The following is a 71,151-nucleotide window of genomic DNA, read 5'->3' as shown; positions in this document are numbered from 1 at the left end:
ATTCAAAAAATACAGAACTAAGAACAGATATAGCCCCTGGTTCTCCTCAGACTTGACTGCCCTTGACCAGCACAAAAACATCCTGTGGCATACTGCATTAGCATCAAATAGCCCCCGCGATATGCAACTTTTCAGGGAAGTTAGGAACCAAAATACACAAGCAGTTAGGAAAGCAAAGGCTAACTTTTTCAAACAGAAATTTGCATCCTGTAGCACTAACTCCAAAAAGTTTTGGGACACTGTAAAGTCCATGAAAAATAAGAGCACTTCCTCCCAGCTGCCCACTGCACTGAGGCTAGGAAACACTATCACCACCGATAAATCTACAATAATTGAGAATTTCAACAAGCATTTTGCTACGGCTGGCCATGCTTTCCACCTGGCTACCACTACCCCGGCCACCAGCTCTGCACCCTCCGCTGCAACTTGCCCATGCCCCCCCCCCGCTTCTCCTTCACAAAAATCCAGACAGCTGATGTTCTGAAAGAGCTGCAAAATCTGGACCCCTACAAATCATCTGGGCTAGACAATCTGGACCCTTTCTTTCTAAAACTAGCCGCCGAAATTGTCGCAACCCCTATTACTAGCCTGTTCAACCTCTCTTTCGTAACGTCTGAGATCCCCAGAGATTGGAAAGCTGCCGCGGTCATCCCCCTCTTCAAAGGGGGTGACACTCTAGATCCAAACTGTTACAGACCCATATCCTTCCTGCCCTGCCTTTCAAAAGTTTTTGAAAGCCAAGTCAACAAACAGATCACCGACCATTTCGAATCCCACCGTACATTCTCCGCTATGCAATCCGGTTTCCGAGCTGGTCATGGGTGCACTTCAGCCACGCTCAAGATCCTAAACGATATTATAACTGCGATCGATAATAGACAGTACTGTGCAGCCGTTTTCATTGACCTGGCCAAGGCTTTCGACTCTGTCAACCACCGCATTCTTATTGGCAGACTAAATAGCCTTGGTTTCTCAAATGACTGCCTCGCCTGGTTCACCAACTACTTCTCAGATAGAGTTCAATGTGTCAAATCGGAGGGCCTGTTGTCTGGACCTATGGCAGTCTCTATGGGGGTGCCACAGGGTTCAATTCTTGGGCCGACTCTTTTCTCTGTGTATATCAATGACGTCGCTCTTGCTGCTGGTGACTCTCAGATCCACCTCTACGCAGACGACACCATTTTGTATACATCTGGCCCTTCATTGGACACTGTGTTAACAAACCTCCAAACGAGCTTCAATGCCATACAACACTCCTTCAGTAGCCTCCAACTGCTCTTAAAAACTAGTAAAACTAAATGCATGCTCTTCAACCGAACGCTGCTTGCACCCGCCCACCCGACTAGAATCACTACTCTCGACGGGTCTGACCTAGAGTATGTGGACAAATACAAATATCTAGGTGTCTGGTTAGACTGTAAACTCTCCTTCCAGACTCACATTAAGAATCTCCAATCCAAAGTTAAATCTAGAATCGGTTTCCTATTTTGCAACAAAGCCTCCTTCACTCATGCTGCCAAACATGCCCTCGTAAAACTGACTATCCTACCGATCCTTGACTTCGGCGATGTCATTTACAAAATAGCCTCCAACACTCTACTCAGCAAATTGGATGTAGTCTATCACAGTGCCATCCGTTTTGTCTCCAAAGCCCCATATAATACCCACCACTGTGACCTGTACGCTCTTGTTGGCTGGTCCTCACTACATATTCGTCGCCAAACCCACTGGCTCCAGGCCATCTATAAATCACTGCTAGGCAAATCCCCGCCTTATCTTAGCTCATTGGTCACCATAGCAACACCCACCCGTAGTCTGCGCTCCAGCAGGTATATCTCACTGGTCATCCCCAAAGCCAACACCTCCTTTGGCCGCAATTCCTTCCAGTTCTCTGCTGCCAATGACTGGAACGAATTGCAAAAATCTCTGAAGCTGGAGACACTTATCTCCCTCACTAACTTTAAGTATCAGTTGTCAGAGCACCTTACCGATCACTGCACCTGTACACAGCCCATCTGAAATTAGCCCACCCAACTACCTCATCCCTATATTGTTATTTATTTTGCTCATTTGTACCCCAGTATCTCTATTTGCACATCATCTCTTGCACATCTATCATTCCAGTGTTAATACTAATTGTAATTATTTTGCACTATAGCCTATTTATTGCCTTACCTCCATAACTTGCTACATTTACACACACTGTATATATATGTATTTCTGTTGTATTTTTGACTTTGTTTTGTTTTACCCCATATGTAACTCAGTGTTGTTGTTTTTATCGCACTGCTTTGCTTTATCTTGGCCAGGTCGCAGTTGTAAATGAGAACTTGTTCTCAACTGGTTTACCTGGTTAAATAAAGGTGAAATAAATAAATAAAATAAAAACACTCAGCAACACACTCATTAAGCCACAATTGACTTGTTCTTGTAAATGAGTTAGTTTGAAGTGTGTTTAAAGAGCAATCAGACTCCTCAGACACATATTGCTGCTCAATCATAATTGTTTTGTTATGGGAAAGAGTAAACCGCAATAAAAAAAATGTGCTGCTTGAGAAAGCAGGACGAAACCTAATATGTGTTGAAGTGCTATGAGGACATAGTCTGAATCCCAAATGGCATTATTTTCCCTTTAAAGTGGGCCCATTGGGTTCTAGTCAAAAGTAGTGCACTGTGTAGGGAATAGGGCATGTGGTAGAATTACAACATTATGTTAATCACATTACTTTTATATTAGAATGTATTCCTATATTAGTACTTTCACAATGTCTGTTCTTCCGAGAGGAGCCTCTGAGGCTTAACGCTGACAGTAGATTAACGATGGCTTGGTGAGAAGACAACACTCCAATCCATGAGTAGTGTGAAATGCTGGTCTGTCTGCCGGGGTGAGGAGAACCCTCCCTCCAGGATATTAAGGAACACCGGTCTGCCGGGGTGAGGAGAACCCTCCCTCCAGGTTATTAAGGAACATCGGTCTGCCGGGGTGAGGAGAACCCTCCCTCCAGGTTATTAACGAACACCGGTCTGCCGGGGTGAGGAGAACCCTAACTCCAGGTTATTAACGAACACCGGTCTGCCGGGGTGAGGAGAACCCTCCCTCCAGGTTATTAACGAACACCGGTCTGCCGGGGTGAGGAGAACCCTCCCTCCAGGTTATTAAGGAACACCGGTCTGCCGGGGTCAGGAGAACCCTCCCTCTAGGTTATTAAGGAACACCGGTCTGCCGGGGTGAGGAGAACCCTCCCTCCAGGTTATTAAGGAACACCGGTCTGCCGGGGTGAGGAGAACCCTCCCTCCAGGTTATTAACGAACACCGGTCTGCCGGGGTGAGGAGAACCCTCCCTCCAGGTTATTTACGAACACCGGTCTGCCGGGGTGAGGAGAACCCTCCCTCCAGGTTATTAACGAACACCGGTCTGCCGGGGTGAGGAGAACCCTCCCTCGAGGTTATTTACGAACACCGGTCTGCCGGGGTGAGGAGAACCCTGACTCCAGGATATTAAGGAACACCGGTCTGCCAGGGTGAGGAGAACCCTCCCTCCAGGATATTAAGGAACACCGGTCTGCCGGGGTGAGGAGAACCCTCCCTCCAGGATATTAAGGAACACCGGTCTGCCGGGGTGAGGAGAACCCTCCCTCCAGGTTATTAACGAACACCGGTCTGCCGGGGTGAGGAGAACCCTCCCTCCTGGTTATTAACGAACACCGGTCTGCCGGGGTGAGGAGAACCCTCCCTCCAGGTTATTAACGAACACCGGTCTGCCGGGGTGAGGAGAACCCTCCCTCCAGGTTATTAACGAACACCGGTCTGCCGGGGTGAGGAGAACCCTCCCTCCAGGTTATTAAGGAACACCGGTCTGCCGGGGTGAGGAGAAACCTCCCTCCAGGTTATTAACGAACACCGGTCTGCCGGGGTGAGGAGAACCCTCCCTCCAGGTTATTAATGAACACCGGTCTGCCGGGGTGAGGAGAACCCTCCCTCGAGGTTATTTACGAACACCGGTCTGCCGGGGTGAGGAGAACCCTCCCTCCAGGATATTAAGGAACACCGGTCTGCCGGGGTGAGGAGAACCCTCCCTCCAGGTTATTAACGAACACCGGTCTGCCGGGGTGAGGAGAACCCTCCCTCCAGGTTATTAACGAACACCGGTCTGCCGGGGTGAGGAGAACCCTCCCTCCAGGTTATTTACGAACACCGGTCTGCCGGGGTGAGGAGAACCCTCCCTCCAGGTTATTTACGAACACCGGTCTGCCGGGGTGAGGAGAACCCTCCCTCCAGGTTATTAATGAACACCGGTCTGCCGGGGTGAGGAGAACCCTCCTTCCAGGTTATTAACGAACACCGGTCTGCCGGGGTGAGGAGAACCCCTCCAGGTTATTAAGGAACACCGGACTTCACCCTAGTATCCCATGTTGCGTTAGTATTTCTGTATAAACAATTAGTAAATGACCTAGAGACAGATATTTGGCGCCATGTAAATCTCGCTGTCTGTTGCATGAGAGCACAATGTACCTTTGTATAATTTCACATATCTGTTCTTTGTCACGAGGACTCAGAAAGACTATAAAGAGTTGTAACCCAACCCTGATTATTTGGGCCTTAACTCTACACCATTGGGTGACCGTTAACGCTCCATTACTGCAGTAATTATTAATCAAGTTTGATGGTTTTGAAGAAATCTAAAAGTCTCTCCTTTGATTAGAATAATTACCTTGACAGGCACCATTTGGAATGCATCTATAATGTTGCTAGTCCCTATTCAACTTGAGGCCTCCATAGTGTTGCTAGTCCATATTCAACTTGAGGAGCTAAAGGTAGGGCTTCTTCAGATGAAACAATATGATTGAGTAAAGCACACAGACAGAAGATATTAAATACATTTATACTTGCTTCAGCTAGGCTGGACACGTTACATTTTTAACAGCGATTTTTTTCTGATAAAAACTAGTTCATTGCATCCGCCGTGGAGCCCAGTTCAGGTCTTATCTTAGGACATTTCTCACCCTGCCAGCTCCTATTAGTTGTATTGAGCACCGTGACACCGACTCGCCTTCAAAAACGTTCTATTCCCAGCCCATTGTTCTACGTCACAATGTCTGCTTCGCCATTGTTGGCAATGAGACCTGCCCACGATGAACCCAATTGCTGGTAGTTACAACGTCAACAACAACAACAAAAAACTCTGAGGTCGTCCCATTGAAATATACGTACGTCTGTCTATTTCGCAATGCGTATATTTTGATTTTTTCAAGTCAGACACCATTTTAATCATGAGAATCTCCTCTTTGTAATTATCTAAGTCTGGGCAGCGAGCTCGGTTGTCATCGATCACTGGACCAGAAATAGTCCGAAGTGTTCATTTTTTCCCTACTTCCTCATTAATCAGACATAAGCACAGTTGACACCATCGAGTTGCGGATGTTTACTTTCTACACAAGTTTTTTTTTTTCTCCAGTTTCGTCCTAAGAACAGATTGTAGTTGGTAAAATAAAAAGGGATACATTTGTTTGTGCCATTTAGGGGAAATGGAATTCTAAGCATCACTCCAGTCAGAAGAGGCTCTGCGAACATTCGTGTTCCAGTTTAACCAACGCTCTATTGCCGTTTTTCAGCCTTGGGTGGATTTTGACTCATTCTATTGTCCAGCCTACTTCAGCTTCACAAGTAGCTAAACAAATCTATTCTAAACTTAAAAAGACATACAGTGAGGGAAAAAAGTATTTGATCCCCTGCTGATTTTGTACATTTGCCCACTGACAAAAGACATGATCAGTCTATAATTTTAATGGTAGGTTTATTTGAACAGTGAGAGACAGAATAACAAAACAAAAATCCTGAAAAACGCATGTCAAAAATTTTATAAATTGATTTGCATTTTAATGAGGGAAATAAGTATTTGACCCCTCTGCAAAACATGACTTAGTACTTGGTGGCAAAACCCTTGTTGCCAATCACAGAGGTCAGACATTTCTTGTAGTTGGCCACCAGGTTTGCACACATCTCAGGAGGGATTTTGTTCCACTCCTCTTTGCAGATCTTCTCCAAGTCATTAAGGTTTCGAGGCTGACGTTTGGCAACTCGGACCTTCAGCTCCCTCCACAGATTTTCTATGGGATTAAGGTCTGGAGACTGGCTAGGCCACTCCAGGACCTTAATGTGCTTCTTCTTGAGCCACTCCTTTGTTGCCTTGGCCGTGTGTTTTGGGTCATTGTCATGCTGGAATACCCATCCACGATCCATTTTCAATGCCCTGGCTGAGGGAAGGAGGTTCTCACCCAAGATTTGACGGTACATGGCCCCGTCCATCGTCCCTTTACATTACATTTACGTCATTTATCAGACGCTCTTATCCAGAGCGACTTACAAATTGGTGCATTCACCTTATGATAGCCAGTGGGATAACCACTTTACAATTTCTCGCTATGCCACCTGGTAGGAGCGACCTGTCAGGTAGGATGCAATCCAAGAGTGAGCCGCGCCGGAGATACCCAACTCGGAGAGGGTGGAGAGGAGGATCTGATGGTTCACAGTATCAAAGGCAGCAGATAGGTCTAGAAGGATGAGAGCAGAGGAGAGAGAGTTAGCTTTAGCAGTGCAGAGAGCCTCCGTGAAACAGAGAAGAGCAGTCTCAGTTGAATGACCAGTCTTGAAACCTGACTGGTTTGGATCAAGAAGGTCATTCTGAGAGAGATAGCAAGAGAGTTGGCTAAAGACGGCACGCTCAAGAGTTTTGGAGAGAAAAGAAAGAAGGGATACTGGTCTGTAGTTGTTGACATTGGAGGGATCGAGTGTATGTTTTTTGAGAAGGGGTGCTTCCCTTTAAGAGTGTGCTCCTAATCTCAGCTCGTTACCTGTATAAAAGACACCTGGGAGCCAGAAATCTTTCTGATTAAGAGGGGTTCAAATACTTATTTCCCTCATTAAAATACAAATCAATTTATAACATTTTTGACATGCGTTTTTCTTGATTTTTTTGTTGTTATGCTGTCTCTCACTGTTCAAATAAACCTACCATTAAAATTATAGACGGATCATTTCTTTGTCAGTGGGCAAACGTACAAAATCAGCAGGGGATCAAATACTTTTTTCCCTCACTGTATCCTTATCGTGCCGATAATTTGACCTTTGCTAATCTACAGTGGGGAAAAAATCTATATCAATGACCTTGCTGCTGAGTCTTCTACTGTACTACCCATTCTCTTTGCTGATGATAACAATTTGATTTTATCACACAATAATTTTGATTCACTAATTAATGAAGCCAACTCAGGTATGGCCAACATTTTCAGAATGGTTCCAGATAAACAAATTATCTTTAAAATGTTAAAAAATGCAACTTTATTGTATTCACTAGTAAGAATAAGAAACATTGTAAAAATAAAAAAATAAACAAAATAAACAAAAAGATCCAGAATCTCAATTGAATGAAATGGAACAAGTCACATCCACTAGATTCCTCTGAGTTCTAATTGATGAAAAGTTATCCTGGAAAGTGATGAAATCTGTCGGTATCATCAGAAAGATGAGTGGTTTTGTTCATCAGGCTTGCTTCCTAACGCTAAACTATAGCTTAATTTACCCATACCTCATTTACTGTAATATTGTCTGGGCCAGTACATATGAATCCTACCTACACAAATTACTCATCATACAAAAGAAATGTGCAAGACTAGCCACCTCTAATTACCATCTGTACCTTTGTTTAAGAAACTCAATATCTTTGAACATCCCACAGAGCACTATGTAGTGTCGAGTCAATGTTGCTTATGATGCTGTTAAACAAAGGAGTCCGCTTATACTGAATTTTGATCATAAGTTTTATTCATATCACAAGATTTCAGCATAAGTTTACAGATGTATATAGCATCCGGAGAGCAGTGTCCTCCAAATTACAATGTCTGCTCTAACGTTCTTTGTCTCTGCCTCTATACTTATAATATTCCCCAAAATATGGGTGGCTCCCTCTACTGTCCAATCCCCTGTCTTCTATGGGGCGTCACCCTAAAACAACTCCCTTTAAAACTAAATAAACATCCTCTCAGATTCCACTTGAAAACATTATCAAAGTCATAATCTTAATACACTACAACTATTAAATCCATTATTAAAAAATGGAAAGAATATGGCACCACAACAAACCTGCCAAGAGAGGGCCGCCCACCAAAACTCACGGACCAGGCAAGGAGGGCATCAATCAGAGAGGCAACAAAGAGACCAAAGATAACCCTGAAGGAGCTGCAAAGCTCCACAGCGGAGATTGGAGTATCTGTCCATAGGACCACTTTAAGCAATACACTCCACAGATCTGGGCTTTACAGAAGAGTGGCCAGAAAAAAGCCATTGCTTAAAGAAAAAAATAAGCAAACACGTTTGGTGTTCGCCAAAAGCCATGTGGGAGACTCCCCAAACATATGGAAGAAGGTACTCTGGTCAGATGAGACTAAAATTGAGCTTTTTGGCCATCAAGGAAAACACTATGTCTGGCGCAAACCCAACACCTCTCATCACCCCTAGAACACCATCCCCACAGTGAAGCATGGTGAAGCAAAAATCCCAGTGGCTAGATGTGCCAAGCTTATAGAGACATACCCCAAGAGACTTGCAGCTGTAATTGCTGCAAAAGGTGGCTCTACAAAGTATTGACTTCGTGGGGGGGGGGGGGGGTGAATAGTTATGCACGCTCAAGTTTCTTTTTTTTTTCTGTCTTATTTCTTGTTTGTTTCACAAATCTTTTCATTTTGCATCTTCAAAGTGGTAGGCATGTTGTGTAAATCAAATGATACAAACCCCCCAAAAATCAATTTTAATTCCAGGTTGTAAGGCAACAAAATAGGAAAAATGCCAAGGGGGGTGAATACTTTCGCAAGCCACTGTATTTTATTAATTTAGTACAGGGGAGGGTAATGTAATTTGTAAATCGATTAGAGGAGGCTAGCCCTCTTGCCTCGCCCTTCCACCGCCCTTCCGGCACCTTCCCTGTTGGAAGGCTAATGGAGCCCAGCTGAGGTTAATAATCAATCAAGTGTGTGATTGGCTGGACAATCAGCCCCAACAGTTGATTAGGCTGCTGCTATTGGAGGGAGAGGGGATGACAGGAGACCGGTTGGCCTGAAATACGCTGGTTAAGATAACCTTTGTTATCTGCAGTTATACTTTAAGTTTCTTATTTGTAAGCATTTCTGTTGGTCAATTATGAAATAAAACCTACGTTTGAAGCATTTACTCTGCCTTACTGAGCCTCTGTACCCTGAGACCCACTTAGCTCTGGCCTCTCTGTCACAGTCAAAATATTTTTATTATTATTACTTGTTTTTTTTTTGTCATTTAGCAGACGCTCTTATCCAGAGCGACTTACAGTTAGTGAGTGCATACATTATTTTTTTATATTTATTTATATTTGATAGGCTCTAATATATTTGTACAGAGCTAAATCTAACTTAGCTGATAACTAAACCAACACCCTGAAAAATCTACTCTCAGATATTATTCCAACAAATAACCCTCATAGGTTTACAGCCAATGGGATATTTGCTAATGAGTTCAGTGACCATTGTCTGCACAAGAAATGTTAAGTTACCTACAGTGCCTTCAGAAATAATTCACACCTTGATTTTTTCCACATTTTGTGTTACACCCTGAATTAAACATTTATTAAACTGAGATTTTGTTGTCACTGGCCTACACACAATACCCCATAATGTCAGTGGAGTTATGTTTTTCGGAATATATATAAACTCAGCAAAAAAAGAAACGTCCCTTTTTCAGGACCCTGTTTTTCAAAGATAATTAGTGAAAATCCAACTAACTTCAAAGATCTTCATTATAAAGGGTTTAAACACTGTTTCCCATGCTTGTTCAATGAACCATAAACAATTAATGAACATGCACCTGTGGAACGGTCGTTAAGACACTAACAGCTTACAGACGGTAGGCAATTAAGGTCACAGTTATGAAAACTTAGGACACTAAAGAGGCCTTTCTACTGACTCTGAAAAACACCAAAAGAAAGATCCCCAGGGTCCCTGCTCATCTGCGTGAACGTGCCTTAGGTATGCTGCAAGGATGCATGAGGACTGCAGATGTGGCCAGGGCAATAAATTGCAATGTCCGTACTGTGAGACGCCTAAGACAGCGCTACAGGGAGACAGGACGGACAGCTGATCGTCCTCGCAGTGGCAGACCACGTGTAGCAACACCTGCACAGGATCGGTACATCCGAACATCACACCTGCGGGACAGGTACAGAATGGCAACAACAACTGCCCGAGTTACACCAGGAATGCACAATCCCTCCATCAGTGCTCAGACTGTCCGCAATTGGCTGAGAGAGGCTGGACTGAGGGCTTGTAGGCCTGTTGTAAGGCAGGTCCTCACCAGACATCACCGGCAACAACGTCGCCTATGGGCACAAACCCACCGTCGCTGGACCAGACAGGACTGGCAAAAAGTGCTCTTCACTGACGAGTTGCGGTTTTGTCTCACCAGGAGTGATGGTCGGATTCGCGTTTATCGTTGAAGGAATGAGCGTTACACCGAGGCCTGTACTCTGGAGCGGGATCGATTTGGAGGTGGAGGGTCCGTCATGGTCTGGGGCGGTGTGTCACAGCATCATCGTACTGAGCTTGTTGTCATTGCGGGCAATCTCAACGCTGTGCGTTACAGGGAAGACATCCTCCTCCCTCATGTGGTACCCTTCCTGCAGGCTCATCCTGACATGACCCTCCAGCATGACAATGCCACCAGCCATACTGCTCGTTCTGTGCATGATTTCCTGCAAGACAGGAATGTCAGTGTTCTGTCATGGCCAGCGAAGAGCCCGGATCTCAATCCCATTGAGCACGTCTGGGACCTGTTGGATCGGAGGGTGAGGGCTAGGGCCATTGTCCGGGAACTTGCAGGTGCCTTGGTGGAAGAGTGGGGTAACATCTCACAGCAAGAACTGGCAAAACATTATTCCATTTCTGTTAGTCACATGTCTGTGGAACTTGTTCAGTTTATGTCTCAGTTATTGAATCTTCTGTTCATACAAATATTTACACATGTTAAGTTTGCTGAAAATAAACGCAGTTGACAGTGAGAGGACGCTTCTTTTTTTGCTGAGTTTATAGTTTAATTAAAAATGTAATCATGACTAACTCATCTCTGTACCCCACACATACAATTATCTGTAATGGATGGATCAACAACATTGTAGTTACTCCACAGTACTAACCTAATTCACAGAGTGAAAAGAAGGAAGCCTGTACAGAATAAAAATATTCCAAAACATGCATCCTGTTTGCAATAAGGCACTAAAGTAAAATTGCAAAAAATGTGGCAAAGAAATTAACTTTATGTCCTGAATACAAAAGCGTTATGTTTGGGACAAATCCAACACAACACATCACTGAGTACCACTCTTCATATTTTCAAGTATGGTGATGGCTGCATCATCAAATCAAATCAAATCACATGTTATTGGCCACATGCGCCGAATACAACAGGTGCAGACATGACAGTGAAATGCTTACTTACAGCCCTTAACCAACAGTGCATTTATTTTTAACAAAAAAAGTAAAAATAAAACAACAAAAAAAGTGTTGAGGAAAAAAAGAGCAGAAGTAAAATAAAATAACAGTAGGGAGGCTATATATACAGGGGGGTACCGGTGCAGAGTCAATGTGCGGGGGCACCGGCTAGTTGAGGTAGTTGAAGTAATATGTACATGTGGGTAGAGTTAAAGTGACTATGCATAAATAATTAAATTATCATGTTGTGAAACAGAATGGAGCTAAGCACAGGAAAAGTCCTAGAAGAAAACCTGGTTCAGTCTGCTTTCCAGCAGACATTAGGAGATTAATTCACCTTTCAGCAGGACAATAATTTTAAACACAAGGACAAATCTACACTGGAGTTGCTTACCAAGAAGACAGTGAATGTTCCTGAGCGGCCAAGTAAATGTTTTAACTTAAATCTACTTGAAAGTATATGGCAGGAACTGAAAATGTTTTGCTTTTTTAGCAATGATCAACCACCAATTTGACAGAGATTGAAGAATTTTGAAAATAATAATGGGCAAATGTTGAGCAATCCAGGTGTGGAAAGCTCTTAGAGATTAACCTGGAAAGACTCACATCTGTAATCCCTGCCAAAGCTGCTTCTACAAAGTATTGACTCAGGCCATGTGAATACTTATGTAAATGAGATATCTGTATTTAATTTTCAATACATTTGCTAACATTTCTAAAAACATGTTTTCACTTTGTCATTATGGGGTGTAGATGGGTGAGGGGGGGGTAAAAATGTAATCCATTTTGAATTCAGGCTGTAACACAACACAATATGGAATAAGTCAATGGGTATGAATACTTTCTGAAGGGACTGTATCCTCGGGGTGGTTATGGTTAGAGAATACTGAAGACTATAGTAATTTATAGAACAGAGTAAATGTGCTGTTTTCTCATTGGAGCCGAAACGTTAATTGGCCGTTAAATACATAAACAAGTTTAGCATATACAGGCCTCCATGTATACAAGCCGCTGATGGAACATCTACATAAAAAAATCAATTTAATATACACCATCACTATAAATCCATTATTTATTTTAGGCAGGTCTAAATAAACATTATGATATGAAGAGAATGTATTTCAGAAGAACAGAATATGAGTTGGCCTACTGTATGTTACCTGGCTATGCTCCATGCCATAGGCTGCAGGCTAGTTCATTTCCTGTGACATTATTTTATATTATATGAGTTTATAGTAAGAAGCATATAATTTAACTTAGCTGAATAAAATAGAAAGGATATTTTTCCCATTCCGGAGAGAGTGCGCATATGAAGTGGCTATGTCGAGCGTAAAAGTGATCATTTGAAAGAGGTCCTAGATTTAGAGTTATTTGGCAACTTTAGTTGTTAATGATACATACCATAGAATGTCTTAGAAATCAAAACATATATGGGCAGCATGATGCAACTATAGTCTCCCAAGTGGCGCAGTGGTCTAAGGCACTGTATTGCAGTGCTAGCTGTGCCACTAGAGATCCTGGTTCGAATCCAGGCTCTGTTGTAGCCGGCCGTGACCGGGAGACCCATGGGGCGGCGCACAACTGGCCCAGCGTCGTCCAGGATAGGGGAGGGAATGGCCAGCAGGGATGTAGCTCAGTTGGTTGAGCATGGCGTTTGCAACGCCAGGGTTGTGGGTTCAATTCCCACGGGGGGCCAGTAAAAAAATAAACATGAAAAAAAAATATATATATATATATAAGAAAAAAAGAGAATAATGTATGCACTCACTTAACCCTAATTGCTCCTGTAAGTCGCTCTGGATAAGAGCGTCTGCTAAAATGTAAATATTATTTGAGAAAGTCACAAAAAAAAGCTTGTGCTCTGTTCCTTTCCTCAGGCTGCACACGCTGTTCTCTCATCAAGTGATCATATTTTCTCCCAGCAGACTATTCTCAATTTAATCTTGTCTTTACTCATTTGTAAAAATGAGTTTCGATTTAGAATGCCCGATTATCAAATAGGCAGGAACAGGGGGGAAAATACATGTAATGGTATGCACTCCAATAGCGAATGGAGGCCGCTTTCCCGGTTAGTTTTTCATTCCGGGTAGGCTGCTCCAGTTTATAGCTGAGCATGTCTTAATATGAGCAAATGAGAAATAAATATAGTAGAGGTGGGATTCTCCTCTTTTTAGTGGCAACCATCAAAACTCTGCTTTCACACGGGATTGCATATAGAAATGTCTGGGCTTATAAGAACACGTTTCACTTCACGCATCAACCACTGTTTGAGGAGCATGCAGCCTCTCTCTGTGCGACAGGTGATATTCCGCCCAAACTCGGTACGCCATGGGCTCTCCAACCCTGTTCCTGCAGCTACCCATCGAAAGTAAACATGTTTTCACAAAACATATTTAATTAAACTGTTGTCAGCCCCTCTCTCTGAGCGCTCAATAAAGTAATGAAGGAGAGAGGAGGAGATGGAAACACACAGGGTGAGATATTCTGTAGCTAAAGGTAATGTGTCAGACAATTAATTATGAAAATATAAAAAGTTCCCTATTACTAGGATATTCAAAATCAACTTCACTATAATTGTAGGCTAACTGTAAGCTGCCCTGCACAATCAATGAACTAACAGCATCGCCTGGGGCTAAACGTTCTCTCCCAGACTCATGGATAGAGAGTTTGGAGTGTACCACAAGGTAACCAGTCCATCCAGTATGCATCATGATACAGTCCACACTCAAAGGTTATTACTAGAATCTGGTTCATTTTGGAGTATAGGCTAGAACAATTACGTACCAAAGACCTCTGAAATCAGTTTAGTTGTTTTTAGGTTTTTCTGCCATGCTTTAGGCTGGAGTGTATGAAGTCAATATTTTCAATACACAATCAATATTTTAATTCAGGGTTTTTTTTCAGAATTGGGCTCATATATAGACCTATGTATAAGCTCTATATAGGAATACATGAGCTCTATATAGGAATGTATAAACTCTATATGTATGGGTCTTTTGAATGAATCAACACCTTAGAAAGCGCTGTCCATTTCGGTGTGTTAGACTTTGAAACAACATCCACAACGATCATGTTTTCCACTCAGTTTCAACCTGCTGTTGAACTTCTTTCTTCAAATTGATCATCAACAGTGAGGTGAGTTTTAAAAGTGCGATACTGTTTTGATGATAAGTGTTGGATGTGATTTTTTCGATTTCATTTGCATTGATGTCAGAGTGATTAGAGGGACAATAGAGCCCTGAGTACCAGGCCATTAGGACCTGATGGTTAGAGGGACAATAGAGTGCTGAGTACCAGGCCATTAGGACCTGATGGTTAGAGGGACAATGGAGCCCTGAGTACCAGGCCATTAGGACCTGATGGTTAGAGGGACAATAGAGCCCTGAGTACCAGGCCATTAGGACCTGATGGTTAGAGGGACAATAGAGCCCTGAGTACCAGGCCATTAGGACCTGATGGTTAGAGGGACAATAGAGCCCTGAGTACCAGGCCATTAGGACCTGATGGTTAGAGGGACAATAGAGCCCTGAGTACCAGGCCATTAGGACCTGATGGTTAGAGGGACAATAGAGCCCTGAGTCCCAGGCCATTAGGACCTGATGGTTAGAGGGACAATAGAGCCCTGAGTACCAGGCCATTAGGACCTGATGGTTAGAGGGACAATAGAGCCCTGAGTACCAGGCCATTAGGACCTGATGGTTAGAGGGACAATAGAGCCCTGAGTACCAGGCCATTAGGACCTGATGGTTAGAGGGACAATAGAGCCCTGAGTACCAGGCCATTAGGACCTGATGGTTAGAGGGACAATAGAGCCCTGAGTACCAGGCCATTAGGACCTGATGGTTAGAGGGACAATAGAGCCCTGAGTACCAGGCCATTAGGACCTGATGGTTAGAGGGACAATAGAGCCCTGAGTACCAGGCCATTAGGACCTGATGGTTAGAGGGACAATAGAGCCCTGAGTACCAGGCCATTAGGACCTGATGGTTAGAGGGACAATAGAGTGCTGAGTACCAGGCCATTAGGACCTGATGGTTAGAGGGACAATAGAGCCCTGAGTACCAGACCATTAGGACCTGATGGTTAGAGGGACAATAGAGCCCTGAGTACCAGGCCATTAGGACCTGATGGTTAGAGGGACAATAGAGCCCTGAGTACCAGGCCATTAGGACCTGATGGTTAGAGGGACAATAGAGCCCTGAGTACCAGGCCATTAGGACCTGATGGTTAGAGGGACAATAGAGCCCTGAGTACCAGGCCATTAGGACCTGATGGTTAGAGGGACAATAGAGTGCTGAGTACCAGACCATTAGCACCTGATGGTTAGAGGGACAATAGAGCCCTGAGTACCAGGCCATTAGGACCTGATGGTTAGAGGGACAATAGAGTGCTGAGTACCAGGCCATTAGGACCTGATGGTTAGAGGGACAATAGAGCCCTGAGTACCAGGCCATTAGGACCTGATGGTTAGAGGGACAATAGAGTGCTGAGTACTAGGCCATTAGGACCTGATGGTTAGAGGGACAATAGAGCCCTGAGTACCAGGCCATTAGGACCTGATGGTTAGAGGGACAATAGAGTGCTGAGTACCAGACCATTAGCACCTGATGGTTAGAGGGACAATAGAGCCCTGAGTACCAGGCCATTAGGACCTGATGGTTAGAGGGACAATAGAGTGCTGAGTACCAGGCCATTAGGACCTGATGGTTAGAGGGACAATAGAGCCCTGAGTACCAGGCCATTAGGACCTGATGGTTAGAGGGACAATAGAGTGCTGAGTACCAGACCATTAGCACCTGATGGTTAGAGGGACAATAGAGCCCTGAGTACCAGGCCATTAGGACCTGATGGTTAGAGGGACAATAGAGTGCTGAGTACCAGGCCATTAGGACCTGATGGTTAGAGGGACAATAGAGTGCTGAGTACCAGGCCATTAGGACCTGATGGTTAGAGGGACAATAGAGCCCTGAGTACCAGGCCATTAGGACCTGATGGTTAGAGGGACAATAGAGCCCTGAGTACCAGGCCATTAGGACCTGATGGTTAGAGGGACAATAGAGCCCTGAGTACCAGGCCATTAGCACCTGATGGTTAGAGGGACAATAGAGCCCTGAGTACCAGGCCATTAGGACCTGATGGTTAGAGGGACAATAGAGCCCTGAGTACCAGGCCATTAGCACCTGATGGTTAGAGGGACAATAGAGCCCTGAGTACCAGGCCATTAGGACCTGATGGTTAGAGGAACAATAGAGCCCTGAGTACCAGGCCATTAGCACCTGATGGTTAGAGGGACAATAGAGCCCTGAGTACCAGGCCATTAGGACCTGATGGTTAGAGGGACAATAGAGCCCTGAGTACCAGGCCATTAGGACCTGATGGTTAGAGGGACAATAGAGCCCTGAGTACCAGGCCATTAGCACCTGATGGTTAGAGGGACAATAGAGCCCTGAGTACCAGGCCATTAGGACCTGATGGTTAGAGGGACAATAGAGCCCTGAGTACCAGGCCATTAGCACCTGATGGTTAGAGGGACAATAGAGCCCTGAGTACCAGGCCATTAGGACCTGATGGTTAGAGGGACACCTTCTGTCCAGTCAGACAGCAGGATCATGAGACCAGCCAGGACACACACATCATAACCCATCATCATGACAGAAAATCCCTCCCTCCCACACACACACTCACCACAGTAACAAATACTGTGGACTCATTCAAGGGCACGGCTCTACTCTAAGGACACATCTGGCATCTCGTTCTATCGACCTCAGCATTATGCTGATTTAAGTAGCTATGAGATACATCCATCCTTAGTTTAAATGGATGGTTTCCTTCCCTACTCAACATGATACAAACCCCTTCGCCTACTCAATAGAAGGACATTTACTGAAGTAAATGTGGTGTGCTTGCTAGTCTTGAAGTATTTATAAATTAATAGTTGTGGTAGTGGTAGTGGCGACAGCGGTAGTGACGGTAGTGACGGCAGTGGTAGTGGTAGTGATGGTAGTGGTAGTGGCGACAGCGGTAGTGACGGTAGTGGTAGTGACGGCAGTGGTAGTGGTAGTGATGGTAGTGGTAGTGATGGTAGTGGTAGTGATGGTAGTGGTAGTAGTAGTGATGGTAGTGGTAGTGATGGTAGTGGTAGTGATGGTAGTGGTAGTGGTAGTGATGGTAGTGGTAGTGACGGTAGTGGTAGTGGTAGTGATGGTAGTGGTAGTGACGGCAGTGGTAGTGACGGTAGTGGTAGTGACGGCAGTGGTAGTGACGGTAGTGGTAGTAGTGGTAGTGATGGTAGTGGTAGTGACGGCAGTGGTAGTGATGGTAGTAGTAGTGGTAGTGATGGTAGTGGTAGTGATGGTAGTGGTAGTGACGGTAGTAGTAGTGGTAGTGACGGTAGTGGTAGTGACGGTAGTGGTAGTGGTAGTGACGGTAGTGGTAGTGACGGTAGTGGTAGTGGTAGTGACGGTAGTGGTAGTGACGGCAGTGGTAGTGATGGTAGTGGCAGTGATGGTAGTGGTAGTGATGGTAGTGGTAGTGGTAGTAGTAGTGATGGTAGTGGTAGTGATGGTAGTGGTAGTGACGGTAGTAGTAGTGGTAGTGACGGTAGTGGTAGTGATGGTAGTGGTAGTGGTAGTGATGGTAGTGGTAGTGGTAGTGATGGTAGTGGTAGTGACGGTAGTGGTAGTGGTAGTGACGGCAGTGGTAGTGATGGTAGTGGTAGTGGTAGTGACGGCAGTGGTAGTGACGGTAGTGGTAGTGACGGCAGTGGTAGTGATGGTAGTGGTAGTGATGGTAGTGGTAGTGATGGTAGTGGTAGTGGTAGTGATGGTAGTGGTAGTGGTAGTGATGGTAGTGGTAGTGGCGACAGCGGTAGTGACGGTAGTGGTAGTGACGGCAGTGGTAGTGATGGTAGTGGTAGTGATGGTAGTGGTAGTGATGGTAGTGGTAGTGATGGTAGTGGTAGTGACGGTAGTGGTAGTGGTAGTGACGGTAGTGGTAGTGGTAGTGGTAGTGGTAGTGACGGTAGTGGTAGTGACGGTAGTGGTAGTGACGGTAGTGATGGTAGTGGTAGTGACGGCAGTGGTAGTGATGGTAGTAGTAGTGGTAGTGATGGTAGTGGTAGTGATGGTAGTGGTAGTGACGGTAGTAGTAGTGGTAGTGACGGTAGTGGTAGTGACGGTAGTGGTAGTGGTAGTGACGGTAGTGGTAGTGACGGCAGTGGTAGTGATGGTAGTGTTAGTGATGGTAGTGGTAGTGATGGTAGTGGTAGTGGTAGTAGTAGTGATGGTAGTGGTAGTGATGGTAGTGGTAGTGACGGTAGTAGTAGTGGTAGTGACGGTAGTGGTAGTGATGGTAGTGGTAGTGATGGTAGTGGTAGTGGTAGTGATGGTAGTGGTAGTGACGGTAGTGGTAGTGGTAGTGGCGGCAGTGGTAGTGATGGTAGTGGTAGTGGCGACAGCGGTAGTGACGGTAGTGGTAGTGACGGCAGTGGTAGTGATGGTAGTGGTAGTGATGGTAGTGGTAGTGATGGTAGTGGTAGTGGTAGTGGTAGTGATGGTAGTGGTAGTGACGGTAGTGGTAGTGACGGTAGTGGTAGTGGTAGTGGTAGTGACGGTAGTGGTAGTGACGGCAGTGGTAGTGACGGTAGTGGTAGTGACGGTAGTGGTAGTGATGGTAGTGGTAGTGACGGTAGTGGTGGTGGTAGTGATGGTAGTGGTAGTGACGGCAGTGGTAGTGATGGTAGTAGTAGTGGTAGTGATGGTAGTGGTAGTGGTAGTGGTAGTGACGGTAGTAGTAGTGGTAGTGCGGTAGTGGTAGTGGTAGTGATGGTAGTGGTAGTGGTAGTGACGGTAGTGGTAGTGACGGCAGTGGTAGTGATGGTAGTGGTAGTAGTAGTGGTAGTGATGGTAGTGGTAGTGACGGCAGTAGTAGTGGTAGTGATGGTAGTGGTAGTGACGGCAGTGGTAGTGATGGTAGTGGAAGTGATGGTAGTGGTAGTGGTAGTGACGGCAGTGGTAGTGATGGTAGTGGTAGTGATGGTAGTGGTAGTGATGGTAGTGGTAGTGACGGCAGTGGTAGTGATGGTAGTGGTAGTGATGGTAGTGGTAGTGATGGTAGTGGTAGTGGTAGTGATGGTAGTGGTAGTGACGGTAGTAGTAGTGGTAGTGACGGTAGTGGTAGTGACGGTAGTGGTAGTGGTAGTGATGGTTGTGGTAGTGGTAGTGACGGTAGTGGTAGTGACGGCAGTGGTAGTGATGGTAGTGGTAGTGATGGTAGTGGTAGTGATGGTAGTGGTAGTGACGGTAGTAGTAGTGGTAGTGACGGTAGTGGTAGTGATGGTAGTGGTAGTGACGGCAGTGGTAGTGATGGTAGTGGTAGTGATGGTAGTGGTAGTGACGGCAGTGGTAGTGGTGGTAGTGATGGTAGTAGTAGTGGTAGTGATGGTAGTGGTAGTGACGGTAGTAGTAGTGACGGTAGTGGTAGTGATGGTAGTAGTAGTGGTAGTGATGGTAGTGGTAGTGACGGTAGTAGTAGTGGTAGTGATGGTAGTGACGGTAGTAGTAGTGGTAGTGACGGTAGTGGTAGTGGTAGTGAGGGTAGTGGTAGTGACGGCAGTGGTAGTGATGGTAGTGGTAGTGATGGTAGTAGTAGTGGTAGTGATGGTAGTGGTAGTGGTAGTGATGGTAGTGGTAGTGACGGTAGTAGTAGGGGTAGTGACGGTAGTGGTAGTGATGGTAGTGGTAGTGACGGCAGTGGTAGTGATGGTAGTGGAAGTGATGGTAGTGGTAGTGGTAGTGACGGCAGTGGTAGTGATGGTAGTGGTAGTGATGGTAGTGGTAGTGATGGTAGTGGTAGTGACGGTAGTGGTAGTGATGGTAGTAGTAGTGATGGTAGTGGTAGTGATGGTAGTGGTAATGACGGTAGTAGTAGTGGTAGTGACGGTAGTGATGGTAGTGGTAGTGGTAGTGACGGTAGTGGTAGTGACGGCAGTGGTAGTGATGGTAGTGGTAGTGATGGTAGTGGTAGTGGTAGTGACGGTAGTGGTAGTGACGGTAGTGGTAGTGACGGCAGTGGTAGTGACGGCAGTGGTAGTGACGGCAGTGGTAGTGATGGTAGTGGTAGTGATGGTAGTGGTAGTGACGGCAGTGGTAGTGGTGGTAGTGGTAGTGATGGTAGTAGTAGTGGTAGTGATGGTAGTGGTAGTGACGGTAGTAGTAGTGACGGTAGTGGTAGTGATGGTAGTAGTAGTGACGGCAGTGGTAGTGATGGTAGTGGTAGTGGTAGTGATGGTAGTGGTAGTGACGGTAGTAGTAGTGACGGTAGTGGTAGTGATGGTAGTAGTAGTGGTAGTGATGGTAGTGGTAGTGACGGTAGTAGTAGTGACGGTAGTGGTAGTGATGGTAGTAGTAGTGACGGCAGTGGTAGTGATGGTAGTGGTAGTGATGGTAGTAGTAGTTGTAGTGAAGGTAGTGGTAGTGGTAGTGGTAGTGACGGTAGTGGTAGTGACGGTAGTAGTAGTGGTAGTGATGGTAGTGGTAGTGACGGTAGTGGTAGTGACGGTAGTAGTAGTGGTAGTGACGGTAGTGGTAGTGACGGTAGTGGTAGTAGTGGTAGTGACGGTAGTGGTAGTGACGGTAGTCGTAGTGGTAGTGATGGTAGTGGAAGTGATGGTAGTGGTAGTGGTAGTGACGGCAGTGGTAGTGATGGTAGTGGTAGTGACGGTAGTGGTAGTGACGGTAGTGGTAGTGATGGTAGTAGTAGTGATGGTAGTGGTAGTGATGGTAGTGGTAGTGACGGTAGTAGTAGTGGTAGTGACGGTAGTGATGGTAGTGGTAGTGACGGTAGTAGTAGTGATGGTAGTGGTAGTGATGGTAGTGGTAGTGGTAGTAATGGTAGTGGTAGTGACGGTAGTAGTAGTGGTAGTGACGGTAGTGGTAGTGACGGTAGTGGTAGTGATGGTAGTGGTAGTGACGGCAGTGGTAGTGATGGTAGTGGTAGTGATGGTAGTGGTAGTGACGGCAGTGGTAGTGGTGGTAGTGGTAGTGATGGTAGTAGTAGTGGTAGTGATGGTAGTGGTAGTGACGGTAGTAGTAGTGACGGTAGTGGTAGTGATGGTAGTAGTAGTGACGGCAGTGGTAGTGATGGTAGTGGTAGTGGTAGTGATAGTGATGGTAGTAGTAGTGACGGTAGTGGTAGTGATGGTAGTAGTAGTGGTAGTGATGGTAGTGGTAGTGACGGTAGTAGTAGTGACGGTAGTGGTAGTGATGGTAGTAGTAGTGACGGCAGTGGTAGTGATGGTAGTGGTAGTGATGGTAGTGGTAGTGATGGTAGTAGTAGTTGTAGTGATGGTAGTGGTAGTGGTAGTGGTAGTGGTAGTGACGGTAGTGGTAGTGATGGTAGTGGTAGTGACGGTAGTGGTAGTGACGGTAGTAGTAGTGGTAGTGACGGTAGTGGTAGTGACGGTAGTGGTAGTAGTGGTAGTGACGGTAGTGGTAGTGACGGTAGTCGTAGTGGTAGTGATGGTAGTGGTAGTGACGACAGCGGTAGTGACGACAGTGGTAATGGTAGTTACGGCAGTAGTATTAGTAGTGACGGCTGTAGTAATGGTAGTGACAGCACTAGTAATGGTAGTGACGAGTGTAGTAATTGTAGGAGTAGTGATGGCAGTAGTAATGGTATTGATTGTGACGGCAGTAGTAATGGTAGTGACGGCAGTAGTAATGGTACTGATAGCAGTAGTAATGGTAGTGGTAGTTACGGCTGTAGTAATGGTAGTGATGGCTGTAGTAATGGTATTGACGGCTGTAGTAATGGTAGTGATTGTGACGGCAGTAGTAATATAGTGATGCAGTAGTAACAGTAGTGACGGTTGTAGTAACGGTAGTGACGGCTGTAGTAATGGTACTGATAGCAGTAGTAATGGTAGTGATAGTGACGGCAGCAGTAATGGTAGTGATGGCTGTAGTAACGGTAGTGACGGCTGTAGTAATGGTAGTGATGGTGACGGCAGTAGTAATGGTAGTGATGGCTGTAGTAATGGTATTGACGGCTGTAGTAATGGTAGTGGTAGTGACGACAGTAGTCGTTGTAGTGACGGCAGCAGTAATGGTAGTGACGACGGTCGTTAACGATTACAAGCATACCCATAACATGATGCAGCCACCACTATTGTCAGGAGTGGAGTGTAGTGGGATGTGGAATCACACGCAGGACACAGAGATATAAATCCAAAGGTCTTTTAGTAAAGTCCGTAGTACACGCCAAACACGGCAACAGGCCACAGGCGAAATCAAACGCACACTAAACTGTACAAAGTAAGTGTGCACAACGTGCAGGACTCTCTAATCAACACGAAATAAGAGAGAAACAAAAATCCAGAGGACCAAACAACCACACGACAGTAGAACAATTACACACAACACCTGACCTAACACAAGGAACTAAATAGGGTGCCTAATGAGACTAAACACTAAACAGGTGTGACAAACAGACAAAACCAATCAAACATGAAACATCGAACGGTGGCAGCTAGTACTCCGGAGACGACGACCGCCGAAGCCTGCCCGAACAAGGAGGAGGGGCCGCCTCGGCCGAAACCGTGACAGTACCCCCCCCCCCCCCTTGACGCGCGGCTCCAGCCGTGCGCCGCCCCCGGCCTCGGGGACGACCATGAGGACGCGGAGCAGGGCGCGTAGGATGACCACGATGGAATTCGGTCAGAAGGGACGGGTCCAGGATGTCCCTCCTCGGCACCCAGCACCACTCCTCCGGGCCGTACCCCTCCCACTCCACGAGATATTGGAGACCCCCCATCCGGCGTCTCTAATCTAGGATGGCCCGAACAGTGTACGCCGGAGCCCCCTCGATGTCCAACGGGGGCGGAGGAGTCTCTTCTATCTCAAAGTCCTGGAGTGGACCAGCTACCACCGGCCTGAGGAGAGACACATGGAACGAGGGGTTAATATTTTTGTAATCAATGGGCAGTTGTAACCTGTAACACACCTCGTTCAATCTCCTCAGGACTTTAAAAGGCCCCACAAACCGCCGACCCAGCTTCCGGCAGGGCAGGCGGAGGGGCAGGTTTCTGGTTGAGAGCCAGACTCGATCTCCAGGTGCGTACACTGGCCCCTCACTGCGGTGGAGGTCGGCGCTCGTCTTCTGTCGACGGATGGCTCGCTGCAGATGGACGTGTGCAGCGTTCCACGTCTCCTCCGAGCGCCGCACCCACTCATCCACAGCAGGGGCCTCGATCTGGCTCTCATGCCAAGGTGCCAGAACCGGCTGGTACCCTAACACACACTGGAAAGGGGTTAGTTTAGTGGAGGAGTGGCGGAGAGAGTTCTGTGCCATCTCGGCCCAGGGCACATATCTCGCCCACTCCTCCGGCCGGCCCTGACAATATGACCTCAGAAACCTACCCACATCCTGGTTGACACGTTCGACCTGCCCATTACTCTCCGGGTGGTAACCCGAGGTAAGGCTCACCGAAACCCCCAACCGTTCCATAAACGCTCTCCAGACTCTGGAGGTAAACTGGGGGCCTCGATCAGACACTATATCCTCGGGTACCCCGTAATGCCGGAAGACGTGAGTAAATAGAGCCTCAGCGGTCTGTAGGGCAGTAGGAAGACCCGGCATGGGAAGGAGACGACAGGCCTTCGAGAACCGATCCACAACGACCAGGATGGTGGTATTCCCCTGTGAGGAGAGAAGGTCGGTAACAAAATCCACCGAGAGGTGAGACCAGGGTCGCTGTGGAACGGGCAGGGGTTGTAATTTACCCCAGGGCAAGTGTCTGGGCGCCTTACACTGGGCACACACTGAGCAGGAGGAGACATAAATCCTCACATCCCTGGCTAACGTTGGCCACCAGTACTTTGTACTAAGGCAGTGCACTGTCCGGCCAATACCTGGATGTCCAGAGGAGGGTGACGTGTGAGCCCAATAAATAAGCCGATCCCGGACCTCGAGCGGGACGTACGTCCGACCCACCGGACACTGTGGAGGGCTAGGGTCGGTGCGTAATGCCCGCTCGATCTCCGCATCGACCTCCCATACCACCGGTGCAACCAGACAAGACTCAGGTAGTATGGGAGTGGGCTCCACGCACCTCTCCTCTGTGTCATACCGCCGAGACAGGGCATCTGCCTTCCCGTTCTGGGACCCAGGGATGTAAGTGATCTTAAACACAAACCGGGCGAGAAACATAGTCCATCGAGCCTGGCGAGGATTCAGTCTCCTAGCTGCCCGAATGTATTCCAGGTTACGGTGGTCAGTTAGAATGAGAAAAGGGTGTTGAGCCCCCTCAAGCCAATGCCTCCACACCTTTAGGGCCTGTACTACGGCTAACAGCTCCCTGTCCCCTACGTCATAATTCCGCTCCGCCGGACTGAGCTTCTTAGAATAAAAGGCACAGGGGCGGAGTTTAGGTGGTGTGCCGGACCGTTGTGAAAGAACAGCCCCGATACCGGCTTCAGACGCGTCCACCTCCACTTGGAATGGTAAGGTGGGATCCGGGTGCGCCAGCACTGGAGCCGAGGTAAACAGGTCCTTCAGTCTCCCAAAAGCCCTGTCCGCCTCAGCTGACCACCGCAAGCGCACAGGACCCCCCTTCAGAAGGGACGTTATGGGAGCTGCCACCTGTCCAAAACCCCGGATAAACCTCCGGTAGTAATTCGCAAAACCCAAGAACTGCTGCACCTCTTTAACCGTAGTTGGGGTTTGCCAATTACGCACGGCAGACACACGGTCAACCTCCATCCTCACCCCTGACGCAGACAACTGATAACCCAAAAAGGAGACCGACTCCTGAAAGAACAGACATTTCTCGGCTTTGACATACAGGTCATGCTCCAACAGTCTCCTCAATACCCTGCGCACCAGGGCTACATGCTCGGCCCGAGTAGAACTGTACACCAGAATATCATCTATGTACACCACTACTCCCTGCGCCTGCATGTCCCGGAAAATCTCATGTACAAAAGATTGGAAGACTGATGGAGCATTCATTAACCCGTATGGCATGACGAGATACTCGTAATGACCGGAGGTAGTACTAAATGCTGTCTTCCACTCATCGCCCTCCCTAATGCGCACCAAGTTATATGCGCTCCTGAGGTCCAATTTTGTGAAGAACCGTGCCCCGTGTAAGGACTCCGTCATGGTCGCAATCAGCGGGAGTGGATAACTATATTTCACAGTCACCTGATTGAGACCGCGGTAATCAATACACGGACGCAAACCTCCATCCTTTTTCTTCACAAAAAAGAAGCTCGAGGACGCGGGAGAAGTGGAGGGCCGTGTGTATCCCTGTCTCAGAGACTCTGCAATGTATGTCTCCATTGCCCTCTTCTCCTCCTGTGACAAAGGATACACATGGCTCCGCGGGAGCGCAGCTCCTGCCTGGAGGTCTATCGCACAATCCCCCTGTCTATGAGGCGCAACCGTGCCGCTCTTGTCTTGCTAAACACGAGTGCCAAATCCTCATACTCAGGTGGAATGTGCAGTGCTGGCATCTGGTTCGGACTCTCCACCGAGGTCGCCCCTACGGAAACACCCAGACATAGCCCCTCACACTGAGCAGACCACCCTTTAAGAGCCTTCTCTCGCCACGAAATCGTAGGATCATGGGTAATCAACCAGGGAAGCCCCAGTACCACCGGATACGCAGGAGAGTCGATCAGATAGAGTTGAATCGTCTCCTCATGACCCCCCTGCGTCTTCATCCTAAGTGGCGCTGTGACCTCCCTAATCAACCCAGATCCTAACGGACGACTATCTAGGGCATGTACAGGGAAAGGATTATCAACCGGAAGGAGGGGAATCCCTAACTCAACACAGAATTTACGATCTACAAAATTCCCAGCTGCGCCTGAATCTACTAGCGCCTTATGCTGGGAACGAGGTGCAACCTGTGGAAAAAAAACAGGTATAGTTATGTGTACGACAGAAAGCTCTGGGTAAGTGGGTTCTTCCCGCATCTACTCACCTGGGAGGACTCCCCAATGGACTCCCCAATGTGTGGCCTGCCGTCTCCTCCACCAGGGGACCCTCCCCAGCACCTAGCCGCGGTGTGCCCTCCACGGCCACAGTTGGTGCAGGGGACGGCTTCCTTCTTCTCCCTCCTCTAGCGCCAGCACCTCCGAGCTCCATCGGGCTCGGCTCGGAGGCGCTGGAGGGTGGAATGGGCGGCCCCCACCTGGGACGTCCGCGGGTAGCGAGCAGGGTGTCCAGCCGAATGGCCATGTCCACCAGCTGGTCAAATGAGAGTGTAGTATCCCTGCACGCCAACTCCCTGCGGACGTCCTCCCGGAGGCTGCAACGAAAGTGGTCTATGAGGGCCCGCTCATTCCACCCTGCATCTGCCGCTAGAGTCCGGAACTCCAGCGCAAACTCTTGAGCGCTCCTCATCCCCTGCCGGAGGTAGAATAGACGCTCCCGCGCCGCCTTCCCCTCTGGTGGATGGTCGAAGACCGCACGGAAGCGGCGGGAGAACTCCGCATAGGTGATAGTGGCGGCGTCTATTCTCCTCCATTCGGCGTTGGCCCACTCCAACGCCTTGCCGGTGAGACAGGAGATGAGGGCGGAAACGCTCTCGTGTCCCGAGGGCGCCGGGTGTACGGTGGCAAGGTAGAGTTCCACTTGTAACAGGAACCCCTGACACCCGGCAGCGGTGCCGTCGTACGCCCTCGGGAGCGAGAGCCGAATCCCACTGGGTTCCGGTAGTTGGACGGGCGGGCTGACCGATGGTGATGGTGCGGTAGGTGGGGGTGTGGGTACCCCGCTGGTCTCCCATCGATGGAGGGTGTTCATCACCCGGTCCAGGGCGTGCCCGATTTGGTTGATCCGATCTTCTTGACCACGAAGGCGCTCCTCCATGATCTCGGTGGGTGCGGGTGCTCCTGCTGATTCCATGAGATGGTGTGTAATTCTGTCAGGAGTGGAGTGTAGTGGGATGTGGAATCACACGCAGGACACAGAGATATAAATCCAAAGGTCTTTAGTAAAGTCCGTAGTACACGCCAAACACGGCAACAGGCCACAGGCGAAATCAAACGCACACTAAACTGTACAAAGTTAGTGTGCACAACGTGCAGGACTCTCTAATCAACACGAAATAAGAGAGAAACAAAAGTCCAGAGGACCAAACAACCACACGACAGTAGAACAATTACACACAACACCTGACCTAACACAAGGAACTAAATAGGGTGCCTAATGAGACTAAACACTAAACAGGTGTGACAAACAGACAAAACCAATCAAACATGAAACATCGAACGGTGGCAGCTAGTACTCCGGAGACGACGACCGCCGAAGCCTGCCCGAACAAGGAGGAGGGGCCGCCTCGGCCGAAACCGTGACAACTATGCTTGAAAATATGAAAAGTGGAACTCGGTGTTGTGTTGGATTTTCCCCAAACATAATTCTTAGTATTCAAGACATAAAGTTAATTTCTTTGCCAGATTTTTTTGCAGTTTTACTTCAGAGCCTTATTGCAAACAGAATTCATGTTTTGGAATATTTTTATTCTGTACAAGCTTCCTTCTTTTCACTCTGTCAATTAGGTTAGTATTGTGGAGTAACTACAATGTTGTTGATCCATCCTCAGTTCTCCTATCACAGCCATTCACCTCTGTAGCTGTTTTAAAGTCACCATGGTGAAATCCCTGAGTGGTTTCCTTCCTCTCCGGCAACTGAGTTAGGAAAGATGCCTGTATCTTTGTAGTGACTGGGTGTATTGATACACCATCCAAAGTGTAATTAATAACTTCACCATGCTCAAAGGGATATTCAATGTCTGCTTTTTGCATTTTTACCCATCTACCAATAGGTGCACTTCTTTGCGAGGCATTGGAAAACCTCCCTGGTCTTTGTGGTTGAATCTGTGTTTTGAAATTCACTGCTTGACTGAGGGAACTTACAGATCATTTTATGTGTTGGGTACAGAGATGAGGTAGTCATTCAAAAATCATGTTAAACACTATTATTGCACACACACAGTGAGTCCATGCAACTTATGTGACTTGTTAAGCAAATGTTTACTCCTGAACTTATTTAGGCTTGCCATAACAAAGGGGTTGAATACTTATTGACTCAAGACATTTCAGCTTTTCACTTTTAATAAATGTGTAAAGAACTTCGAAAAACATAATTCCACTTTGACATTATTGGGTATTGTGTGTAGGCCAGTATAATATTAATATATAATAATATACTATATAATATAATATGCCATTTAGCAGACGCTTTTATCCAAAGCGACTTACAGTCATGACACAACATCTAAAATTAATCAATTTGAAATTCTGGCTGTAACACAACAAAATGTGGAAAAAGTCAAGGGGTGTGAATACTTTCTGAAGGCACTGGCAGGGTGAAGATGAATACCCATGTCAAGGGGTGTGAATACTTCCTGAAGGCACTGGCAGGGTGTAGATGAATACCCATGTTCCTTTAGCTCTCGAGTCGTCCTCAGCAATGCAGACATAAACCTCCTACTGCAGATAATGCCTGGTCAAACACTGCCCTCTAGTGGAGACATTAAGATATGGGAATAGTATTTTACACCTGGTCCTTTACATTTTACAATTTAGTCATTTAGCAGACGCTCTTATCCAGAGCGACTTACAGTTAGTGAGTGCATACATTATTTTTTTTTATTTTTTTTATTCCCTGCCGGCCATTCCCTCCCCTACCCTGGACAACGCTGGGCCAATTGTGCGCCGCCCATGGGACTCCCGGTCGCGGCCGGCAGGGATCAGGGTCAGCCATGATAGGTGCAGTGTAATGTGTTGTTTTACAGGGTCAGCCATAGTAGTATGATAGGTCCAGTGTAATGTGTTGTTTTACAGGGTCAGCCATAGTAGTATGATAGGTCCAGTGTAATGTGTTGTTTTACAGGGTCAGCCATAGTAGTACAGTGCCCCTGGAGCAAATTAGGGGGGGGATTAATTAATTAAGTCAGTCACAGATGCAACATATCAATCAACATTTTTTTCCATATTTCACCTTAAACAACATACCCAGTGTTCCAAGGTGATTGAGAGTCGAGAGCTTCAAGTTCCTTGGTGTCCACATCACCAACAAACTATAATGGTCCAAACACACCAAGACAGTCGTGAAGAGGACAAGACAATGCCTTTTCCCCATCAGGAAACTGAAAAGATTTGGCATGGGTCCTCAGATCCTCAAAAGGTTATACAGCTGCACCATTGAGAGCATCCTGACTGGTTGCATCACTGCCTGGTGTGCCAACTGCTTGGCCTCCGTCCACAAGGCACTACAGAGGGTAGTGCGTACGGCCCAGTACATCACTGGCGCCAAGCTTCCTGCCATCCAGGACCTCTATACCAGGCGGTGTCAGAGGAAGGTCCCAAAAATTGTCAGACTCCAGCCGCCCTAGTCATAGACTGTTCTCACTGCTACTACTCACTGTTTATTATCTATGTATAGTCACTTTACCCCTACCTACATGTACAAACTACCTCCACTAACCTGTACCCCCGCACATTGACTCGGTACCGGTACCCCCTGTATATAGCCTCATTATTGTTATTTTATTGTGTTAAATTGTTGTTTTACTTTAGTTTATTTAGTAAAAATTTTCTTAACTCTAATTTTTCTTAAAACTGCATTGTTGGTTAAGGGCTTGTAAGTAAGCATTTCACGGTAAGGTCTACACCTGTTGTATTCGGCGCATGTGACAAATATTATTTGATTGGTAGATCTCTGCCACAAAGGTTAAATTCCACAAGATGATAGCGCCATCTCCTGGATGGTCACAGTCATGACTCCATTGTTCATACATACATATACATATACATATATATATATAAACACACACACATATACATATATGAGTGGCGCAGTGGTCTAAGGCACTGCATCGCAGTGCTAACTGTGCCACTAGATCCTGGTTCGAATCCAGGCTCTGTCGCAGCCGGCCGCGACCGGGAGACTCATGGGCGGCGCACAATTGGCCCAGCGTCGTCCAGGGTAGGGGAGGGAATGGCCGGCAGGGATGTAGCTCAGTTGATAGAGCATGGCGTTTGCAACGCCAGGGTTGTGGGTTCGTTTCCCACGGGGGGCCAGTATAAAAAAATATGTATTCACTAACTGTAAGTCGCTCTGGATAAGAGCGTCTGCTAAATGACTCAAATGTAAATATACATACAGACAATCAATGGATAGCTGTCCAGCTGTGTCTTTCTGTTCTTCACTTCCTGCCCATGGTATCCCAAGAGAGAGAGAAGAAGCTCCTACTCCTCCGAGGGTAGTGTTCATTAGAGAGCGGCGTAAAAAAAAATATTTTTCAACATTAAACGAAAACATGCAAAAAACTAACAAAAAAAATAACGTTTGGATGGCATCTGGCCGTTTCAGACCGGCCGTTTGGTGAGAGAGAGATGGAGAGATGAAGACCGTTTCAGACCGGCTGTTTTGTGAGAGAGAGAGAGAGGGAGAGAGCCGGACCGTTTCAGACCGGCTGTTTTGTGAGAGAGAGAGAGAGGGAGAGAGCCGGACCGTTTCAGACCGGCTGTTTTGTGAGAGAGAGAGAGAGGGAGAGAGCCGGACCGTTTCAGACCGGCTGTTTGGTGAGAGAGAGAGAGGGAGAGAGCCGGACCGTTTCAGACCGGCTGTTTGGTGAGAGAGAGAGAGAGGGAGAGCCGGGCCGTTTCAGACCGGCCGTTTGGTGAGAGAGAGAGAGAGAGAGAGCTGGACCGTTTCAGACCGGCCGTTTGGTGCCTAATGTTGACAATAATATTTGGCAATAATATGCCGTCCTCTTCTCTCTCATTGGGCCATGTAATTAACCAGCTCCTTCTCTCTCATTGGGCCATGTAATTAGCCAGGTCCTTCTCTCTCATTGGGCCATGTAATTAGCCAGCTCCTTCTCTCTCATTGGGCCATGTAATTAGCCAGCTCCTTCTCTCTCATTGGGCCATGTAATTAGCCAGCTCCTTCTCTCTCATTGGGCCATGTAATTAGCCAGCTCCTTCTCTCTCATTGGGCCATGTAATTAGCCAGCTCCTTCTCTCTCATTGGGCCATGTAATTAGCCAGCTCCTTCTCTCTCATTGGGCCATGTAATTAGCCAGCTCCTTCTCTCTCATTGGGCCATGTAATTAGCCAGCTCCTTCTCTCTCATTGGGCCATGTAATTAGCCAGCTCCTTCTCTCTCATTGGGCCATGTAATTAGCCAGCTCCTTCGCTCTCATTGGGCCATGTAATTAGCCAGCTCCTTCTCTCTCATTGGGCCATGTAATTAGCCAGCTCCTTCTCTCTCATTGGGCCATGTAATTCGCCAGCTCCTTCTCTCTCATTGGGCCATGTAATTAGCCAGCTCCTTCTCTCTCATTGGGCCATGTAATTCGCCAGCTCCTTCTCCAGACTCTGGGTGAAGCGATGGTTGAGGAACAGCAGCTGACCGTGGGGCAACAGACGGTGGAGCAGGACATCGATACGGTCACTCTTCAACAGGACCTGAAGAATACAACAAAATCAATCAAAGTTTATTTGTCACATGCAGAGAAAACTACAGGTGCAAACCATATAACAAAATACTTCCTCACAATCCAGAGAATTCAGGTACGAAATAGAGAATCCAGATCTTAAAAAACAAACAAGGACTTAACACTAGTTCAGATAGAAATAAAACCAGAGACTGTTAGCTAGAGTCTATACACCCTAGCAGTCTTAAACAGGAATTCATATTTTACCTACACAACCTACTCCACATTTTCAAAGTTAAGTTCAATTATGATTTTATTTCTCCAAATGATTTTTTTAAATGACGAAGACGTCTTGATTGCGTATGTCTCCACACCACAGAGTTAATACTTGATGTGAATAATTTTGAATAAGATTGTGCTAACTTTGCACAACTCTTAGGGCAACAATAATCCAGTTGGATCAAGCTCAATACGTTTGGTTGGGACAGAAATATTCTCAGATTTTCACAGCAAATTTAAATCAGGACGGATGCTGTTACCACTTAGGAACACGCAACACCTCTTGAAGAAAAAAATTCTGGTGTGTCTTTGGCATTAAACATTATGTAATTGTCTCACTGGAAAATAAATCCTCTATCACAGGGTTAGGTTTTCAGACGACAGGCAGGTTTTCCTTGGATTTGCTCCGTTCATATTTATTTTGATGCTGACAAACTCCTCAGTCCATGTCAGTGACAAGCCATACCCAAAACATGATGCCACCAAAATACTTGAAATACTTAAAAAGGCCTGCCTCAGTCTTCTGAATACCCTTGGATAATTACACAAATGTTAATGCCAAAGACACGCCATAATGGCTTTCCAAGAAGTGTTGAGTGTTCCTGAATGGTCCAGTCTCAGCTCTGACATAAATGTGCTTGGAAATCAGAGACAAGGTTTGAATATTGCTGTCCATCAATTGGCAATTTTGACAAAACAGTGCATTCGTAAAGTATTCACACCCCTTGACTTTTTCCACGTTGTTGTGTTACAGCCTTATTCTAAAATAGATTAAATTGTTCTTTCCCTCAATCAATCTACACACAATACCCAATAATGACAAAGCGAAAACAGGTTTTTATAAATTTTAGCAAATGTATAAAAATAAAAAATAAATGGAAATATCACATTTACATAAGTATTCAGACCCTTTACTCAATACTTTGTTGAAGCACCTATGGCAGCGATTACAGCCTCAAGTCTTCTTGGGTATGACGCTACAAGCTTGGCACACCTGTATTTGGGGAGTTTCTCCCATTCTTCTCTGCAGATCCTCTCAAGCTCTGTCAGGTTGGATGGGGAGCGTCGCTGCACAGCTATTTTCAGGTCTCTCCAGAGATGTTTGATCGGGTTCAAGTCCGGGCTCTGGCTGGGCCACTCAAGGACATTCAGAAACTTGTCCCGAAGCCACTCCTGCGTTGTTTTGGCTGTGTGCTTAGGGTCGTTGTCCTGTTGGAAGGTGAACCTTCGTCCCAGTCTGAGGTCCTGAGTGCTCTGGAGCAGGTTTTCATCAAGGATCTCTCTGTACTTTGCTCCGTTAATCTTTGCCTCAATCCTGACTAGTCTCCCAGTCCCTGAAAAACATCCCCACAGCATGATGCTGCCACCACCATGCTTCACCGTAGGGATGGTGCCAGGTTTCCTCCAGACGTGACGCTTGGCATTCAGGCCAAAGAGTTCAATCTTGGTTTCATCAGACCAGAGAATCTTGTTTCTCATGGTCTGAGAGTCTTTAGGTGCCTTTTGGCAAACTCCAAGCGGGCTGTCATGTGCCTTTTACTGAGGAGTGGCTTCCGTCTGGCCACTCTACCATAAAGGCCTGATTGGTGGAGTGCTGCAGAGATGGTTGTCCTTCTGGAAGGTTTTCCCATCACCACAGAGGAACTCTGGACCTCTGTCAGAGTGACCATCGGGTTCTTGGTCACCTCCCTGACCAAGGCCTTCTCCCCCGATTGCTCAGTTTGGCTGGGCGGCCAGCTCTAGGAAGAGTCTTGGTGGTTCCAAACTTCTTCCATTTAAGAATGATGGAAGCCACTGTGTTCTTGGGGACCTTCAATGCTGCAGAAATGTTTTGGGTACCCTTCCCCAGTTCTGTGCCTCGACACAATCATGTCTCGGAGCTCTACAGACAATTATTTTGACCTCATGGCTTGGTTTTTGCTCTGACATGCACTGTCAACTGTGGGACCTTACATAGACATGTGTGTGCCTTTCCAACTCATGTCCAATCAATTGAATTTACCACAGGTGGACTCCAATCAAGTTGTAGAAACATCTCAAGGATAATCAATGGAAACAGGATGCACCTGAGCTCAATTTCAAGTCTCATAGCAAATGCTCTGAATACTTACTTATGTTTATTTTTTAATATATTTGCAAAGATTTCTAAAAACCTGTTTTCGCTTTGTCATTATGGGGTTTGTGTGTAGATTGATGTAGATATTTTTTTCTTTAATCCATTTTAGAATAAGGCTGTAACGTAACAAAATGTGGAAAAAGGGAAGGGGTCTGAATACTTTACAAATGCAGTATTTATGCTGAATATGTGTGAATGTGAGGGTGTATGTTGATAGAGACCTGTGAATGTGTATAGTCAGTGCGTCCGTCGTAGGTAGCCATTGATTAGCTATTCAGACGTCTTTACTGCCAGGACACAACCTGACAAGCCCTACCTGGCCCCAACACAACCTGACAAGCCCTACCTGGCCCCAACACAACCTGACAAGCCCTACCTGGCCCCAACACAACCTGACAAGCCCTACCTGGCCCCAACACAACCTGACAACCCCTACCTGGCCCCAACACAACCTGACAAGCCCTACCTGGCCCCAACACAACATGACAAGCCCTACCTGGTCCCAACACAACCTGACAAGCCCTACCTGGCCCAACACAACCTGACAAGCCCTACCTGGCCCCAACACAACCTGACAAGCACCACCTGGTCCCAACACAACCTGACAAGCCCTACCTGGCCCCAACACAACCTGACAAGCCCTACCTGGCCCCAACACAACCTGACAAGCCCTACCTGGCCCCAACACAACCTGACAAGCCCTACCTGGCCCCAACACAACATGACAAGCCCTACCTGGCCCCAACACAACATGACAAGCCCAACCTGGTCCCAACACAACCTGACAAGCCCTACCTGGTCCAACAGAATGTGACAAGCCCTACCTGGCCCCATCCCAACCTGACAAGCCATACCCGGCCCCAACACAACCTGACAAGCCCTACCCGGCCCCAACACAACCTGACAAGCCCTACCTGGCCCCATCCCAACCTGACAAGCCCTACCTGGCCCCATCCCAACCTGACAAGCCCTACCTGGCCCCAACACAAGCTGACAAGCCCTACCTGGCCCCAACACAACCTGACAAGCCCTACCTGGCCCCATCCCAACCTGACAAGCCCTACCTGGCCCCAACACAAGCTGACAAGCCCTACCTGGCCCCAACACAACCGGACAAGCCCTACCTGGCCCCAACACAACCTGACAAGCCCTACCTGGCCCCATCCCAACCTGACAAGCCCTACCTGGCCCCATCACAACCTGACAAGCCCTACCTGACCCCATCCCAACCTGACAAGCCCTACCTGGCCCCATCCCAACCGGACAAGCCCTACCTGGCCCCATCCCAACCAGACAAGCCCTACCTGGCCCCATCCCAACCTGACAAGCCCTACCTGGCCCCATCCCAACCTGACAAGCCCTACCTGGCCCCATCCCAAGCAGACAAGCCCTACCTGGCCCCATCCCAACCTGACAAACTCTACCTGGCCCCATCCCAACCTGACAAGCCCTACCTGGCCCAACACAAACTCCATTGATGTTTAAAACACCTAAAGACTCTGCTACTCCTTCTCCTCAATCCACAGTGATCAATTAGGACCCAGTGTTTTTCAGGTTGTGTCCAGAGCCATATATTTCTGTATATTCTTCTAAATGAAGAACAGAGAAGATAGCCCCAGTGACAACATTAATCTAGACCATCTGGCACACCTCTCTCCTCTCTCCTCTCTCCTCTCTCCTCTCTCCTCTCTCCTCTCTCCTCTCTCCTCTCACCTCTCACACACCTCACACACCTCACACACCTCACACACCTCACACACCACACACACCACACACACCACACACCTCACTCCTCACTCCTCACTCCTCACTCCTCACTCCTCACTCCTCACTCCTCACTCCTCTCACCTCTCACCTCTCACCTCTCACCTCTCACCTCACACCTCACACCTCACACCTCTCACCTCTCACCTCGCTCCCAGGCCCAAGCATGCGTAGATGTTCCAGACAATGTCTGGTGATGTTCTTCAGGGTTCCCTCAGCCAGAAGCAGGTTCTCATGGGGCTCAGTGACCAGGGTGAAGGCTAGGCCCTGGACCCCCAGCCACAGGGCACTCCTCTCCCCAGTCCAGGGCTCTCCCCTCCCCAGCCGCTGCACCCCGCTGTCAGCCTCTTGGAGAGCCACTAGCTCCTCTCCCAGTACGGTCTCTACCAACACCCGGCCTGAGGCCTCACGGGACAGGGTCACCGCGCTACGCACCTGCCTGAGAGAGGGATGGAGTAGAGAGAGAGAGTTATTTTACCTGCTACCAACACCCGGCCTGAGCAACACAGGACTGGGTCACTGCACTACACACCTGCCTGAGAGACAGAGATGGTATTACGGAGAGAGAGAGTTTGGTCGACCCAGTTAGCAACGAGCACCTCCCACAGGCCCTTCTCCTGACCGGCCACACTACCTCCCACAGAGCACTTCTCCTGACCAGCCACACTACCTCCCATAGGCCCTTCTCCTGACCGGCCACACTACCTCCCACAGCCCACAGGCCCTTCTCCTGACCGGCCACACTAGCTCCCACAGGGTCCTTCTCCTGACCGGCCACACTACCTCCCACAGCCCACAGGGCCCTTCTCCTGACTGGCCACACTACCTCCCACAGAGCCCTTCTCCTGACTGGCCACACTACCTCCCACAGGGCCCTTCTCCTGACCGGCCACACTACCTCCCACAGCCCACAGGCCCTTCTCCTGACCGGCCACACTACGTCCCACAGCCCACAGGCCCTTCTCCTGACTGGCCACACTACCTCCCACAGGCCCTTCTCCTGACCAGCCACACTACCTCCCACAGGGCCCTTCTCCTGACTGGCCACACTACCTCCCACAGAGCCCTTCTCCTGACCGGCCACACTACCTCCCACAGCCCACAGGCCCTTCTCCTCACCGGCCACACTACGTCCCACAGCCCACAGGCCCTTCTCCTGACCGGCCACACTACCTCCCACAGCCCACAGGCCCTTCTCCTGACCGGCCACACTACGTCCCACAGCCCACAGGCCCTTCTCCTGACCGGCCACACTACCTCCCACAGGCCCTTCTCCTGACCGGCCACACTACCTCCCACAGGCCCTTCTCCTGACCGGCCACACTACCTCCCACAGGGCCCTTCTCCCGACCGGCCACACTACCTCCCACAGGGCCCTTCTCCTGACCGGCCACACTACCTCCCACAGAGCCCTTCTCCTGACCGGCCACACTACCTCCCACAGGGCCCTTCTCCCGACCGGCCACACTACCTCCCACAGGGCCCTTCTCCTGACCGGCCACACTACCTCCCACAGAGCCCTTCTCCTGACCGGCCACACTACCTCCCACAGGCCCTTCTCCCGACCGGCCACACTACCTCCCACAGAGCCCTTCTCCTGACCGGCCACACTACCTCCCACAGGGCCCTTCTCCCGACCGGCCACACTAGCTCCCACAGGGCCCTTCTCCTGACCGGCCACACTACCTCCCACAGGCCCTTCTCCCGACCGGCCACACTACCTCCCACAGGCCCTTCTCCTGACCGGCCACACTACCTCCCACAGGGCCCTTCTCCCGACCGGCCACACTACCTCCCACAGGGCCCTTCTCCTGACCGGCCACACTACCTCCCACAGAGCCCTTCTCCTGACCGGCCACACTACCTCCCACAGGGCCCTTCTCCCGACCGGCCACACTACCTCCCACAGGGCCCTTCTCCTGACCGGCCACACTACCTCCCACAGAGCCCTTCTCCTGACCGGCCACACTACCTCCCACAGAGCCCTTCTCCTGACCGGCCACACTACAGCTGCTAGTTGGAGGCAAGGCGTTTTTTCAGCATCAAGCCAGCGGCGTGCTTACTTCCTGTCGCCACTTATTTTGATATATTTATAGATTTGTATTATTTAAGATACATTGGCTGGATGTCCATTTGAAGAACGGTTTGTGGGAAAGTAGTGTAAATGGTTATGTGTGTAAAATATATCAGATAAGGAGGTTTCTGGTCAGATAAGGAGGGCTGGTTCTGGTCAGATAAGGAGGGTTCTGGTCAGATAATGAGGGCTGGTCCTGGTCAGATAAGGAGGGCTGGTTCTGGTCAGATAAGGAGGGCTGGTTCTGGTCAGATAAGGAGGGCTGGTCCTGGTCAGATAAGGAGGGCTGGTCCTGGTCAGATAATGAGGGCTGGTCCTGGTCAGATAAGGAGGGCTGGTCCTGGTCAGATAAGGAGGACTGGTCCTGGTGAGATAAAGAGGGCTAGTCCTGGTCAGATAAAGAGGGCTAGTCCTGGTCAGATAATGAGGGCTGGTCCTGGTCAGATAATGAGGGCTGGTCCTGGTAAGATAAGGAGGGCTGGTCCTGGTAAGATAAGGAGGGCTGGTTCTGGTCAGATAATGAGGGCTGGTCCTGGTCAGATAATGAGGGCTGGTCCTGGTCAGATAAGGAGAGCTGGTCCTGGTCAGATAAGGAGGGCTTGTCCTGGTCAGATAATGAGGGCTGGTCCTGGTCAGATAAGGAGGGCTGGTCCTGGTCAGATAAGGAGGGCTGGTCCTGGTCAGATAATGAGGGCTGGTCCTGGTCAGATAAGGAGGGCTGGTCCTGGTCAGATAATGAAGGCTGGTCCTGGTCAGATAAGGAGGGCTGGTCCTGGTCAGATAAGGAGGGCTGGTCCTGGTCAGATAAAGAGGGCTAGTCCTGGTCAGATAAAGAGGGCTGGTCCTGGTCAGATAATGAGGGCTGGTCCTGGTCAGATAAGGAGGGCTGGTCCTGGTCAGATAATGAGGGCTGGTCCTGGTCAGATAATGAGGGCTGGTCCTGGTCAGATAAGGAGAGCTGGTCCTGGTCAGATAATGAGGGCTGGTCCTGGTCAGATAAGGAGAGCTGGTCCTGGTCAGATAAGGAGGGCTGGTCCTGGTCAGATAATGAGGGCTGGTCCTGGTCAGATAAGGAGGGCTGGTCCTGGTCAGATAAGGAGGGCTGGTCCTGGTCAGATAAAGAGGGTTCTGGTCAGATAAGGAGGGCTGGTTCTGGTCAGATAATGAGGGCTGGTCCTGGTCAGATAAGGAGGGTTCTGGTAAGATAAGGAGGGCTGGTCCTGGTCAGATAAGGAGTGTCCTGGTCAGATAATGAGGGCTGGTCCTGGTCAGATAATGAGGGCGGTCCTGGTTAGATAAGGAGGGCTGGTCCTGGTCAGATAAGGAGGGCTGGTCCTGGTCAGATAAGGAGGGCTGGTCCTGGTCAGATAAGGAGGGTTCTGGTCAGATAAGGAGGGCTGGTCCTGGTCAGATAAGGACGGTTCTGGTCAGATAGTGAGCGCTGGTCCTGGTCAGATAAGGAGGGCTGGTTCTGGTCAGATAATGAGGGCTGGTTCTGGTCAGATAAGGAGGGCTGGTCCTGGTCAGATAAGGAGGGCTGGTCCTGGTCAGATAAGGAGGGCTGGTCCTGGTCAGATAATGAGGGCTAGTCCTGGTCAGATAATGAGGGCTGGTCCTGGTCAGATAAGGAGGGCTGGTCCTGGTAAGATAAGGAGGGCTAGTCCTGGTAAGATAAGGAGGGCTGGTCCTGGTCAGATAAGGAGAGCTGGTCCTGGTCAGATAAGGAGGGCTGGTCCTGGTCAGATAAGAAGGACTGGTCCTGGTCAGATAAGGAGGGCTGGTCCTGGTCAGATAAGGAGGGCTAGTCCTGGTCAGCTAATGAGGGCTGGTCCTGGTCAGATAATGAGGGCTGGTCCTGGTAATATAAGGAGGGCTGGTCCTGGTAAGATAATGAGGGTTCTGGTCAGATAAGGAGGGCTGGTTCTGGTCAGATAATGAGGGCTGGTCCTGGTCAGATAAGGAGGGTTCTGGTAAGATAAGGAGGGCTGGTCCTGGTCAGATAAGGAGTGTCCTGGTCAGATAATGAGGGCTGGTCCTGGTCAGATAATGAGGGCGGGTCCTGGTTAGATAAGGAGGGCTGGTCCTGGTCAGATAAGGAGGGCTGGTCCTGGTCAGATAAGGAGGGCTGGTCCTGGTCAGATAAGGAGGGTTCTGGTCAGATAAGGAGGGCTGGTCCTGGTCAGATAAGGACGGTTCTGGTCAGATAATGAGCGCTGGTCCTGGTCAGATAAGGAGGGCTGGTTCTGGTCAGATAATGAGGGCTGGTTCTGGTCAGATAAGGAGGGCTGGTCCTGGTCAGATAAGGAGGGCTGGTCCTGGTCAGATAAGGAGAGCTGGTCCTGGTCAGATAAGGAGGGCTGGTCCTGGTCAGATAAGAAGGACTGGTCCTGGTCAGATAAGGAGGGCTGGTCCTGGTCAGATAAGGAGGGCTAGTCCTGGTCAGATAAAGAGGGCTAGTCCTGGTCAGCTAATGAGGGCTGGTCCTGGTCAGATAATGAGGGCTGGTCCTGGTAATATAAGGAGGGCTGGTCCTGGTAAGATAAGGAGGGCTGGTTCTGGTCAGATAATGAGGGCTGGTCCTGGTCAGATAATGAGGGCTGGTCCTGGTCAGATAAGGAGGGCTGGTCCTGGTCAGATAATGAGGGCTGGTCCTGGTCAGATAAGGAGGGCTGGTCCTGGTCAGATAAGGAGGACTGGTCCTGGTCAGATAAAGAGGGCGAGTCCTGGTCAGATAAAGAGGGCTAGTCCTGGTCAGATAATGAGGGCTGGTCCTGGTAAGATAAGGAGGGCTGGTCCTGGTCAGATAAAGAGGGTTCTGGTCAGATAAGGAGGGCTGGTTCTGGTCAGATAATGAGGGCTGGTCCTGGTCAGATAAGGAGGGTTCTGGTCAGATGAGGAGGGCTGGTCCTGGTCAGATAAGGAGTGTCCTGGTCAGATAATGAGGGCTGGTCCTGGTCAGATAAGGAGGGCTGGTCCTGGTCAGATAAGGAGGGCTGGTCCTGGTCAGATAAGGAGGGCTGGTCCTGGTCAGATAAGGAGGGTTCTGGTCAGATAAGGAGGGCTGGTCCTGGTCAGATAAGGAGGGTTCTGGTCAGATAATGAGCGCTGGTCCTGGTCAGATAAGGAGGGCTGGTTCTGGTCAGATAATGAGGGCTGGTTCTGGTCAGATAAGGAGAGCTGGTCCTGGTCAGATAAGGAGGGCTGGTCCTGGTCAGATAAGGAGGGCTGGTCCTGGTCAGATAAGGAGGGCTGGTCCTGGTCAGATAAGGAGGGCTGGTCCTGGTCAGATAAGGAGGGCTGGTCCTGGTCAGATAATGAGGGCTGGTCCTGGTCAGATAAGGAGGGCTGGTCCTGGTCAGATAAGGAGGGCTGGTCCTGGTCAGATAAGGAGGGCTGGTCCTGGTCAGATAAGGAGGGCTGGTTCTGGTCAGATAAGGAGGGTTCTGGTCAGATAAGAAGGGCTGGTCCTGGTCAGATAAAGAGGGTTCTGGTCAGATAAGGAGGGCTGGTCCTGGTCAGATAAGGAGGGCTGGTCCTGGTCAGATAAGGAGGGTTCTGGTCCTGGTCAGATAAGGGGGGTTCTGGTCAGATAAGGAGGGTTCTGGTCCTGGTCACCTGGATCCACTGGTGATGACAAATCACATGTTATTATCAGGTACTTGCAGGCTACGCACACAGTGACATAGTAATCAAATAAGTGACATAGTAATCAAATAAGTGACATAGTAATCAAATAAGTGACATAGTAATCAAATAAGTGACATAGTAATCAAATAAGTGACATAGTAATTAAATAAGTGACATAGTATAACATACTAATAAAAATACTAAATAAACTAAACAAGTACAAGAGGCATGCAGAGATATAGGCTAAATGAAAATAAGATGTATTTTAAATAGCCTATAGGGATATAGTACGGACATTGTTTGTCCATGTGCATAGTGAGTGGAATAAGGTACAATGCAACAGCAGCATAGAACGAGATGACATCATTTCCATAAGCAGTGCAGTAAGGTGACATAACTATTGGTCCGGTAGGCTAAAGTCATTTCAGTGTGTACAGAATAGGAATAAATGGTAAGTGTGTGGTAGGGTGCAGTAGTCGGCCCAGGGTTCAGTGTGTGGTAGGGTGCAGTAGTCAGCCCAGGGTTCAGTGTGTGGTAGGGTGCAGTAGTCAGCCCAGGGTTCAGTGTGTGGTAGGGTGCAGTAGTCGGCCCAGGGTTCAGTGTGTGGTAGGGTGCAGTAGTCAGCCCAGGGTACAGTGTGTGGTAGGCTGCAGTAGTCAGCCCAGGGTTCAGTGTGTGGTAGGGTGCAGTAGTCAGCCCAGGGTTCAGTGTGTGGTAGGGTGCAGTAGTCGGCCCAGGGTTCAGTGTGTGGTAGGGTGCAGTAGTCAGCCCAGGGTTCAGTGTGTGGTAGGGTGCAGTAGTCAGCCCAGGGTTCAGTGTGTGGTAGGCTGCAGTAGTCAGCCCAGGGTTCAGTGTGTGGTAGGGTGCAGTAGTCGGCCCAGGGTTCAGTGTGTGGTAGGCTGCAGTAGTCAGCCCAGGGTGTGGTAGGCTGCAGTAGTCAGCCCAGGGTTCAGTGTGTGGTAGGGTGCAGTAGTCGGCCCAGGGTTCAGTGTGTGGTAGGCTGCAGTAGTCGGCCCAGGGTTCAGTGTGTGGTAGGCTGCAGTAGTCAGCCCAGGGTTCAATGTGTGGTAGGGTTCAGTAGTCAGCCCAGGGTTCAGTGTGTGGTAGGGTGCAGTAGTCAGCCCAGGGTTCAGTGTGTGGTAGGGTGCAGTAGTCAGCCCAGGGTTCAGTGTGTGGTAGGCTGCAGTAGTCAGCCCAGGGTTCAGTGTGTGGTAGGGTGCAGTAGTCGGCCCAGGGTTCAGTGTGTGGTAGGCTGCAGTAGTCAGCCCAGGGTGTGGTAGGGTGCAGTAGTCAGCCCAGGGTTCAGCTGTAGGAACAGGCTTGTGGCTTGGGGGTAGAGGCTGACTTTGAGACAGGTGGTCCGAAACTTGATGTTGACCCTCACTGCAGCGGATCCCTCTCCCCTGTGTAACGCCTCCTCCCGAATTCACAATCAGAGGCCCCTTTCAGGTGACGGGTTACCTGAATCTGGACCCCCTCATCTGTGGGTTTGGGTAACGTGAAGCCACTGTGGCTGTCCTAGCCAGCATAGCAGAGATGATCTATTCAGTATGTAGTACAGCCTCTTCCTCTCTGATCCAGAAATACTTTAAGAGATGACGAGTACTGGTATTACTGTCCGAGCATAGCTAGCAAGCCCAGGCAACCTCTTCCGCCTCACGTTACCAAAACCCCGCCCACCGTGTTTGATTGACAGGCCTAACACATCAAAAAAACAAACGCAAAGGAGCAATGAGGAAACGAAACCGCAAAATGAAGCATTGCTATTGATTTATCGAATTTTATTGATAATTTGAATGTTGAAAGTCTTCAACCACACAGACAGAGTATGGAAAATAATTGTCTATTGCAATTGAGAATTCATTTTCTTTTTGTCAAAATTCATGCGGTCACAACGAAATGAAACGGCAAACATGAGAAATTATTTGTGATTCAAGCATTTACATTAGATTGTTACATGTGTCAGTGTTGTACTGCATAGTACCACTGACATGAAATATCTAACACACTTTGCAGTTTCTTTTTCAAGTTGGCAGACATTATGGATACTCAAATCATGACAATAATAATGCAATGTATTACTTTTAGGAAAAGGAACTTCTAGGCAAACATGATATTGATTTATCATTTGCACATTAGAATTTCAGATTGAATGAAGTCAGACTTCCTAGAGGTCGACTGGTACTCTCTCCATGCATGACTCCACATCCAGGCTAGTGATTGGTGCTCCATCTATCTATATTGACTGAATGGGTGTATTATTGTTGGGTATTTCAGAACGTGGTGATAAATACAAACAATGAAACTGTTATTTTGTTCCAAAATACTTTTTTTTAAAAGGGACTTTATTTTCCAAAAAAAGCTACTGGCTTTTATCAAGTATCAAAGACAGGTTTGAAAACTCGATGAAGGATGGCAACAAAGATAACTTCCTGTTGAGGCTTTTCGTCTTCTTCTGTGGTGTTTAAGAGGTGCCGCTGTACCTAGTGATCTAGTGGGTGAGGCGGTATCTGGAGTGATCTAGTGGGTGAGGCGGTTTAGGGAGTGATCTAGTGGGTGAGGCGGTTTCTGGAGTGATCTAGTGGGTGAGGCGGTTTCTGGAGTGATCTAGTGGGTGAGGCGGTTTAGGGAGTGATCTAGTGGGTGAGGCGGTATCTGGAGTGATCTAGTGGGTGAGGCGGTTTAGGGAGTGATCTAGTGGGTGAGGCGGTTTAGGGAGTGATCTAGTGGGTGAGGCGGTATCTGGAGTGATCAAGTGGGTGAGGCGGTATCTGGAGTGATCAAGTGGGTGAGGCGGTTTCTGGAGTGATCAAGTGGGTGAGGCGGTTTTAGGAGTGATCTAGTGGGTGAGGCGGTATCTGGAGTGATCTAGTGGGTGAGGCGGTTTAGGGAGTGATCTAGTGGGTGAGGTGGTTTAGGGAGTGATCTAGTGGGTGAGGCGGTTTAGGGAGTGATCTAGTGGGTGAGGCGGTTTAGGGAGTGATCTAGTGGGTGAGGCGGTTTAGGGAGTGATCTAGTGGGTGAGGCGGTATCTGGAGTGATCTAGTGGGTGAGGCGGTTTAGGGAGTGATCTAGTGGGTGAGGCGGTTTAGGGAGTGATCTAGTGGGTGAGGCGGTATCTGGAGTGATCAAGTGGGTGAGGCGGTTTCTGGAGTGATCAAGTGGGTGAGGCGGTTTTAGGAGTGATCTAGTGGGTGAGGCGGTATCTGGAGTGATCTAGTGGGTGAGGCGGTTTAGGGAGTGATCTAGTGGGTGAGGCGGTTTAGGGAGTGATCTAGTGGGTGAGGCGGTTTAGGGAGTGATCTAGTGGGTGAGGCGGTATCTGGAGTGATCTAGTGGGTGAGGCGGTATCTGGAGTGATCTAGTGGGTGAGGCGGTTTAGGGAGTGATCTAGTGGGTGAGGCGGTTTAGGGAGTGATCTAGTGGGTGAGGCGGTATCTGGAGTGATCAAGTGGGTGAGGCGGTTTCTGGAGTGATCAAGTGGGTGAGGCGGTTTAGGGAGTGATCTAGTGGGTGAGGCGGTATCTGGAGTGATCTAGTGGGTGAGGCGGTTTAGGGAGTGATCTAGTGGGTGAGGCGGTATCTGGAGGGATCTAGTGGGTGAGGCGGTTTAGGGAGTGATCTAGTGGGTGAGGCGGTATCTGGAGGGATCTAGTGGGTGAGGCGGTTTAGGGAGTGATCTAGTGGGTGAGGCGGTATCTGGAGTGATCTAGTGGGTGAGGCGGTTTAGGGAGTGATCTAGTGGGTGTTATTTATTTCAGGGTGTTATTTAAATGATTTATTTCAGCTGTTATTTATTTCATCACATTCCCAGTGGGTCAGAAGTTTACATACACTCAATTAGTATTTGGTAGCATTGCCTTTAAATTGTTTAACTTGGGTCAAACGTGTCGGGTAGCCTTCCACAAGCTTCCCACAATAAGTTGGGTGAATTTTGGCCCATTCCTCCTGACAGAGCTGGTGTAACGGAGTCAGGTTTGTAGGCCTCCTTGCTTTTTCAGTTCTGCCCACAACTTTTCTATAGGATTGAGGTCAGGGCTTTGTGATGGCCACTCCAATACCTTGACTTTGTTGTTCTTAAGCCATTTTGCCACAACTTTGGAAGTATGCTTCGGATCATTGTCCATTTGGAAGACCCATTTGCGACCAAGCTTTAACTTCCTGACTGATGTCTTGAGATGTTGCTTCAATATATCCACATAATTTTCCTTCCTCATGATGCCATCTATTTTGTGAAGTGCACCAGTCCCTCCTGCAGCAAAGCACCCCCACAGCATGATGCTGCCACCCCCGTGCTTCACGGTTGGGATGGTGTTCTTCGGCTTGCAAGCATCCCCCTTTTTCCTCCAAACATAACGATGGTCATTATGGCCAAACAGTTCTATTTTTGTTTCATCAGACCAGAGGACATTTATCCAAAAAGTACGATCTTTATCCCCATGTGCAGTTGCAAACCGTAATCTGGTTTTTTTATGGCGGTTTTGGAGCAGTGGCTTCTTCCTTGCTGAGCGGCCTTTCAGGTTATGTCGATATAGGACTCGTTTTACTGTGGATATAGATACTTTTGTACCTGTTTCCTCCAGCATCTTCACAAGGTCCTTTGCTGTTGTTCTGGGATTGATTTGCACTTTTCGCACGCAAGTACGTTCATCTCTAGGAGACAGAACGCGTCTCCTTCCTGAGCGGTATGATGGCTGCGTGGTCCCATGGTGTTTATACTTGCGTACTATTGTTTGTACAGATGAACGTGGTACCTTCAGACGTTTGGAAATTGCTCCCAAGGATGAACCAGACTTGTGGAGGTCTACAATTTTGTTTTTGAGGTCTTGGCTGATTTCTTTAGATTTTCCCATGATGTCAAGCAAAGAGGCACTGAGTTTGAAGGTAGGCTTTGAAATACATCCACAGGTACACCTCCAATTGACTAAAATTATGTAAATTAGCCTATCAGAAGCTTCTAAAGCCATGACATCATTTTCTGGAATTTTCCAAGCTGTTTAAAGGCACAGACAACTTAGTGTATGTAAACTTCTGACCCACTGGAATTGTGATACAGTGAATTATAAGTGAAATAATCTGTAAACAATTGTTGGAAAAATTACTTGTGTCATGCACAAAGTAGATGTCCTAACCGACTTACCAAAACTATAGTTTGTTAACAAGAAATTTGTGGAGTGGTTGAAAAACAAGTTTTAATGACTCCAACCGAAGTGTACGTAAACTTCCGACTTCAATTGTATCTACAGAAATAAGACAGATCCCGCTTCTGTTGCCTGTTTGAGTGTTTGTTTAATAGCCTACTGATTCCGTGAGCGCCAAGCCTCACGCAACGACACGTCAAGTAAACAATTTCACAAATTTCGGCTGTTTTTAATCGTCGCTTTGCTGTACTAAAGGATCTACACTTTTTTTTTTTTTTGTTACAGCCTCTCTGTTATTGTTTATAAAATTATTTAGTGTTGTTTACACCAAATTGTGAGATTATATTTATGTATAACAATATTAATAATGACCCTCCTTTTTCTTGATCTCATTATCGTTAATATTACTATTATTATTGTTATGATTATCATTACAATAATTAGTGATGTCGTTATCATTAGTAGTCTCAGTATAGCAGCCTTGTATAACCACCATCGAGCTGTAGGCCTAAGAGAACATCCTGTCTAGTCTTAATACCGTAGCTTACTTTAGGCCTATATTTCAATACTTATATAGGCTACTGAATCAAATCAATCATTCATTTTGTTCATATCATCACACAGCATACGAGTCATTCATGATTTGAAAATGCAATCAAGCATTTTAGTTTTAAAATAAAATAACAAAGCAACAATTGAACAATTAGCGTTAACAATAAAATAGGCCTAAACGGCTGAATGCATCTGTTTAGTCTTTGCTGTAATAAAGGCTTTACAAAACGTTACAGACTCTCTAGTACGCTTATCATTTATTTAGTATTGTTTACATTGTTCCGAAACGGTCAGAGAAATTATATAGTAATCTAACAGCAGCTGGTTGGCCCACATAATATGCCCGGACCGCTTCCTCCTTACCTTCTTTTTCTTGATCTCCAGTATTTTCCACAACTAGTCACATTTATTCCACAACATCCGACTTCCCCTTTACCTCCTGAGCAACCAGTAAACATTCCCCCGTTTTGAGTTTATTTGTCACGTGCTCTGCATCCATTTTGCTGTCACGTGTGTTACGGTGTTCAGAGTTCGTTATAACCTATTTATTGATGTGATTTTGATATGCTATAGGTCAGGCCCTATTGGTCGCGTGCATGCGATGTGTCAATTAAAGAGAGAAAGGGTTGAGGGAATAGGGAATGTTTTTCCTAAAGAAATGAGGGATTTCAGTAACAGAACTTTTCAGTCAGAAATGGCTGTAATTTTGTTGCAGCTTCAGCGCTATAAACACTGTTGATGTTCTGTGGTGGTCGCTGCAGCAGGGAGGAGAGAGAGACAACGGGCTGATGTTCTGTGGTGGTCGCTGCAGCAGGGAGGAGAGAGAGACAACGGGCTGATGTTCTGTGGTGGTCGCTGCAGCAGGGAGGAGAGGGAGACAACGGGTGCTAGTCACACAGTCACTCGCTGTCTTTTTCTTTTAACACAGTGCAGCAAGTCTGAGCCCGGCCCGGCCCAATCAAATCAATTGCTGGTCGGACTCCCTCTAGTCATTTGTGTGTCTTAATCATTTAATCAAACAGTGTGCTTAAATTATCAGACGAGCTCAATGCATATAGATGATTTGATTAAAACACAGGATGGAAAAATACACGTTAGAAAATATCGACCATTCGATTAGTCGAAAGAACAGATTACTCTCAGTCAACCAAGATGTTTTGTTGATGTTGCGGACAGCCCTAAATTGTTCTTTGGATGTGATTTGTGTGTGGGTGAGAGGGTGAGAGGGTGTGAGAGGGTGAGAGGGTGTGAGTGGGTGAGAGGGTGAGAGGGTGAGAGGGTGTGAGAGGGTGAGAGGGTGTGAGTGGGTGAGAGGGTGTGAGAGGGTGAGAGGGTGTGAGTGGGTGAGAGGGTGAGAGGGTGAGAGGGTGAGAGAGGGTGAGAGGGTGTGAGAGGGTGAGAGGGTGTGAGTGGGTGAGAGGGTGTGAGTGGGTGAGAGGGTGTGAGAGGGTGAGAGGGTGTGAGTGGGTGAGAGGGTGAGAGGGTGAGAGGGTGTGAGAGGGTGAGAGGGTGTGAGTGGGTGAGAGGGTGAGAGGGTGAGAGGGTGTGAGAGGGTGAGAGGGTGAGAGAGGGTGAGAGGGTGTGAGAGGGTGAGAGGGTGTGAGAGGGTGAGAGGGTGAGAGGGTGAGAGGGTGTGTGTGGGTGAGAGGGTGAGAGGGTGAGAGGGTGAGAGGGTGAGAGAGGGTGAGAGGGTGTGAGAGGGTGAGAGGGTGTGAGTGGGTGAGAGGGTGTGAGTGGGTGAGAGGGTGAGAGGGTGAGAGGGTGTGAGAGGGTGAGAGGGTGAGAGAGGGTGAGAGGGTGTGAGAGGGTGAGAGGGTGAGAGGGTGTGTGTGGGTGAGAGGGTGAGAGGGTGTGAGTGGGTGTGAGTGGGTGAGAGGGTGAGAGGGTGTGAGTGGGTGAGAGGGTGAGAGTGGGTGAGAGGGTGAGAGTGGGTGAGAGGGTGTGAGAGGGTGAGAGGGTGAGAGGGTGAGAGGGTGTGAGTGGGTGTGAGTGGGTGAGAGGGTGAGAGGGTGTGAGAGGGTGTGAGGGTGTGAGTGGGTGAGAGGGTGAGAGTGGGTGAGAGGGTGAGAGTGGGTGAGAGGGTGTGAGAGGGTGAGAGGGTGTGAGAGGGTGAGAGGGTGTGAGAGGGTGTGAGAGGGTGTGAGGGTGTGAGAGGGTGAGAGGGTGTGAGGGTGTGAGTGGGTGAGAGTGGGTGAGAGGGTGAGAGTGGGTGAGAGGGTGTGAGAGGGTGAGAGGGTGTGAGAGGGTGTGAGGGTGTGAGAGGGTGAGAGGGTGTGAGAGGGTGAGAGGGTGTGAGGGTGTGAGTGGGTGAGTGGGTGAGAGGGTGAGAGGGTGAGAGGGTGTGAGGGTGTGAGTGGGTGAGTGGGTGAGAGGGTGAGAGGGTGAGAGGGTGTGAGAGGGTGAGAGGGTGAGAGGGTGTGAGGGTGTGAGAGGGTGAGAGGGTGTGAGTGGGTGAGAGGGTGTGAGTGGGTGAGAGGGTGAGAGGGTGAGAGGGTGTGAGAGGGTGAGAGGGTGTGAGGGTGTGAGTGGGTGAGAGGGTGAGAGGGTGAGAGGGTGAGAGGGTGTGAGAGGGTGTGAGGGTGTGAGTGGGTGAGAGGGTGAGAGTGGGTGAGAGGGTGTGAGAGGGTGAGAGGGTGTGAGAGGGTGAGAGGGTGTGAGAGGGTGTGAGGGTGTGAGAGGGTGAGAGGGTGTGAGGGTGTGAGTGGGTGAGAGTGGGTGAGAGGGTGAGAGTGGGTGAGAGGGTGTGAGAGGGTGAGAGGGTGTGAGGGTGTGAGGGTGTGAGAGGGTGAGAGGGTGTGAGAGGGTGAGAGGGTGTGAGGGTGTGAGTGGGTGAGTGGGTGAGAGGGTGAGAGGGTGAGAGGGTGTGAGGGTGTGAGTGGGTGAGTGGGTGAGAGGGTGAGAGGGTGAGAGGGTGTGAGAGGGTGAGAGGGTGAGAGGGTGTGAGGGTGTGAGAGGGTGAGAGGGTGTGAGTGGGTGAGAGGGTGTGAGTGGGTGAGAGGGTGAGAGGGTGAGAGGGTGTGAGAGGGTGAGAGGGTGTGAGGGTGTGAGTGGGTGAGAGGGTGAGAGGGTGAGAGGGTGAGAGGGTGTGAGGGTGTGAGTGGGTGAGAGGGTGAGAGGGTGAGAGGGTGTGAGAGGGTGAGAGGGTGAGAGGGTGTGAGGGTGTGAGGGTGTGAGTGGGTGAGAGGGTGTGAGTGGGTGTGAGGGTGAGAGTGGGTGAGAGGGTGAGAGTGGGTGAGAGGGTGTGAGGGTGTGAGTGGGTGTGAGAGGGTGAGAGGGTGTGAGGGTGAGAGGGTGTGAGAGGGTGAGAGGGTGAGAGGGTGTGAGAGGGTGTGAGAGGGTGAGAGGGTGAGAGGGTGTGAGTGGGTGAGAGGGTGAGAGTGGGTGAGAGGGTGAGAGTGGGTGAGAGGGTGTGAGGGTGTGAGTGGGTGAGAGGGTGTGAGTGGGTGTGAGAGGGTGAGAGGGTGTGAGGGTGAGAGGGTGTGAGAGGGTGAGAGGGTGAGAGGGTGTGAGAGGGTGAGAGGGTGAGAGGGTGTGAGTGGGTGAGAGGGTGTGAGAGGGTGTGAGAGGGTGTGAGAGGGTGTGAGAGGGTGTGAGGGTGTGAGTGGGTGAGAGGGTGAGAGTGGGTGAGAGGGTGAGAGTGGGTGAGAGGGTGTGAGAGGGTGAGAGGGTGTGAGAGGGTGTGAGGGTGTGAGAGGGTGAGAGGGTGTGAGAGGGTGAGAGGGTGTGAGGGTGTGAGTGGGTGAGTGGGTGAGAGGGTGAGAGGGTGTGAGGGTGTGAGTGGGTGAGAGGGTGAGAGGGTGAGAGGGTGAGAGGGTGTGAGAGGGTGAGAGGGTGTGAGGGTGTGAGAGGGTGAGAGGGTGTGAGTGGGTGAGAGGGTGTGAGTGGGTGAGAGGGTGAGAGGGTGAGAGGGTGTGAGAGGGTGAGAGGGTGTGAGTGGGTGTGAGAGGGTGAGAGGGTGTGAGGGTGTGAGTGGGTGAGAGGGTGAGAGGGTGAGAGGGTGTGAGGGTGTGAGTGGGTGAGAGGGTGAGAGGGTGTGAGAGGGTGAGAGGGTGAGAGGGTGTGAGGGTGTGAGGGTGTGAGTGGGTGAGAGGGTGTGAGTGGGTGTGAGGGTGAGAGTGGGTGAGAGGGTGAGAGTGGGTGAGAGGGTGTGAGGGTGTGAGTGGGTGAGAGGGTGTGAGTGGGTGTGAGAGGGTGAGAGGGTGTGAGGGTGAGAGGGTGTGAGAGGGTGAGAGGGTGTGAGAGGGTGTGAGAGGGTGAGAGGGTGAGAGGGTGTGAGTGGGTGAGAGGGTGAGAGTGGGTGAGAGGGTGAGAGTGGGTGAGAGGGTGTGAGTGGGTGAGAGGGTGTGAGTGGGTGTGAGAGGGTGAGAGGGTGTGAGGGTGAGAGGGTGTGAGAGGGTGAGAGGGTGAGAGGGTGTGAGAGGGTGTGAGGGTGAGAGGGTGTGAGTGGGTGAGAGGGTGTGAGAGGGTGTGAGAGGGTGTGAGAGGGTGAGAGGGTGTGAGTGGGTGAGAGGGTGTGAGTGGGTGAGAGGGTGTGAGAGGGTGTGAGTGGGTGAGAGGGTGAGAGGGTGTGAGAGGGTGTGAGAGGGTGAGAGGGTGAGAGGGTGTGAGTGGGTGAGAGGGTGTGAGAGGGTGTGAGAGGGTGAGAGGGTGAGAGGGGGTGAGAGGGTGAGAGGGTGTGAGGGTGTGAGTGGGTGTGAGGGTGTGAGTGGATGAGCGGGTGAGAGGGTGTGAGGGTGTGAGAGGGTGTGAGTGGGTGAGAGGGTGTGAGAGGGTGTGAGTGGGTGAGAGGGTGTGAGAGGGTGAGAGGGTGAGAGAGGGTGAGAGGGTGAGAGGGTGTGAGGGTGTGAGTGGGTGTGAGGGTGTGAGTGGATGAGCGGGTGAGAGGGTGTGAGTGGGTGAGAGGGTGAGAGTGGGTGAGAGGGTGAGAGGGTGTGAGGTTTTGAGTGGGTGTGAGGGTGTGAGAGGGTGTGAGAGGGTGAGAGGGTGTGAGGGTGTGAGAGGGTGTGAGTGGGTGAGAGGGTGAGAGGGTGTGAGAGGGTGAGAGGGTGAGAGAGGGTGAGAGGGTGTGAGAGGGTGAGAGGGTGTGAGAGGGTGAGAGGGTGAGAGGGTGAGAGGGTGTGTGTGGGTGAGAGGGTGAGAGGGTGAGATGGTGAGAGGGTGAGAGGGTGAGAGAGGGTGAGAGGGTGTGAGAGGGGAGAGGGTGTGAGTGGGTGAGAGGGTGTGAGTGGGTGAGAGGGTGAGAGGGTGAGAGGGTGTGAGAGGGTGAGAGGGTGAGAGAGGGTGAGAGGGTGTGAGAGGGTGAGAGGGTGTGAGAGGGTGAGAGGGTGAGAGGGTGAGAGGGTGTGTGTGGGTGAGAGGGTGAGAGGGTGAGAGAGGGTGAGAGGGTGTGAGAGGGTGAGAGGGTGTGAGTGGGTGAGAGGGTGTGTGTGGGTGAGAGAGGGTGAGAGGGTGTGAGAGGGTGAGAGGGTGTGAGAGGGTGTGAGGGTGTGAGAGGGTGAGAGGGTGTGAGGGTGTGAGTGGGTGAGAGTGGGTGAGAGGGTGAGAGTGGGTGAGAGGGTGTGAGAGGGTGAGAGGGTGTGAGAGGGTGAGAGGGTGTGAGAGGGTGTGAGGGTGTGAGAGGGTGAGAGGGTGTGAGAGGGTGAGAGGGTGTGAGGGTGTGAGTGGGTGAGTGGGTGAGAGGGTGAGAGGGTGAGAGGGTGTGAGGGTGTGAGAGGGTGAGAGGGTGAGAGGGTGAGAGGGTGTGAGAGGGTGAGAGGGTGTGAGGGTGTGAGAGGGTGAGAGGGTGTGAGTGGGTGAGAGGGTGTGAGTGGGTGAGAGGGTGAGGGTGAGAGGGTGAGAGGGTGTGAGAGGGTGAGAGGGTGTGAGTGGGTGAGAGGGTGAGAGGGTGAGAGGGTGTGAGGGTGTGAGTGGGTGAGAGGGTGAGAGGGTGAGAGGGTGTGAGAGGGTGAGAGGGTGAGAGGGTGTGAGGGTGTGAGAGGGTGAGAGGGTGTGAGTGGGTGAGAGGGTGTGAGTGGGTGAGAGGGTGAGAGGGTGTGAGAGGGTGAGAGGGTGTGAGTGGTGAGAGGGTGAGAGTGGTGAGAGGGTGTGAGAGGGTGTGAGAGGGTGAGAGGGTGTGAGGGTGTGAGTGGATGAGGGGTGAGAGGGTGTGAGTGGGTGAGAGGGTGAGAGTGGGTGAGAGGGTGAGAGTGGGTGAGAGGGTGTGAGGGTGTGAGTGGGTGAGAGGGTGTGAGTGGGTGTGAGAGGGTGAGAGGGTGTGAGGGTGTGAGAGGGTGTGAGAGGGTGAGAGGGTGAGTGGGTGAGAGGGTGTGAGAGGGTGTGAGAGGGTGAGAGGGTGAGAGGGTGTGAGTGGGTGAGAGGGTGTGAGAGGGTGTGAGAGGGTGAGAGGGTGAGAGGGTGTGAGTGGGTGAGAGGGTGTGAGTGGGTGAGAGGGTGTGAGAGGGTGTGAGTGGGTGAGAGGGTGAGAGGGTGTGAGAGGGTGTGAGAGGGTGAGAGGGTGAGAGGGTGTGAGTGGGTGAGAGGGTGTGAGAGGGTGTGAGAGGGTGTGAGAGGGTGAGAGGGTGAGAGGGTGTGAGTGGGTGAGAGGGTGAGAGGGGGTGAGAGGGTGAGAGGGTGTGAGGGTGTGAGTGGGTGTGAGGGTGTGAGTGGATGAGCGGGTGAGAGGGTGTGAGGGTGTGAGAGGGTGTGAGTGGGTGAGAGGGTGTGAGAGGGTGTGAGTGGGTGAGAGGGTGTGAGAGGGTGAGAGGGTGTGAGTGGGTGAGAGGGTGTGAGGGTGTGAGAGGGTGAGAGGGTGAGAGAGGGTGAGAGGGTGAGAGTGGGTGTGAGGGTGTGAGTGGATGAGCGGGTGAGAGGGTGTGAGTGGGTGAGAGGGTGAGAGTGGGTGAGAGGGTGAGAGGGTGTGAGGGTGTGAGTGGGTGTGAGGGTGTGAGAGGGTGTGAGAGGGTGAGAGGGTGTGAGGGTGTGAGAGGGTGTGAGAGGGTGAGAGGGTGTGAGGGTGAGTGGGTGTGAGAGGGTGAGAGGGTGTGAGAGGGTGAGAGAGGGTGAGAGAGGGTGAGAGGGTGAGAGGGTGTGAGGGTGTGAGAGGGTGTGAGAGGGTGAGAGGGTGTGAGGGTGAGTGGGTGTGAGAGGGTGAGAGGGTGTGAGAGGGTGAGAGAGGGTGAGAGAGGGTGTGATGGTGTGAGAGGGTGAGAGGGTATGAGAGGGTGAGAGAGGGTGAGAGAGGGTGAGAGGGTGAGAGAGGGTGAGAGGGTGTGAGTGGGTGAGAGGGTGTGAGGGTGTGAGTGGGTGAGAGGGTGTGAGGGTGTGAGAGGGTGAGAGAGGGTGAGAGAGGGTGAGAGGGTGAGAGAGGGTGAGAGGGTGTGAGTGGGTGAGAGAGGGTGAGAGAGGGTGAGAGGGTGAGAGAGGGTGAGAGGGTGTGAGAGGGTGAGAGGGGTGTGAGGGTGTGAGAGGGTGTGAGAGGGTGAGAGGGTGTGAGGGTGAGTGGGTGTGAGAGGGTGAGAGGGTGTGAGAGGGTGAGAGAGGGTGAGAGAGGGTGTGATGGTGTGAGAGGGTGAGAGGGTATGAGAGGGTGAGAGAGGGTGAGAGAGGGTGAGAGGGTGAGAGAGGGTGAGAGGGTGTGAGTGGGTGAGAGGGTGTGAGGGTGTGAGAGGGTGTGAGGGTGTGAGGGTGTGAGAGGGTGAGAGAGGGTGAGAGAGGGTGAGAGGGTGAGAGAGGGTGAGAGGGTGTGAGTGGGTGAGAGAGGGTGAGAGAGGGTGAGAGGGTGAGAGAGGGTGAGAGGGTGTGAGTGGGTGAGAGGGTGTGAGGGTGTGAGTGGGTGAGAGGGTGTGAGGGTGTGAGTGGGTGAGAGGGTGAGAGGGTGAGAGGGTGAGAGGGTGTGAGGGTGTGAGAGGGTGAGAGGGTGAGATGGTGTGAGGGTGTGAGTGGGTGAGAGGGTGAGATGGTGTGAGGGTGTGAGTGGGTGAGAGGGTGAGAGGGTGAGAGAGGGTGAGAGGGTGTGAGTGGGTGAGAGGGTGTGAGGGTGTGAGTGGGTGAGAGGGTGTGAGGGTGTGAGTGGGTGAGAGGGTGTGAGAGGGTGTGAGGGTGAGAGTGGGTGAGAGGGTGAGAGGGTGAGAGGGTGAGAGGGTGTGAGGGTGTGAGAGGGTGAGAGGGTGAGATGGTGTGAGGGTGTGAGAGGGTGAGAGGGTGAGATGGTGTGAGGGTGTGAGTGGGTGAGAGGGTGAGATGGTGTGAGGGTGTGAGAGGGTGAGAGGGTGAGTGGGTGTGAGTGGGTGAGAGGGTGTGAGTGGGTGTGTGTGGGTGAGAGGGTGTGAGTGGGTGTATGGGTCTGTGGATATGAATGGGAGAGTGAAGGAGGGTTAATATGAATATGTGTAGGAGGGCAGAAGAGAATGGGTGTGTGGGGGTATAGGGTATATGTTGTCTGGAGGTATAGGGTATATGTTGTGTCTGGGGGTATAGGGTATATGTTGTGTGGGGGTATATGTTGTGTGGAGGTATAGGGTATATGTTGTGTGGAGGTATAGGGTATATGTTGTGGAGGTATAGGGTATATGTTGTGTGTGGAGGTATAGGGTATATGATGTCTGGAGGTATAGGGTATATGTTGTGTCTGGGGGTATAGGGTATATGTTGTGTGGGGGTATATGTTGTGTGGACGTATAGGGTATATGTTGTGTGTGGAGGTATAGGGTATATGTTGTGTGTGGAGGTATAGGGTATATGTTGTGTGGGGGTATAGGGTATATGTTGTGTGGAGGTATAGGGTATATGTTGTGTGAGGGTATAGGGTATATGTTGTGTGGAGGTATAGGGTATATGTTGTGTGGGGGTATAGGGTATATGTTGTGTGGGGGTATATGTTGTGTGGAGGTATAGGGTATATGTTGTGTGGGGGTATAGGGTATATGTTGTGTGGGGGTATAGGGTATAAGTTGTGTGGAGGTATAGGGTATATGTTGTGTGTGGAGGTATAGGGTATATGTTGTGTGTGGAGGTATAGGGTATATGTTGTGTGTGGAGGTATAGGGTATATGTTGTGTGTGGAGGTATAGGGTATATGTTGTGTGTGGAGGTATAGGGTATATGTTGTGTGGAGGTATAGGGTATATGTTGTGTGGAGGTATAGGGTATATGTTGTGTGGAGGTATAGGGTATATGTTGTGTGGAGGTATAGGGTATATGTTGTGTCTGGAGGTATAGGGTATATGTTGGCTGGAGGTATAGGGTATATGTTGTGTGGAGGTATAGGGTATATGTTGTGTGTGGAGGTATAGGGTATATGTTGTGTGTGGAGGTATAGGGTATATGTTGTGTGGAGGTATAGGGTATATGTTGTGTGGAGGTATAGGGTATATGTTGTGTCTGGAGGTATAGGGTATATGTTGTCTGTAGGTATAGGGTATATGTTGTGTGTGGAGGTATAGGGTATATGTTGTGTGGGGGTATATGTTGTGTGGGGGTATATGTTGTGTGGGGGTATATGTTGTGTGTGGAGGTATAGGGTATATGTTGTGTGGGGGTATAGGGTATATGTTGTGTGTGGAGGTATAGGGTATATGATGTGTGTGGAGGTATAGGGTATATGATGTGTGGGGGTATAGGGTATATGTTGTGTGGAGGTATAGGGTATATGTTGTGTGGAGGTATAGGGTATATGTTGTGTGGAGGTATAGGGTATATGTTGTGTGGAGGTATAGGGTATATGTTGTGTGGAGGTATAGGGTATATGTTGTATGGAGGTATAGGGTATATGTTGTGTGGAGGTATAGGGTATATGTTGTGTGGAGGTATAGGGTATATGTTGTGTGGAGGTATAGGGTATATGTTGTGTCTGGGGGTATAGGGTATATGTTGTGTGTGGAGGTATAGGGTATATGTTGTGTGTGGAGGTATAGGGTATATGTTGTGTGGGGGTATAGGGTATATGTTGTGTGGGGGTATAGGGTATGTGTTGTGTGGAGGTATAGGGTATATGTTGTGTGGAGGTATAGGGTATATGTTGTGTGGAGGTATAGGGTATATGTTGTGTGGGGGTATAGGGTATATGTTGTGTCTGGGGGTATAGGGTATATGTTGTGTGTGGAGGTATAGGGTATATGTTGTGTGGAGGTATAGGGTATATGTTGTGTGGGGGTATAGGGTATATGTTGTGTCTGGAGGTATAGGGTATATGTTGTGTGTGGAGGTATAGGGTATATGTTGTGTGTGGATGTATAGGGTATATGTTGTGTGGAGGTATAGGGTATATGTTGTGTGGAGGTATAGGGTATATGTTGTGTGTGGAGGTATAGGGTATATGTTGTGTGTGGAGGTATAGGGTATATGTTGTGTGTGGAGGTATAGGGTATATGTTGTGTGGAGGTATAGGGTATATGTTGTGTGGAGTTATAGGGTATATGTTGTGTGGAGGTATAGGGTATATGTTGTGTGGAGGTATAGGGTATATGTTGTGTGGAGGTATAGGGTATATGTTGTGTGGAGGTATAGGGTATATGTTGTGTGGAGGTATAGGGTATATGTTGTGTGGAGGTATAGGGTATATGTTGTGTGTGGAGGTATAGGGTATATGTTGTGTGTGGAGGTATAGGGTATATGTTGTGTGGAGGTATAGGGTATATGTTGTGTGGAGGTATAGGGTATATGTTGTGTGGAGGTATAGGGTATATGTTGTGTGTGGAGGTATAGGGTATATGTTGTGTGGAGGTATAGGGTATATGTTGTGTGGAGTTATAGGGTATATGTTGTGTGGAGGTATAGGGTATATGTTGTGTGGAGGTATAGGGTATATGTTGTGTGGAGGTATAGGGTATATGTTGTGTGGAGGTATAGGGTATATGTTGTGTGGAGGTATAGGGTATATGTTGTGTGGAGGTATAGGGTATATGTTGTGTGGAGGTATAGGGTATATGTTGTGTGGAGGTATAGGGTATATGTTGTGTGGAGGTATAGGGTATATGTTGTGTGGAGGTATAGGGTATATGTTGTGTGGAGGTATAGGGTATATGTTGTGTGGGGGTATAGGGTATATGTTGTGTGTGGAGGTATAGGGTATATGATGTGTGGGGGTATAGGGTATATGTTGTGTGGAGGTATAGGGTATATGTTGTGTGGAGGTATAGGGTATATGTTGTGTGGAGGTATAGGGTATATGTTGTGTGGAGGTATAGGGTATATGTTGTGTGGAGGTATAGGGTATATGTTGTGTGGAGGTATAGGGTATATGTTGTGTGGAGGTATAGGGTATATGTTGTGTGGAGGTATAGGGTATATGTTGTATGGAGGTATAGGGTATATGTTGTGTGGAGGTATAGGGTATATGTTGTGTGGAGGTATAGGGTATATGTTGTGTGGAGGTATAGGGTATATGTTGTGTCTGGGGGTATAGGGTATATGTTGTGTGTGGAGGTATAGGGTATATGTTGTGTGTGGAGGTATAGGGTATATGTTGTGTGGGGGTATAGGGTATATGTTGTGTGGGGGTATAGGGTATGTGTTGTGTGGAGGTATAGGGTATATGTTGTGTGGAGGTATAGGGTATATGTTGTGTGGAGGTATAGGGTATATGTTGTGTGGAGGTATAGGGTATATGTTGTGTGGGGGTATAGGGTATATGTTGTGTCTGGGGGTATAGGGTATATGTTGTGTGTGGAGGTATAGGGTATATGTTGTGTGGAGGTATAGGGTATATGTTGTGTGGGGGTATAGGGTATATGTTGTGTCTGGAGGTATAGGGTATATGTTGTGTGTGGAGGTATAGGGTATATGTTGTGTGTGGATGTATAGGGTATATGTTGTGTGGAGGTATAGGGTATATGTTGTGTGTGGAGGTATAGGGTATATGTTGTGTGTGGAGGTATAGGGTATATGTTGTGTGGAGGTATAGGGTATATGTTGTGTGGAGGTATAGGGTATATGTTGTGTGGAGTTATAGGGTATATGTTGTGTGGAGGTATAGGGTATATGTTGTGTGGAGGTATAGGGTATATGTTGTGTGGAGGTATAGGGTATATGTTGTGTGGAGGTATAGGGTATATGTTGTGTGGAGGTATAGGGTATATGTTGTGTGTGGAGGTATAGGGTATATGTTGTGTGGAGGTATAGGGTATATGTTGTGTGGAGGTATAGGGTATATGTTGTGTGGAGGTATAGGGTATATGTTGTGTGTGGAGGTATAGGGTATATGTTGTGTGGAGGTATAGGGTATATGTTGTGTGGAGGTATAGGGTATATGTTGTGTGGAGTTATAGGGTATATGTTGTGTGGAGGTATAGGGTATATGTTGTGTGGAGGTATAGGGTATATGTTGTGTGGAGGTATAGGGTATATGTTGTGTGGAGGTATAGGGTATATGTTGTGTGGAGGTATAGGGTATATGTTGTGTGGAGGTATAGGGTATATGTTGTGTGGAGGTATAGGGTATATGTTGTCTGGAGGTATAGGGTATATGTTGTGTGACAACTAAAAGATTCCAAAAACAATTTAGTCCAATCAACATAAGCTAAATATCATGTGGCTGCCCATGGTGCTGATTTCTGTGTGTGTGCGCAAGTAGAAGAAAAAACAACAACATGTTGACTCACCCTAGAAATGCCAATTCCAGCCTCCTCTCTTTCATGCTGACCAAACGGTCTATTACTTTTTCATACAGTACAAGCTTTTAGTTTTTGTTGTCCTAGGCTACCTGGCTAAAATGCTCGCTAGCCTAACTTCCTTTCATGGGCAACGATTAGCCAGCTAGTTAATATTTGCATACTACATATAGCTACATATTGAACTTCTATCCTCTCAGGCCAGGGGCACAATGTATGAAATGTATGGTTGGATCAGAATCGCCGTTATAATCATTGGCCAGTACGGAGAATTAAGTAAAACCACAAGTCCAAATCCCTATCTCCATCCATGGTTACTTTAGGCCTACAGCACAACGAGATGCAACAATTCGAGTATTTTCTGTCAATGACGTTTGGCTTTTGATGTGATTGGTATGAAGCCAAATCCAAACTGGCTTCCCTTGACACTTTCCTTCTTCTTTTTTGTGCACCATTCACAGTTGAGTTCACTCAATTTAGTTCAAAGCTGATTGGCTATTATTGTATTAAAAAATATATAAAAAGGAAGGCCAAATGCTAGCTGACTTCCCTTGTTTTCAATGCTATGGGCAGCAACAGTATCATACTAATAAATTGTTTTGACCAGACAGCATCAGACAGATGGGCTAAATGTGTAGAGACAGAGAGGCACTGTTGAACGAACATCCTAAAATACAGAGAGACTAAAGATGAATTACTTTATGGGTTTTTTTCTTGCTAATTTTTGTTTTGGGGGGGGGCAGCCTGGTCCCTTTGCTCCACTGGCTATGAGTTGTAGCTGTGGAAAACCCGCCAGCTTTGGTCGGGCGTACTGTTAGCAGAAAATAGCAAGCTGGGGGAAATGTTTTCTTATCGGGACCAAATGGCACCCCATTACTTTTCTTGTGCACTACTTTTGACCAGGATCTACTTACGGTATTGTGCTTTTCAAAGAAGCACACGCAAATCACATTCATATGTGACATTACAGGATTGTCAAGTTAGTGGCCTAGCCTGGATGTCAAACTGCATGCAACAACATCGTCTTTCTAGTACGGGAGCCAGGGCCGTATCTCACCTCGCCACCACGGCCACCTTCTCATTTCGCAGAAGCCGCCTCTGTTCCGGTCCCAGTTCGCTGTCCGCCCCGGTCAGCGCGCCCTCCTCCGGTCCAAACACACGGGAGTAGAGCACGCGGCTCTCCCCGGGCGCCAGAGTGCTTACCGGGCCGATGGTATGGATCAGGAAACATTGAACCATGGTGTTAGCTTAATGAACTAAGATATCGATCTAGTTAGTCTTTCTCTCGATAACTACAGAGACGTCAGATTGCAGGGCTTGTTATGCTTTGCTTCCTGGTTTGATCAGGTGACCAGGAAGTTATTTGATTCAACACTAGAGGGCAGGAAAATGATGACGTCCAGCATGATCACGTGAAAGCAAATCAAATTTGATTGGTCACATACACGTGTTTAGCAGATGTTATTGCGGGTGTAGTGAAATGCTTGTGCTTCTAGCTCCGACAGTGCAGTAATATCTAACAAGTAATATCTAACAATTTCACAACATATACCAAATACACACAAATCTAGGTAAGGAATGAATTAAGAATATATACATATATGGACAAGCGATGAGGAGTGATGTCAGAGCGGCATGGACTAAGATACAGTAGAATACTATAGAATACAGTATATACATATGAGATGAGTAATGCAAGATATGAATACTATAGAATACAGTATATACATATGAGATGAGTAATGCAAGATATGAATACTATAGAATACAGTATATACATATGAGATGATTAATGCAAGATATGAATACTATAGAATACAGTATATACATATGAGATGAGTAATGCAAGATATGTACACATTATTAAAGTGACTAAGATACCATAGAATACTATAGAATACAGTATATACATATGAGATGAGTAATGCAAGATATGTACACATTATTAAAGTGACTAAGATACCATAGAATACTATAGAATACAGTATATACATATGAGATGAGTAATGCAAGATATGAATAGTATAGAATACAGTATATACATATGAGATGAGTAATGCAAGATATGTACACATTATTAAAGTGACTAAGATACCATAGAATACTATAGAATACAGTATATACATATGAGATGAGTAATGCAAGATATGTAAACATTGTTAAAGTGGCTAGTGTTCCATTTCTTAAAGTGGGCAGTGATTTCTAGTCTATGTCTATAGGCAGCAGCCTCTAATGTGCTAGTGATGGCTGTTGAACAGTCTGATGGCCTTGAGATATAAGCTGTTTTTCAGTCTCTCGGTCCCAGCTTTGATGCACCTGTACTGACCTCGCCTTCTGGATGATAGCGGGGTGAACAGGCAGTGGCTCGGGTGGTTGATGTCCTTGATGATCTTTTTGGCCTTCCTGTGACATCGGGTACTGTAGGTGTCTTGGAGGGCGGGTAGTTTGCCCCCGGTAATGCGTTGTGCAGACCGCACCACCCTCTGGAGAGCCTTGCGGTTGCAGGCGGTGCAGTTGCCGTACCAGGCGGTGATACAGCCCGACAGGATGCTCTCAATTGTGCATCTGTAAAAGTTTGTGAGGGTTTTAGGTGCCAAGCCAAATGTCTTTATCCTCCTGAAGTTGAAGAGGCTCTGTTGCGCCTTCTTCAGTTTGTCAGTGATGTGTTTTTTTATTTATTTATTTTATTTTACCAGGCCAATTGTGCGCCGCCCTATGGGACTCCCAATCACGGCCGGTTGTGATACAGCCTGGAATCGAACCAGGGGGTCTGTAGTGACGCCTCAAGCACTGAGATGCAGTGCCTTAGACCACTGCGCCACTCGGGAGCCCAGGAAGCTTTCCACCTTCTCCCTGCGGTCCCGTCGATGTGGATAGGGGGGTGCACCCTCTGCTGTTTCCTGAAGTCCACGATCATCTCTTTTGATTTGTTGACGTTGAGTGAGAGGTTATTTTCCTGGCACCACACTCCCAGAGCCCTCACCTCCTCCCTGTATGCTGTCTCGTCATTGTTGGTAATCAAGCCTACTACTGTTGTGTCATCTGCAATGAATAAATACACTGCTCAAAAAAATTAAGGGAACACTAAAATAACACATCCTAGATCTGAATGAATGAAATAATCTTATTAAATACTTTTTTCTTTACATAGTTGAATGTGCTGACAACAAAATCACACAAAAATTCTCAATGGAAATCAAATTTATCAACCCATGGAGGTCTGGATTTGGAGTTACCCTCAAAATTAAAGTGGAAAACCACACTACAGGCTGATCCAACTTTGATGTAATGTCCTTAAAACAAGTCAAAATGAGGCTCAGTAGTGTGTGTGGCCTCCACGTGACTGTATGACCTCCCTACAACGCTTGGGCATGCTCCTGATGAGGTGGCGGATGTTCTCCTGAGGGATCTCCTCCCAGACCTGGACTAAAGCAACCGCCAACTCCTGGACAGTCTGTGGTGCAACGTGGCGTTGGTGGATGGAGCGAGACATGATGTCCCAGATGTGCTCAATTGGATTCAGGTCTGGGGAACGGGCGGGCCAGTCCATAGCATCAATGCCTTCCTCTTGCAGGAACTGCTGACACACTCCAGCCACATGAGGTCTAGCATTGTCTTGCATTAGGAGGAACCCAGGGCCAACCGCACCAGCATATGGTCTCACAAGGGGTCTGAGGATCTCATCTCGGTACCTAATGGCAGTCAGGCTACCTTTGGCGAGCACATGGAGGGCTGTGCGGCCCCCCAAAGAAATGCCACCCCACACCATGACTGACCCACCGCCAAACCGGTCATGCTGGAGGATGTTGCAGGCAGCAGAACGTTCTCCACGGCATCTCCAGACTCTGTCACGTCTGTCACGTGCTCAGTGTGAACCTGCTTTCATCTGTGAAGAGCACAGGGCGCCAGTGTCGAATTTGCCAATCTTGGTGTTCTCTGGCAAATGCCAAACGTCCTGCACGGAGTTGGGCTGTAAGCACAACCCCCACCTGTGGACGTCGGGCCCTCATACCACCCTCATGGAGTCTGTTTCTGACCGTTTGAGCAGACACATGCACATTTGTGGCCTGCTGGAGGTCATTTTGCAGGGCTCTGGCAGTGCTCCTCCTGCTCCTCCTTGCACAAAGGCGGAGGTAGCAGTCCTGCTGCTGGGTTGTTGCCCTCCTACGGCCTCCTCCACGTCTCCTGATGTACTGGCCTGTCTCCTGGTAGCACCTCCATGGTCTGGACACTACGCTGACAGACACAGCAAACCTTCTTGCCACAGCTCGCATTGATGTGCCATCCTGGATGAGCTGCACTACCTGAGCCACTTGTGTGGGTTGTAGACTCCGTCTCATGCTACCACTAGAGTGAAAGCACCGCCAGCATTCAAAAGTGACCAAAACATCAGCCAGGAAGCATAGGAATTGGGAAGTGGTCTGTGGTCACCACCTGCAAAACCAGTCCTTTATTGGGGGTGTCTTGCTAATTGCCTATAATTTCCACCTGTTGTCTATTCCATTTGCACAACAGCATGTGAAATGTATTGTCAATCAGTGTTGCTTCCTAAGTGGACAGTTTGATTTCACAGAAGTGTGATTGACTTGGAGTTACATTGTGTTGTTTAAGTGTTCCCTTTATTTTTTTGAGCAGTGTATAATGTGTTAATGGAGTGAAACTGAATGAGTGGTTCCTATTTTACCAGTAGTGGAAAAAGTACCCAATTGGCATACTTGAGTAAACGTAAAGATACCTTAATAGAAAATGACTCAAGTAAAAGTCACCCAGTAAAATCCTACTTGAGTAAAAGTCAAAGTATTTGGTTTTAAATACACTTAAGTATCAAAAGTAAATGTAATTGCTAAAATACACTTAAGTATCAAAGGTAAAAGTATAAATTATTTCAAATTCCTTATATTCAGCAAACCAGACGACACAGTTTTCTTGTTTTTTAAATTTACAGATAGCCAGGGGCACGCTGCAACACTTAGACATAATTTACAAACGAAGCATTTGTGTTTAGTGTGTCCGCCAGATCAGAGGCAGTAGGGATGACCAGGGATGTTCTGTTGACAAGTGTATGAATTAGACCATTTTCCTGTCCTGCTAAGCACTCAAAATGTAACAAGTACTTTTGGGTGTCAGGGAAAATGTGTGGAGTAAAAAGTACATAATTTTCTTTAGGAATGTAGTGAAGTAAAAGTAAAAGTTGTGAAAAATATAAATAGTAAAGTACAGATATTTTTACTTTAGTACTTCACTTTAGGGTTTTACTCATGTATTATACTTTTCAGTAAAGGCCTACCTTAATGCAAACAGAGATGCAAACTATATCCAACGTTCTCAGATAAGGCCTTTAACACCTAACATACACTTCGTTCTCAGATAAGGCCTTTAACACCTAACATACACTTCGTTCTCAGATAAGGCCTTTAACACCTAACATACACTTCGTTCTCAGATAAGGCCTTTAACACCTAACATACACTTCGTTCTCAGATAAGGCCTTTAACACCTAACATACACTTCGTTCTCAGATAAGGCCTTTAACACCTAACATACACTTCGTTCTCAGATAAGGCATTTAACACCTAACATACACTTCGTTCTCAGATAAGGCCTTTAACACCTAACATACACTTCGTTCTCAGATAAGGCCTTTAACACCTAACATACACTTCGTTCTCAGATAAGGCCTTTAACACCTAACCTTTGTACTTACTTTTATTTTTGTTACATAGTTAAGGCTTTGGTGTTACCAGTGATGATGCCCTGGGAAGAAAACACTTACATTGGCTCAACTTGCCATTGGCTCAACCATTGGCTCAACTTACTTCATGGCCATTGGCTCAACTTGCCATTGGCTCAACCATTGGCTCAACTTACCTCATGGCCATTGGCTCAACTTGCCATTGGCTCAACCACTGGCTCAACTTACCTCATGGCCATTGGCTCAACTTGCCATTGGCTCAACCATTGGCTCAACTTACCTCATGGCCATTGGCTCAACTTACCATTGACTCATTCATTGGCTCAACTTACCTCAAGGCCATTGGCTCAACTTACCATTGACTCATTCATTGGCTCAACTTACCTCATGGCCATTGGCTCAACTTGCCATTGACTCATCCATTGGCTCAACTCACCCCAAGGCAAACATTTTGACTATATTAGCCCACACAGCTACAAGGATGCACTTTCATACTAGGTTTACGACCTCATATTGAAGCTCATAGAGACCCCAACTGATGTATAGAACAATCTTAAAATGATCTACTTTGGTTTTAGATACAAGCATCATGAAACCTCTTAACACATGAAAGTAATTTGACTTGGTGACAAAAATCTGTTTTTGGGACCTAACTTGCTGACCACTTTCCCCGTGTGGTTTCTTCCTTCACAGACTCCATGAAATTATGACCTATTTGGTCAAGTTATAATTTTTGTGTTTTTGATTACATTGAAAAAAGTGTGGCTCAACTCTTTCATAATTCCCTGCTTTGACAGCTCATGTCATGTGGTTTGTAGGTTTTAAGTGTGACCTCTTCATTCTTGCTCATAAAGTGGAAGGTAACTACAGTATTTTAGCCCACAGAGGCTGTAGGTTATTCTGACTCTCAGCTGCTGGCTGACTGACCGGCTTCATTTATTTTTTAGTTGTATTGTTTGTATATTGTTGTATTTTTAATTTGTGTAACTGCCCTTGTCTATCAGTGTTTTGTTACTTGTCATGTTTTGTGTTTTTTGTGGACCCCAGGAATAGTAGCTGCTGCTTTTGCAAATAAACAAACAAATGAGGGCTGGCTTCACGCTAGCTGCAGGAACCGTGAAGCTAGCTGCGCGAATGACTCTATTGTTGTAGAAAGCCTCTGTTGGTATTAGCCAGATGGCCACAGCTTTATAACTATTCACTCTCCATAATCGTATACAGCCCATTGATCCATTTTTAGCTAGGTGGCTAAAGTTAGCTAAATGGTTAGCATGATTCGCTAGCTAGCTAGCTGTTGTGCTAACTAGGTAAAGTAAAAACACTGCATTGACTCTCGGCAGTCAGCTACAGGCAGATGTATGGAGGTAGAATACTGACTTAATTATACAAGCATGTAAAGTATGATTTGCACATGTAAAATATGAGTTGCACCTGTATACAGAGTTTTGTAGTTGCAAAAAATATTTGCAAACATTAACTTATTTTGTGAATAATTGCAACTTGCAAGCGCATAACGTGATGTGTGAATAAATACAACAAAACAAACAGACAGGTTAAGTTGAAATGTGAATAAATATAATAAGATTTGCAAGCATGCAACTACATTTGAGAATGAATGCAACTAATTTACTAAACTTGCGACTGGTGAATCTTCTTCTGTGAATCAAAACTACACTTGCAAATGTCGAATCTGTGCGCTCAGAGTTTTGGCAAAATGTTTGCGATTAACCTGTGCCAAAAGTTTTGTGGTTGTAAAAAAATAAAATAAAAAAAAGCAGGCATCACAGAAAAACACGAGCTCTGGTGGACAGGGCTTTTTCTTCCAACCAAACGCTTTCACGTTTTTACAGGGTTCTGGTTTGGAAGCATACTTTCTATTGTGCTAAATATAGATACAATTTGATAAAATGAATAGCTAGCTAAATGATATTCACAGAATTAAAAAAAAAAACTACAAAAAAAGTGTTGGTGAGGAAGATGGAAGGGAATAATTATTAGTATATTATTTATTTCTTTATTTATTATTTAGTATATTTATACCACATTAGCATAACGAAGCTACGAAGCTGATGCTTTTCTATTGGTAATTACAGTACATGGCTGGTTATCTAGCTAGCTAGCATTAGAGCCTTTTGTCTAGCCTGTATCTAGTGGTTCTTACGTTGTGTATCAGAGCGATAGGTCTAGCTGTTGTACTTGTCATTTGGTTGAGACTAACAGTAGAAAATAATTGTTTTGCTCTGTGTATATTTGTGTATATTTGGTGTGTAGTTGGTTGGCTTTGCTCGTTAGCAAGCTGAGATCTCTGCTCAAGTTGGCTAACGTTAGCTAGCTGGCTAATAATGTTTTTGAGGAGAACCTGACACTAGATCAGTTTGTGAGAAAACAAGCACTGCATTACAGTGGACTGGCAACACACTGCATTACAGTGGACTGGCAACACACTGCATTACAGTGGACTCGAGACACAGAGGAACTTATGAATAGCTACCCAGCCCAGCCAGCCAAAGTCAAACAGAGGTATTCAGTGCAAACACAAGGCTAAGATACATAGCACCTGCCAGTCAGACCTGGGTTCAAACACTATTTATTCACTTTAAATATGTTATCTGTGCTTGATTGAGCTTACCTAGCTTAAAGGGATACTTCAGGATTTTGGAAATCAAGCCCTTTATATACTTCCCAGAGTCTGATGAACTCGTGGATACCATTTTTATGTCTCTGCGTGTAGTTTGAAGGAAGTTGCTAACTAGCGTTAACGCAATTGCTAACTACCGGTAGTGCAATGACTGGAGGTCTATGGTAACTGCTAGCATGCTAGGAGATACCATAGACTTCCAGTCATTGCACAAACGATGGTTAGCAATTGGCTCGCGAAACTACCTGTAAAGGCATCAGCATGTTTCGGTTCGGCTGGTGGCTAGCCAAACTTGGCTAGGGGAACCGAACGAGTGTGCTCGCATGCTCCCTAAAAATAAGTTTGCCTGAAAAACAAAAAAAACAAGGGGGAGAGTGGTAATATTACCCCAGGACATTAGAGGGTGATCAGCTGGTAATAGCCATCTACAGTACAACGAAGTGATGATACCCAAACAAGGAAGACACGTGCAGGACAATAAAAGTGTACACAGAGAGACACTTGACTGGTGAGAATATGGAAGTTGTGTGAATTGATCCACTAGATGTGATGTAGCTAGCAACACATATAGTAGGCTAGATACGGAGACAGAGAGGGAGAAGATGGTCGTGTGACCACTCAACAGAGAAAGAACAGCGGATGGGGAGCATGCAGTGCTGGTCCAACAAATGCCGGTTCTCCAATTGATGTGGTGAAGCTTTGGGTTCCTACCTCTGGAAGTTCACAGCAGGCAGTGGCTAGCATCTACAGAATGGATGTGCGCCGTGTCGTTTCAGAGGTCTGCAAACCCTTTGGCTTGCCCCGAAGGACAACTTTGTAGCCTTTCCTACAGACTCTCTCAAGCCAGGGCGACACGGCTTGCAAGTGAAAGAGGAAACATGCTCAGGGACTTATTCCCCTGGACATGTGCCATGGCAGGAAGACACGGTTAGGAGGGGACAACTCAACATGCTGAGGGACTTATTCCTCCCCCCAGGACGTGTGCGATGGCAGGAAGACACGGTTAGGAGGGGACAACTCAACATGCTGAGGGACTTATTCCTCCCCCCAGGACGTGTGCCATGGCAGGAAGACATGGTTAGGAGGGGACAACTCAACCCAAGGCCAGCCAATCATGCAGAATATGCCTTTGTTTGGACTGCTCACACCTTGATGTAGGACACAGACTCACAGTTATGTATGTGTGCACTGAACCAAAGTAACATTTAGAGTTTTAATCTTGTTAATATAATGAAAGCCGATTCTATGACGTCTCAGTGTACAGTAATTTAGATTAGATTGATCTACACCACAAGTAGAAGAAATTCTGTGGCACATAGCTATTCTCAACGTTGTCAAATACAATGCATTGAAACACCAACAAAGCTTCTTCCTAATAAACCTTTTATTCTTGCTTCTGGGCTCTGAAAGTTAACAACACAATACAAACGTGTCTGCTGAGAACAGACATGTAAACAACAAAAGTGTCAATTAAATATAATTAATGTCAGAGTGTAGATACAAATATTTATGAACAATCGAAATCTTTCAGAACAACTCTTGAGATCTGTCTTCTATCATTTGCAATGCCTTTGCCAGTGACGTGTCAAGGACTGAGTCGGCAGCTCTTTTCTCCCTTCTCCTCCCAGCCTGCTACGGCTGCTGCTGCTGCTCTGTGGCATCGCTGAGGAACAAGCCAGTGGAGTGGGACCCAGGATTGAGCTTCCCTGGTCCTGCATGGAGATTGTTTCCAGTACGGGAGATGGGCTGGGGGCCGGTGACCAGTCAATACTGGGGGCAGAGGCAGTGCTGGGGGCCGGTGACCAGTCAATACTGGGGGCAGAGGCAGTGCTGGGGGCCGGTGACCAGTCAATACTGGGGGGAGGGGCAGTGCTGGGGGCCCGGTGATCAGTCAATACTAGGGGCAGAGGCAGTGCTTGGGGCCGGTGAAGAGGCAGTGCTGGGGGCCCGGTGATCAGTCAATACTAGGGGCAGAGGCAGTGCTGGGGGCCCGGTGATCAGTCAATACTAGGGGCAGAGGCAGTGCTGGGGGCCGGTGATCAGTCAATACTAGGGGCAGAGGCAGTGCTTGGGGCCGGTGAAGAGGCAGTGCTGGGGGCCGGTGAAGAGGCAGTGCTGGGGGCCGGTGAAGAGGCAGTGCTGGGGGCCGGTGAAGAGGCAGTGCTGGGGGCCGGTGAAGAGGCAGTGCTGGGGGCCGGTGAAGAGGCAGTGCTGTTCTTCACTGACATTTTCAACCTTTCCCTGACCCAGTCTGTAATAGCTACATGCCAAGGTAACCTGTCTAAATGACTATCGCCCCATTGCACTCACATCTGTAGCCATGAAGTGCTTTGAAAGGCTGGTCATGGCTCACATCAACACCATCATCCCGGAAACCCTAGACCCACTCCAATTCGCATACCGCCCCAACAGATCCACAGATGACGCAATCTCTATTGCACTCCACACTGCCCTTTCACACCTGGACAAAAGGAACACCTATGTGAGAATGCTATTGATTGACTGCAGCTCAGCGTTCAACACCATAGTGCCCTCAAAGCTCATCACTAAGCGAAGGATCCTGGGACTAAACACCTCCCTCTGCAACTGGATCCTGGACTTCCTGACGTGCCGGGCTGCACCCAGCTGGTAAGGGTAGGCAACAACACATCCGCCACGCTGACCCTCAACACGGGGGCCCCTCAGGAATGCGTGCTTAGTCCCTCCTGTATTCCCTGCTCACCC

The 71,151-nt window shown here is 48.3% G+C and overlaps 1 protein-coding gene and 1 long non-coding RNA gene across 3 annotated transcripts; both read right to left on the bottom strand.

Moving 5' to 3' along the window:
• Positions 1–28,421: 28,421 nt before the first annotated feature.
• On the bottom strand, positions 28,422–31,018 carry LOC311102457. The gene is made up of 2 exons (XR_014610011.1): positions 30,683–31,018; positions 28,422–29,037 (listed from the first exon to the last, which is right to left on the bottom strand). It is a non-coding gene; the product is annotated as an uncharacterized lncRNA (long non-coding RNA).
• A 39-nt stretch (positions 31,019–31,057) lies between these two features.
• Positions 31,058–61,446, bottom strand: LOC311102456 (AP-5 complex subunit sigma-1-like). 2 transcript variants are annotated; one of them, XM_084143815.1, is made up of 3 exons: positions 61,155–61,446; positions 36,260–36,558; positions 31,058–31,991 (listed from the first exon to the last, which is right to left on the bottom strand). In XM_084143815.1, exons 1-3 carry the CDS (start codon positions 61,334–61,336, stop codon positions 31,975–31,977), a joined length of 498 nt encoding a protein of 165 aa, XP_083999941.1. In that variant the 5' UTR covers positions 61,337–61,446; the 3' UTR covers positions 31,058–31,974. The 2 variants fall into 2 exon arrangements, with proteins under 2 accessions (XP_083999941.1, XP_083999940.1); XM_084143814.1 differs by having other exon boundaries at positions 31,059–31,991; positions 36,267–36,558; positions 61,155–61,422.
• Between the last annotated feature and the right edge of the window lie 9,705 nt (positions 61,447–71,151).

This window comes from Coregonus lavaretus (assembly GCF_964263955.1).
Source record: "Coregonus lavaretus genome assembly, chromosome: 27".
NCBI lineage: Eukaryota > Metazoa > Chordata > Actinopteri > Salmoniformes > Salmonidae > Coregonus > Coregonus lavaretus.
Note: the sequence above shows the minus strand (reverse complement) of the source record. Positions and strands in the feature narration are given on the sequence as shown.

What these genes read in the sequence shown, in the direction of transcription:
- LOC311102456 (XM_084143814.1), bottom strand. Translation starts at nt 61,336, where the DNA reads ATGGTTCAATGTTTCCTGATCCATACCATCGGCCCGGTAAGCACTCTG. An exon ending in AAGGTGGCCGTGGTGGCGAG is followed by an intron (nt 36,559 to 61,154) that starts GTGAGATACGGC and finishes TCCCTCTCTCAG; the next exon opens with GCAGGTGCGTAGCGCGGTGA. An exon ending in TGCTTGGGCCTGGGAGCGAG is followed by an intron (nt 31,992 to 36,266) that starts GTGAGAGGTGAG and finishes TGTATTCTTCAG; the next exon opens with GTCCTGTTGAAGAGTGACCG.